This window comes from Dipodomys spectabilis, unplaced genomic scaffold (assembly GCF_019054845.1).
Source record: "Dipodomys spectabilis isolate Male_0828 unplaced genomic scaffold, ASM1905484v1 ptg000069l, whole genome shotgun sequence".
NCBI lineage: Eukaryota > Metazoa > Chordata > Mammalia > Rodentia > Heteromyidae > Dipodomys > Dipodomys spectabilis.
In genome coordinates, this window is record NW_024870746.1 from 24,532,840 (window position 1) to 24,588,211 (window position 55,372).

General features: G+C 50.8%; 2 protein-coding genes and 1 long non-coding RNA gene across 3 annotated transcripts; all 3 read left to right on the forward strand.

Moving 5' to 3' along the window:
• The first annotated feature begins 5,671 nt into the window (after positions 1-5,671).
• On the forward strand, positions 5,672-12,507 carry Klhdc8a (kelch domain containing 8A). The gene is made up of 5 exons (XM_042682069.1): positions 5,672-6,053; positions 9,425-9,589; positions 10,046-10,261; positions 10,893-10,994; positions 12,127-12,507. The coding sequence occupies exons 1-5, from the start codon at positions 5,678-5,680 to the stop codon at positions 12,318-12,320; spliced, it is 1,053 nt and encodes a 350-aa protein (XP_042538003.1). The 5' UTR covers positions 5,672-5,677; the 3' UTR covers positions 12,321-12,507.
• A 13,464-nt stretch (positions 12,508-25,971) lies between these two features.
• On the forward strand, positions 25,972-44,485 carry Nuak2 (NUAK family kinase 2). The gene is made up of 7 exons (XM_042682013.1): positions 25,972-26,331; positions 36,106-36,226; positions 38,971-39,122; positions 39,436-39,501; positions 40,839-40,958; positions 41,679-41,811; positions 42,338-44,485. The coding sequence occupies exons 1-7, from the start codon at positions 26,083-26,085 to the stop codon at positions 43,417-43,419; spliced, it is 1,923 nt and encodes a 640-aa protein (XP_042537947.1). The 5' UTR covers positions 25,972-26,082; the 3' UTR covers positions 43,420-44,485.
• A 5,173-nt stretch (positions 44,486-49,658) lies between these two features.
• LOC122109157 lies at positions 49,659-53,366 on the forward strand. The gene is made up of 3 exons (XR_006147687.1): positions 49,659-49,747; positions 50,101-50,191; positions 53,276-53,366. It is a non-coding gene; the product is annotated as an uncharacterized LOC122109157 (long non-coding RNA).
• The last annotated feature ends 2,006 nt before the right edge of the window (positions 53,367-55,372 follow it).

Genomic DNA, 55,372 nt, shown 5'->3' on the forward strand with positions numbered 1-55,372 from the left:
GGCGATAAGCATCTCATGGACTTTTCTGCCCAGGCTGGCTTTGAACATCGATCCTCAGATCTCTATCACCTGGGTGGCTAGGATAACAGGTGTGAGACACCAGGGCTGGACTTCAACTCTTTAATCAGAGCCGCTGTTCAGGACTTAGGATTCTATACCTTCACTCCTGGGGCACTAGTGCCACCCAATCAGACTATAGAGCTGCAGATTATGGCCCTACCAGGCCACCTCCATTCAAGTGTATGCATGCCCTAGGAGGCCCTCAGGATGCTTATCAAAACTGGGGGAGGAGCCTGTCTTTCCCTGGGCCACCCTTGTTCCTAATTGGCTGAGTCAGCCTTGCCAGCACCCTTGGTTTAGGAGTGAGGAGGTGATGAACCAGCAAAGGACACCAGCTGTTGTTCAGATTAGATGATGGCTCCAGCATCAGCAGAAGCTATCTCAGCCAGGAGAGAAGAGATCCTGTCTAAGACCCAGAAACGATGGGATGGAGCAGGGTGAGGCCTCCTTTTGAAATTGGCACCTGCTCCTTGGGGCACCCTGGCCCGGCATACAGCAAGCTACAGGGCCAGAAAGTCACTTCTCAGAAAGAAGGGGCGGGGGGGCGGGGGAAGCAGCCTTTGTGGAGGATCTGCAATAAGCCTAGTAATAATGCCTGACACCCTCTTCCTCCCACTCCTCAGAAAGATTGTCATTCCCCTTCTTAGAGATTCAGGGACAAGGGGCTGAAGGCGTGGCTCAGTTGGTAACGTGCCAGCCAATAAGTGAAAGTGTCAGGTGCTGAGTTCAAGTCCTAGTCTAGTTCATGGTCACTTAGCTAGAGGTGACACAGCCAGGATTCAGACCCAGTTTGTCTGAGTCCAGAGTCCACACAATTTCCTGCTGTCTTATGATCTACAGAGCACTCAGAAAGAGCTACACAGAGAAGGCAAACCTGGCCTGGGGAGCTCTCTGGTGTTTCTCTAGCCAGTGTGGCAGCCTGCAGGGGAGACCTAGGATGTGGAATCTACCAGCCCCTCAACATCCACCCTACATGCCCCATTAGGAGCCTGCCACACTGAGAAGCTGCTTGTTGTTCTAAATGGTCCTTTCCCGGCCCCCCTGTCCCCCACTATAACCTACCTCAGAACTCATGAAGGCAGGATCCTGAGGAATACCTAACAGACACTCCGTACATGTGGAGAAAACTTCATTTTCTTGTGCGTGAATTAGGCTTCAACACATCTAAGGTACAACTTAAAGAAGAAAGTTGGGTAACTTTGTGTCACCACAGTAATTCCACAGCACCTGAATGTTTAAGAGCTCTCAGGATCTTTCTGACCTTTTGTCTTTCCATCTCCCCAAAGCAAAAAGTCAAACACTATGTCTGTTTGTTCTGGTGCTGGGATCAAATCTAGGGGCTACACTTGCTAATCTAGGGGCTACACACTATATCACTGAGTGATGCTCTCCACCTCCATCAAACACTTTTTAAGAGAGAGAGACCCAAGCCCCACGCCATCCAAGATCTTAGATCAAGAAGGATTTCGATTTGACAGAACTTCCCCACCAGAAAAGCATTCCACACCAGCATGGAGTGGCACTGGACTCCCCTTCAGCGTGGCACTCCGGCAGGCCCCAGCTTGGTGCACACCCAGTCCAGACATGGAAACTGCAGGTGACTCAGGGAATCTTAAGTGGTGGTTGCTAGGTTACAAGCTTCTTTAATGTGCACTCGATGTAAGGACTAAAGGATGTCACCTGGCTAGGAGGGAGGAGCCATGGGGGAAAGGGCTGGGGAAATGGACACAAGCCAGGACTTCCAGAATTTGCAATTAGGCCATAGCCCGGAAGGTACCTTGTTCTTAGTACTTTTCCAAAGGCCCGAGGCTCTAGATCCTTCCATCCCTTGGTCTGGGTGGTGCCTGGGCATTAGAGGCCTGTTGTGGACTCGATTTCAGGCACAGATATTGAGTTGTTGCCGGAATCCCTTTTTTCTTTTTCTTTTCTTTTTTTTGAAAATCAGTTTCTATCTTTACGTGCTGTTGGACAAAAATTCAGAAGCCAGAAGCCAGATGAGAATGTAAAGTGTTGGCTTCTTTAATGAACCATTTGTTCGTTCATGATTTCATCGTGACGAATTGAAGGGAAACTGGACTAGAATCCACAACCTCACTGAATTTCAGGCTCCTTTGTAAGACTTGGGCATTGGCACCCACGCTGGCCACCACTGCCAGAACTGTTCAGAGATTATGAGAAATAGATGCGAAAAGGCTGAGTTCGTCCCAAGGTGACACAAACTCCAGAGTAGAATGCCACACATCCGCTAGCAGCTGAGTGGGGATACAAGAGGAGTGGCCTCATTGTTCCGAGGGGACAACTCAGTAGGGAAACAAGGCTAAAGACACAGTCCAACAAACCTTTTCAGTCTACCACTGAGTGCTGGTTTGTGCAAGTCAGTCAGGTTAAGATAAGGATCTGGTTGGGTGCCAGTGGTTCACACCTGTCATCCTAGCTACTCAGGAGGCTGAGTTCTGAGGATCACAGTTCAAAGCCTGCTCAGGCAAGAAAGTCTGTGAGACTCTTTTTTATTGTTGTTGTTGTTGTTTTTTGGGGTCCGGTCGTGGGGCCTGAACTCTGGGCTTGGGCACTGTCCCTTAGCTCTTCAGCTCAAGGCTAGAGCTCTACCACTTGAGCCACAGCGCCACTTCCAGCTTTTTTCATTTTGCTTATGTGGTGCTGAGGAATCCAACCCAGGGCCTCAGGCATGCAAGGCAAGCGCTCTACCACTGAGCCATCTTCCCAGCCCCCTGTGAGACTCTTATTGTCAATTAATCACCAAAAAGCTGGAAGTGGAGCTGTGGCTGAAGTGGTAGAGCACTAGCCTTGAGCACAAAAGCTCCCAGACTCTGAGTTCAAGCATTGGGACTGGCACAAAAAGAAAGAAAAAGCTAAAGATCTGTTTACTGTTCCTCTGGGCAAATTCACACTCTTTCTTCCTCCCACCCCTGCTAAGGAAGGAAGGGAGTATTTAGTGGTGATTCTTAAGAAACTTCATGAATTCAGACCATATCCTCTTGCAATTTATGAGTACTTACTGAACAGAAAACAGAACACAGCCTTCTTCTGTAGAGGTTGTGATGGTACTCATTTTGCATGGATGAGAACCTTAAACTCAAACAAACAAACACACAAAAAACCTGAAGTGGTTAGGCCAAGAGCTCATCATACTAACATGGCTTGCTGTGAAGCACAGCTTCTGCATCTCATAAGAAGTCTAGGAGTGATAACTGTATTCACGGAAATCTATTAGGCCCTGGGTGTCAAGTGTGCACACTTGATAAATTCCATCTCATTTATTGTCACAAAAACCTACACAAATACAAGCACACCGCCGAATGCTCCAAAGAAATAAAAGGAGATGACAAATTGATATATACAACAGCCACAATGGATCTACAGGGAGTTACATGCAGTGGAGGGGCACCCCAAAAGTTCCATAATGTATGATTCTATTTGTCTAACAAGTTGTGTGTGTGTGTGTGTGTGCCTGTGTGTGCCTGTGTGTGCCTGTGTGTGTGTGTGTACCAGTACTAGGGCTTGAATTCAGAGCCTCCTACTCTCCCTTGGCTTTTTTACCCAAGGCTGACACTCTGTCACTTGAACTATACCTTCACTCCCAGCTTTTTGCTGGTTAATTGGTGATAAGAGACTCAGGTATTTTCCTGCCCCAGGTGGCTTTGAACTGTGTGATCCCCAGCTCTCAGCCTCATGAGTAGCTAGGATTACAGGTGTGAGCCAGCAGTTTGCCAGCTTGTCTGTCTTAAAGTGAGGAGTTTCTGAAAGTGGGGAACCCAGCACCGGTTGCCAGGGATTGGGGAGGAAGGAGATGGGGGAAGTGGGCCCCAGATGGAAGGGCGATGGAAGGATGTTTGTGGGATGAAAATGCTCTCTGCTTGGACTGATTGACTTCAATAGGCCGGTTGTACAATTGTACTTGAGTTTCCCAACATGTTACTGTTGGGGAAAACTAGATAAAGAAGTCTTTCTTACAACCACATGCAAATCTACGGTCTATCTCTAAATAATAAAGCTAGCAGGAAATAACATATGTAAGAAAACTGATGCTCAGCATAGCTAAATAGTTCTCAAAGCCAAGATTTCAACCCAGGTCTGCTGGGCACTCAGGCCTGGGTGTTTCCAGGTGGGGCTGAACTAGAGGAGATTCCCATGAGCCTTGTAGGACGGTGGTCCGCTGCTGCCCGCACCTGTGTTACTAAGGCCTACAGTCTTGCAAAGGCTATTATTGGAAAGTGGGTTGAAGACTCTATCCTGTCTAGCCCCGTGGGTTGGAGTCCAGATGGAGATCAGCCAAGCAGGTTTGTACCTCCTGAGGTGTGCCAAGGTGGTGATGTTCACCTATGTTGGTGTCCCTGGTTGTGCGTCCACGTTTGTATCTGGGCATTTGTGAATTGTACATAGACCCAGCCATGGCTGTGCCTATTGGGGGACAGGCAGAAGTGAGGCAGACACCTGCAGGCTGGGGGGGGGGGGGCACAGTGTGGGTCTGCATGGGTCACTCCCACCTAAATTGCTTCCTCGAGGTTAAACCTTTGGGGAGGATCGACCTTGCCAAAGCAGAGGCAGATTGTCACGAACTGGGTCTGTGTACTGTAGACAAACTGAGTAATTGGACTCTCCGCCTCCTCACCCCAAACAAACACTAGCAAACGCCGGCCCCCACACCGGAGGGAGTCTGGTCCCCATCATCTGGGTACTTGGCTTAGTGCCTCCTCCCTCCCCGCTTCCCAGGCTCTGTAGACGACAGGTGAGCCTCCCCTGCCGCCGGGCCTGCCCCCCTCCCGACCCCCGCCCCTCCCCGCCCTCCCCCACCCGCAGCCGGGCCGGGCTTATGTAAAGAGGTCACGGCTCGCTCCGCGGCGGGGCGCGCGCGGATTCCTGCACAGGTGTAGCGGATGCGGGCGAGGCTGCGCGCCCCGCGGGATCGCCGGCCTCCTCCCGCCGGCCTTCCCCACGTCGGCCTCCTCCTCCCCGCTCCCCCTCCGCCTGTGTGACCGCGGTGTGCGGGCGGGGAAGGGCCGAGCGCCCTCTCCCCGGTTCCCCGCACCTCCCGGCTGGAGCTCGGGGCGCCGAGGGAGATGCGCTTGGAGCCCCGCGCGGCTCCGGCTCGGCTGTGTAAGCGGCCCGGGGATGCGGGCGCCGAGATTGCGGGGGAGACGCGGCGTGGAGGGGGGTGGGGGCGGGGAGGCTCGTTCCCGCCTGCCTTCGCCCCGGGGAGCCCCGTGCCGGGGGTGTCCCCGATCGCCCTCCAGACCACCCGGCCCGCGCGCTGGGCCCGGGCGGGGCCGGGGATCTGGGAGGAAGGGCGGGAGTGGGGGGCTCTGGAAGTTGCCGGCGGCGGGGCGTGGGGGCCGCGGAGTCTCCCCGGCCGCTCCCCCCGGGGCTGCCCTTGATTCGCCCGCTTTCTCCCGCAGGGCCGGGCGTGGACGCCGCCGGGACCGCCGAGACCCGAGGGACGGTGAGGCGCTGGCCGGCGTCGGGCGGGAGCCGCCGCCCCCGGGGCGACATGGAGGCGGCGCGGGGCGGCGCGGGGACCCGCGGCGCCCACTAGCGGGCAGAGCGCCCCCTGTCCCCCTCCGCCCCGCCGGGGCGAGCCTGCCCGGACCCCCGCGCTGCCATGGAAGTGCCGAGCGTCAAGGACTTCCACTGGAAGAGCCTGGCGCCGCTGCCCCGCCGCCGCGTCTACTGCGCCCTGCTGGAGAGCGGGGGGCAGGTGTACGCCATCGGGGGCTGCGACGACGGCGGCGTCCCCGTGGACTGCTTTGAAGTCTACTCGCCCGAGGCCGACCGCTGGACCGCCCTGCCGCCCCTGCCCACCGCCCGCGCCGGCGTGGCCGTCACCGCCCTGGGGAAGCGCATCATGGTGATCGGGGGCGTGGGCACCAACCAGCTGCCCCTGAAGGTCGTGGAGATGTACCACATCGACGAGGGCAAGTGGAAGAAGAGGAGCACGCTGCGAGAGGCGGCCATGGGCATCTCGGTCACGGCCAAAGGCGAGTGGGGCCGGGGCCGGGGTGGGGGGGTGGGGGGAGGGTGGCCACGGAGAGGGGAGAGGGCCCCTCCCCGGAGATAACGGGTGGGAACCCACCCTGATTATGCCCCTGCTCCCATCTGATCCTCGCCATGAGATCCACTGATGGGGAATTGGAGGTTGAGCCGCCAAGTGTCGGAATTCCATGGAACACCCCCGCCCCCCCCCCCCCCAGCAAGCTGGGCAGGTCACTGCTGGAGCGGAGGGTCGAGGTGTCGGGTGTGCGTCGTGGGGTAGGTGCAGACCCGGGTCCCCCATCCTTGGGTGGAAAGACCACGCCTCCCACCCACCACACCCCATCCACGGAGACCCACAGGTTTCACCACCAGACTCTTAACCTGGAGTCCTGAGGGGGTTCACTCCATCCTTGCCCGCTCACTGAGCCTCCCTAGGGGTCTGTGGGACCTGATTTCAGCACTGTGTGTGTGTGTGTGTGTGTGTGTGTATGTATGTATGTGTTTGTGTGTCTGTCTGTCTGTCTGTACTGAGGCTTGAACTCAAGGCTCTGGTGCTGTCCCTGAGCTTTTGCTCAAGGACGGTGGTGCTCTACCACTGGAGCCACAGCTCCACTTCCCGCTTCTTTTTTTTGCTGGGTAATTGGAGATAAGCATCTTACAGACATTCCTGCTCAGGCTGATTTAGAATCATGGCTCTCAGAACTCAGCCTTTTGAGTAGCTGGGATTATAGGCCTGAGCCACCAGCGCCTGGCTCCAAGTCTTTCTCCCCACCTTCCTTCCCCTCTTTCCCTTCTGCCTCCCAGACTCAGAGGTGCAAGTGGAGATCAGAATGTTCAGTGTTGTGTTCCCATAGCTCGTTCTTTATCCAGGTTCACTAGGCTCCCAGGCATTAGCTTCCCAACTGTGTGGATTTAAGATCTTCATTTCACTTCCTCAGAGTCCCTCAGTTCATTCTTTTTGAGCCTAATACAGCCCAGAGGCATGGTGGGGTGTGGGAGGGGTATCTAATGCAATTTTTACTAAGACTCAGCTTTATGGGAAATGGTCTAATGAGAGTTAGGAGATCCCAAGTTCACATGCTTGCCAGAGCAGCGCAGGTATTCAGTAGAGGGTGAGGGTGACACCCCCCCCCATATTTTTCCTCATCTTTCCCTCCTTCTTTTTCTCAGTCATCCCATCTACCTGTCAGGCCTAGATCAGAAGCCAACATTTCTTTCTTCCCTTTTTTTTTTGTTTTTTTTTTGTTGTTGTTGGTTGTGGGGCTTGAACTCTGGGCCTGAATGCTATCCCTAAGCTTGTTCATTCAAGGCTAGCACTCGACCACTTTGAGCCACAGTGCCACTTCCAACTTTCTGGTGGTTCACTGCAGATAAGAATCTCCCAGTGCTCGCTTGGGCAGCACATATACTAAAAAAAGTCTCACAGACTTTCCTGCCCTGGCTGGCTTTGGGCCTCCATCCTCAGATCTCAGCCTCCTGTATAGCTAGGATTACAAATGTGAGCCACCAGCACCCAGCAGTCAACATTTCTTTACCAACTGCTCAGTCTCTAGCACAGTGCTAGACTCCAAGGAGGAAAGAGAGGGAGAAGTTCTGGTCTGTGGTTTCAGAAGGCCGTTCTGACCAAGAACAGTGTCTAGAGAGAAGTTCTTGCCCAGAATCCCCTACAGCAGGGCAGCCAGTGGGGTTTCCCTAAGCTCCCAGGAAGAAAGGATGGAAGGCTCTGAAGCCCACAGGGCCAGAAAGAGAGAACAAGTGCCCTCTATCGCCTCAAGAAATGGTGCTGACAAGTTAAGAACATGTATTGAGTCCTTACCCTTGGTCCTTTATCTTTGAACCTTACCACCTATCCAACATGCTATGTTCATCCTCATTTTAGAATGAAGCAGTGTGAGGCCTAGAAAAGTTAAGTCACTGGCTCAAGGTCACAAAGCTATTAAGCAATGATCACATCTGTGCACCTAATTATGGCTTCAAATCGGTTCAACAGTTGGGCTCATCTGCATTTCCATGCCAGGCAGGGCACGGATTCTGAGACTGCAACCGACCTATAATACATTGAGAGAAACAGGATTTCAGGAACGTGGCAAGCAGGAGCAGGACAATGGAGCTACCATCTCTCAGGAGACACCAGAGTGGCTCTCAGGGCCCAGTATCTCCATTCAGACACCCAGGTGAATGCAAGAGGATGAGTCAGGATTGAGCCCGGAAGTGCTACAGGATGTGGAGTGGGTAGGAGGCTTTCCAGGAGGAAGGTAGCTCAGGTGGGGAAGGGAGGATGGGACTTGTGTTAGATGACTTACTCATGTAGGAAGCCCACCTCCCAGCCTTAGTCAGAAAGTCTGGGAAGTAGAAGGAAATAGTACTGATGACTCATTAGTAACCTTAGAAAGTAGAGGTACTGGGCAGGCAGGAGCAGTGGAAATGGGAGGCCTTGATCAAGGCCCAGTTCCCCATTGAACTGTGTTTCCTGAAGAAGCCAGGTCTCCCCACCACAAACCTTGCCCTCATTCAGCCCTGGCCCTAGCCCATTTAGCACAGGTGTCTCCTGACTTCATAGGCCATCACCTGTGAAGGAGGATGGCACCCTCCCTTATACACACACACACACACACACACACACACAATAGAAGTGTCTAAGGAAGATCCAGAGGCATGTGGTATCTTACAAGATCAATGACAGCAGGGCTGTGTTGTTTGGTTTGTTTTGTCAGTTGTAGGGCTTGAACTCAGGGTCTGGGCGCTGTCCCTGAGCTCTTTTTGCTCAAGGCTAACATTCTACCACTTTGAGCCACAGCTCCACTTCTGGTTTTCTGGTGGTTAATTGGAGATAAAGAGTCTCCTGGGTTTTCCTGCCCAGTCTGGCTTCAAACCATGATCCTCAGATCCTGAGTAGCTAGAATTACTGGCATGAGCCACCAGTGCCCAGTGAGCTACCAGCACCCATCCTGACTGTGTTTTAAAGATCCATGCTGTCTCTGAAGAGTGTCAGTCTGGAAGTCCCAAGGACAGGCCACTCCCAGAGGTCATCAGGAGAAAACCTCGCCACAGCAGCTTCCCCTCAAGCTGTCTAGGCAGGAGGTCAGTAGAAGGACAAGACCTAAAAAGGGGTTGTTCAGTCCTAGGCATCAACTACTGCCCACCTCCAGGACAGCCTTAGTGACTTGGGCTTTGCTAGCAGTTCTGCCATGGCTTCAGGAAGAATCAGGCTCAGCCACCACAGAGACCTTGAGTGTGTCCCCCCCCCCCCCCCCACTGACATAACTGTGGTTCAACTGGTAGAGCAGTGACTGGGCACTTGGCCTGGCCCTGGTGAGAGATGTGACTCCTCATGCCTCTAAGCTGAGCTGGGGATGGCGATGTCCTTTCTTTTTAGATTACCGAGTATATGCTGCAGGCGGGATGGGCCTGGACCTCCGTCCACACAACCACCTCCAGCACTATGACATGCTCAAGGACATGTGGGTGTCACTAGCACCCATGCCCACCCCAAGATATGCCGCCACCTCCTTCCTCCGAGGCTCCAAGATCTATGTGCTAGGTAAGGACGGGTTATCTGTTGTACTCGCCCCCCCCACCCCCCACCCCCACCCCCCCCCGCCAGTCCTGGGGCTTGAACTCAGGGGTTGGGCACTGCCCCTGAGCTTCGTTTGCTCAAGGCTAGCACTCTACCACTTGAGCCACAGTGCCACTTCCGGCTTTTCCTGTTTATGTGGTATTCAGAAATTGAACCCAGGGCTTTTGTGCATGCTAAGCAAGCAATCTATCACTAAGCCACATTCCCAGCCCACTGTTGTACGTTTCTCCCTTTCTCCCTTTGGTCAGTTCCCTTAGAAGAAATACCTGTGGCTGGGCATCTCCTTGGCACTAGGGGAGAATCACGCTGCCACACCCCTTAGGGAGCTTCCTGTGTGACTGGGACAGGCAGAAAGGGAAAGCCCGCCCCATCCTCAGAGACGACTCTTCTGCCCACCCTGCCCTCCACCCTGGCTTCCAGGGGGACGGCAGTCCAAGTATGCGGTCAATGCCTTTGAGGTCTTTGACATCGAGACTCGCTCGTGGACCAAGTTCCCCAACATTCCCTGCAAGCGGGCCTTCTCCAGCTTCGTGACCCTGGACAACCACTTGTACAGCCTGGGAGGCCTGCGGCAGGGTCGGCTGTATCGGCAACCCAAGTTCCTTCGGACGATGGATGTGTTTGACATGGAGCAGGGTGAGCCGGGGACCAACCCTTGCCCTGATCCCCTGTGAAAGCTGGCTGCTTGTCTTCCTTCTGGCTAATCCCCAAATCTCCTGCCCTGTCCATCATCCCAGGGCCACTGGGTGCAGTGGGTGCAGCTGGGTGCAGTCCCAGGTCTGAGCTCTCCGCTGCACTCATGGATACTTCGGAGATGCAATTCTTTCATCTCTCCAGGCTTCTCTTTGGCCTGGTTGGTTGTTTTCAGCAAAGGTTTTTCTACCTATTGTTTCTTTCCTTACTGATGTCTGTTCAGGACCAGGTCAGGGAGAGATTCTGCTTTTACTGATGGGGAAATAGAAGGAACCCCTGACTCTCACCCTCATGGCTCCCCTCAGTCTTCCCTCCAGTTTAGAGAGGGAGAATCAAGGACAGCAGGAATCTCTGACAGGGTTGTCTTCCACTGTAACAAGTGGGGATGGCAGGGGGCCATCCCCAGCTGCAGGGGGCGCTCTGGGTTCCCTGAGCACAGGGGTGAACACGAGGGGCCGCAGCCCAGGGTGAAAGCCATTTGGGACTCCTTCATATTTGGTAGTAATGACCAGCACCTGTTTTTTGTTGTTTTTTTTTTTTAATTTTCCATTCTGCCATTACCCATGGCTTGTAGGAGGATGGCTAAAGATGGAGCGCTCCTTCTTCCTCAAGAAGAGACGGGCCGACTTTGTGGCTGGCTCTCTGAGTGGCCGGATCGTAGTGGCAGGGGGACTTGGTAAGGACGGGGCATCCAGGCGGGAATGGGTAGTGGACATGGTGCGAGGTGGACTCTTGGCACTCTGCATGAGCAGCAAATAGAACTGACTCCGTGTACACTCAGAATTCAAGACACTGCCTTCCTCCCAGCCGGAACTTTACCTATCTGCCTATAGCCCCAGATGTGCTCCTTCTATCCTCTTGCAGCAGAGAAACTGAGGCCCACCGAGAATAAGGGACGTGCTGATAACTGGGAATGATTGGAGGCAAAGTGCAGAGGGGTTCAGCTCTCGACCTTCTCTGTGCCGTCTTTTCCTTGGAGACCCAGCTCTGTTTGAGGCCAGGAAAGCATCTGATCAAATAAAGCCTAAATGAATCCTGGATTTGATGCACCAGCCTCCCACAGACCACTAGTATTGTGGAGGGAAAAAAAACCTATGTCAAGCCAGGTGCTGGTAGCTCACATACCTATAATCTTAACAACCCAAGAGGCTGAGATCTGAGGATTAAGGTTTAAAGCTAGCCTGAGCAGGAAAGTCCATGAGACTCTTCTCTCCAATTAACCAGCAAAAAAAAAAGCTGGAAGTGGAGGTGCGTCTCAAGAGGTAGAGCACTAACCTTGAGCACAAAAGCTTAAGGCTAGTGCTCAGGCTCTGAGTTCCAACCCCAGGATGGACACCAAGGAAAACAAATAAACAAACACCAAAAATGTGTGTCATCAGGCAGAGATACAGGCAGCTGGGCTCCTGAGAACCATAGAATACCCCCTTTTATTCACGTTTCAAAGACCATATGAGCAAACCCATGTAGTTCTGTGTGTGTGCGTATGTGTGACACAGGAAAGACATAGTAGTGCCCTAGAGACTTCCAGATGTAAAACAGGGATGGAGACATCCAGCTGTCTCTCAAGGAGATGGAAAGACTAAAAGGAAGTAGGAGGGACAAAGGTGCTGCCTGGCAGGAGCCATTGGCCCAGGACCAGGAGAAGCAATCCAGTAGCTGAGCACATTCGAGCGGCCAGATTTACTGATGGTCCCAGGGCTAGAGGTGTGTGTGTGGTGTGGGGCTGGCGGGGGGGAGCAGGGGTAATTGTGAGGCTCAAATTGGTGACTGGACTCCTGGGTAAGCTGTGATTCCCTTGGTGCTTTTAGGGAACCAACCCACTGTCCTGGAGACAGCGGAAGCATTCCACCCAGGGAGGAACCGATGGGAGGCGCTCCCTGCCATGCCCACACCCCGCTGTGCCTGCTCCAGCATCGTCATCAAGAACTGCCTCCTGGCCGTGGGGGGCGTCACGCAGGGCCTGAGCGACGCCGTGGAGGCCCTGTGTGTCTCCGACTCGTAGCCATCCGCAGCCCAGCGTCTACGCCCTGGAATCTCTCTCCTTCACTGCTGACAAGGAATGGCCTTGCCAAAGCAGTTGACCTATTTCCTGGCTTGTCAACTCCTCGCAGCCAGCAGGGTCAGGCTCTGGGGCTCTCCGTGACCTCCTTCGACCCTTAATACAACCAATCCCAGAAGAGGAGAAGAAGGGCAGAAGACTCCAGCAGGAGCCCAACTGTCTCTTGTGTACCGTCCTTGCTCAGTGCTCAGGCTCAGAAAAACACAGGACTAGTCCCTTCCTGCTCCTCCAGGAGTTCCACCTCTCTCGTTACCCCCAAGAGGAGGTCCTTCCCCTGTTCTGAACTAGTTTGAGAGTCTCTTGGGATGAACAGTGGGGAACGATAAGAGAGCCCCAAACCCTGTGTGTCTCTTTGACCTCCATCCTTTCCACATTTGGTGGTGGGCCTGGCCCGGGCCCCATTGACCCAGCAGAAATTGACTTGAAGTGAGGCCCCGCTGCAGACAGAAGGGAGTCGGGGGGACAACGGCCTCTCCCTGCCAGCGGCCTTGGCAGGGAGGACCAGGGCTGAGCATGTGGTGACAGGGAGGGGAAGCAGCAGCCCCGTGTCTGCTTCTCCAACCCTTCCCTTTGCATTTTGCCTTCTGCCACCTGCTCCCACCAGAGGCCTGGCTCTCTTTGTCCCCCATGGCCCCCAGAGTGTTCCTGTGTGAAACCTCATTTACACTGTGGCATCCAAATCCACCAAGGATGGATTCATATGCACTCGGGTTAGTAGCAGCAGCACAATGATTAAAATCTATATTCCTATTCTCTCTGGTACTGTACTGTGGGAGCAGGCTGGAGGGACCCTCTGAAAGATAAGTAGAGAAGAGCCCTGAGAAACCTCTTCTGGTGCCCTCAGGCTAAATACCCTTCCCTCCCCGGGACTACTCATTCTTGGCTGTTCCCTCTAAAGAGTGCCACCTTCCCACAGCTGCCACCACTTACCACCCTCCCAGAGAAACAGCAGATTGGCCTTTGCTGGTGCCGAGACTCAGTGTGTGTGTGCGCACACGCGCACAGCAAAGATTCTGTTCACATAGTTGCCTTGAGCCCGTGGTTCCATGACTAACCTGATTTCATTCCAATTCTCTCATATCCAAAGGACAAGGGAAATTGCCCACCTACTTAAAAATTAAAAAGAGGGGGGCTTTTGAAAATGTACCTCTCCTTAGCTCGTAGAACACCCTTTGTCGTAGAACACCCTTTGTGAGTCACCGTTATTCTTAAAAGCTCTCCTGGGCTGGGATACGGCTCAGTGGTAGAACCTTTGACTAGCTAGCGTGCTTTAGGTCCTGGGTTCAATCCCTAGCCCACAAAGGAAGAGGGATTGTTTTTTTAACTTATTATTTTAAAGGTGATATACAGCAGGGTTACATTTACAAACATCAGGTAATAAGTACATTTCCTTTCGTACAGTGTCATCTGTTCCCTCATTGCTTCCTACTCCCTCCCATCTCCACCCATGAGTTGCATAGTTCTCTTTCATCAATATCCAGTGCAGGAGAGAGGTTTATTTATGTTCTTCCTCTCTGTGTACCTGAACTTCTTCCTTCCTCAGGTCCCAAAAGGACACTGCCACCTGCTGCCTGGCTTTTCCTTTCCATCAGGGCGAGGAAGCAGTCTGTGGCCGAGGGTGCCCCCTAGTGGCCGATGCCAGGGCTGGGCAGCTAGAGGGAGCTGGAGGAACTGCAGCTGGAGGAGGCCATTCTGTCTCAGCCTCCTTCCATTTTTGCTCTGCCTCCCAACCTACCCAAACTCCTACTTTTAAAAAACGGGGTCATAGCTGGACATCGGTGGCTCACACCTGTAATCCTAGCTACTCAGGAAGCTGAGGGTAGTTCAAAGGCAGATCAGGCAGGAAAGTCCATAAGACTCTTGCCACCAATTAACTGCCAAAAAAAAAGAGTCAGAAGTGGAGCTATGACTCAAGTGGTAAAGCACTAGCCTCGAATGAAGGAGCTGGATTCAAACTCCAGCACCCACCAAAAAAGAAAAAAAAAAGCCATAGAAGAAAACAGCTTGGCATTGGTAGCACCAGATATTTGAGTTCCTCTCTGGAGGAAAATGAAGTCATTGGAACCAATGAAGCCTCTCCTAGGATCAGAAAGACCCATGATGGTTGCATTTCGTTACAACATGTGGACCACACAACACACAGGCCACCCTTAGCATCCACTGGGCAGAAAGGGGGTCCCAGAAGGCTTTGGCACCTAGAGAAAATGGGCTAGTTCACAGCCGCTTGTGATTCATTTCTTTCCAGTTTTTGTTTGTTTTTGCCAATCCCAGGGCTTGAATTCAGGGCTTGAGCACTGTCCCTGAACTCCCTTTTGCTCGAAGCTAGCACTCTACCACTAAGCCGCATCCCCAGCCCCCTTCCAGGGTTTATTTCCAACAACCTCTTCCATTAATCTTGTGATTTATGCTTCTATTCTCACCTCAGGCTCCTGCACAGGAGGGGAGATTAATAGAGTCTTCTGAAACTCCACTTTACAGAAAACATGGAGAGTCAGAAATCCTGAATAACTAACCCTAGAGACACAAATAAGGTAAGAGCCAGGCACCAGTAGCTCACACCTGTAATCCTGGCTACTCAGGAGACTGAGGTAGGTCTGAGGATTGCAGTTCAAAGCCAGCCCAGGCGGGAAAGTCCTGTGAGACTCTTACCTCTAACCACCAAAAAAGTTGTGGCTCAAATTGTAGAGTGCTAGCCTTGAACACAGAAGCTCAGGAGCAGTACCCAGGCCCCAAGTTCTAGCCCCAGAACTGGCATAAAGAACAAAAGAGTGCTAGGAATGAAAACTCAAACCCAGCTCAGTACGCAGCACTCCTACCCCACACACTGGTGTCTCTGAGCTCCACAGTAAGAAAAACAAGAGATATAGCCCACACATGTACCCACACTCCAGTGACCCCCCTCCAAGAACAGCTCCAAAGCCCCAGCCAGAGACTTAGAGACATGGCCTTAGTGAGATCCAATACATGCATGAGCAGGCATGTAGGGGATGGAACAAATGCAGAAGTGACCCCAGGACAGGACACAGGACTCAGGCCAAAGAGTCAGGACAAGAGCCAAAGAGACGGATACCCAAAGTGACAGATGAAAAGTTCCTGTGAGTTCAATAAGGTTATTCTCCTAACAAAATGCCACAGACAAAAGGGACTTAAAGGAAAATTTCCTTGTGTCACAATTCTGGAGGTGACAAGTCTGACATCAAGGTGACAAAAGGCCAAGCTGTTGCTGAGGGCTCTTGGGGTTGGGGGGAGGGGGAGGAGGACTCTCCTGGCTTCTTCCTAGCTCCTGGGGACAGCTGACAGTTCTTAGTGTTCTTTGGCTGGTGGCAGTGTCACTTCAGACTCTCAGTCCAAGTTTCCCTCATCATATATGGACACCCGTGGTTGGACTGAGGCCCATCCTTATCTGATATGACCTCGTTTGAAGTAGATTATGTCTGCAAGGATTCTATTTCCAAACAGACACATTCACAAGCGCCAGTGGTTAGGACTTCCAATCAACTCACAACATCATGGCGAGGTCTTGCTGGAGTTGTGGGAAAAGAGGTCAGAGGCTAGGAGGAGTACATGCAGACCTGGAAGGGGAGTTCAGGCCTGGAGAGGAGGGGGTTGGGACAGGCAAGCTGTGAGGCAGCAGTTCTAGCAGTGGATCTCCCTCCTCATCCCCACTCCTACCCCTCACCCCCTACCATGAAACCAATGCCGGAAGACAGAGATGGTCCCTGGGCAAAGGGGAAGGCCAGCTGGCTGCCACAGCCCAGTGTCCTGTGTTAACCTCATGTAGAGTGTCCATTCTCCTCCATAGTCTGGCCTTTGTTCTAATGGCTTAAACTGTGTGCTGTTGAGTTCTATAAACATCTGTGTGTTTGCATCCCAGAGCCCTTGGTCCCACCTCCAGGAAACAGAGCACCAAGCACCCTCCCTCCCCAGCCCAGGAGCAGGGGCTCTATGAACTTGAGCTCTATGAATTGGGTGCAGTAGCTACCTCACACCAGCCTGGCCTTCATGCCCAATACCCATTACCTCTCCCCATCTCCACCTCTCCCCCCCTGCCTTCTCTCTCCTGGAGCTTGAACTCAGGGCTTTGGCACTGTCCTTGAGCTTTTTCACTCAAAGCTACTTTACCTACCACCTAAGCCACAGCTCTGCTTCTGGCCCTCTGATGGTTAATTGGAAATTTGACTCCTTTCGATTGCCTTTCCCAGGCTGGTTTTGAACCACAATCCTCAGTCTCCTAAAAAGCTAGTGTTATAGGCATGGGCCACCAGCCACAGCAAAATCCTTTTCATTTGAAAGCCTAGGTGTTGCAATATTCTACAGCAAGATCAGCCACCCATCGCCTTGGATTATTACATTCTACGAAGCCTCCTGATTTCCTCAAGGTATGAGGGGCTTATGGGGGTGGGCGGGGACCTGATCTTCCTCCCTCCCTATCTCTGCTTAGCCCTAGTCAGTACTGGATGTCAAGTGCGAGCTTCAGAACAGCAGGTAACACACTGACTAAGAACAGAGATGGCTCCCCGAGGGAATTGCTGGAGAAAAAAAAAAAAAACAACCCACGTCCCTAAGTCCTGTTCCTAATTTAGCCTGGACTCTCCTGGCTCCTGAGACATTTTCCTTTTTTATGCAAAACCTCTCAGCCACCCACCTTCATCCTCTGAAGAGGAAATCGTTGGCAGGTGACTCAAAGGACCTATGGGACAAGGGGCAAGAGGCCAGAGAAGTGACTGGAGATTTGCTGCCTGAGGAGACACTGCAGGGATTTCTGGGAAGTTCAGAGGGAGAGCCATCCTCTCTCCTGTCTGCCTGTATGGAGACTGGACAGGAGGGAGCTCCAGGCTGGTGGTTGGTGGCTTGCTAGCCTGCCAGGGCTCCAACTGGTCAGCTTTAGAAGGACATGGATATGCCAGCAGGCTTTTGTTACTGTCCTAGAAGGTAGACCACTCTGTGGACAAGACAAAGACTTTGGCACACTTTGCCTGGCATTTACAAACTGGCCCTTAGCCCTAAACTCTGCAGCTCCAAGACTCTAAAACAAATGCTATGCACATCTCTTTCCTGGGCTCCCTGGCTTAGATCCTGGGGTCCCATTTGCAGATGGGGCCCAGCTGGGCACTGCTCTTCCAACTGGTCCTCTTCTACCTGGGACCTGAATGTCTAGCTCAACCCTGGATAGAAAATGTCCTTCTGACCTTCCCTCTCCTCCCTCAGCCACAGGCTTCCTTCTGACTTTCCTCACTATGAATGAACATGTCTATAGCTCCCCTCTTCCATGCCTCCCTGGATTCTATCTGCCCTTCCAGAAATCTTTCTGGTCCATAGATTCATCTATATCCTTCCAGAATTTAAACATGGCCTCCACCAGGCTTCTTAGACCCTTGTAAAGACTCTGCCCTTGCAGTCTCCACTCCTCTCCAGCCCAGTGTTCCCAGAATGCACCTGACAGCTCAGGGCCGGGGGGGGGGGGGGGGGGAATCTCTGCACCCCAGTGGCCTTCCCCCACCCTGTACCCTCAGCGGTGGGAGCCACTGTCTCTGAGCCCATCTCCTTCCCACCCACCCTCCACTTTGGAGGTTCTCCTCCAACTGTACTCCATCTCTAACCCTTGTGGACCTGGGCGTTCTAGAGCAGCTGGCACTCAGGAGCTCAGTGTGGAGAGAAAGTCTGAAATCAAAGAGCTTGAGACAGCAGTGGCTGAAGAAGTATCTTTCCACTGTCCTCTTTTCATCTAAATTCTCTCCAGCCTGAGGCGAACCCAGGAACCAGATCCCAGAAATAGCAGTATGTCAAATCCCCCCCCTTAGGGATGGCATCCTGTCTCCCTTTTATCGTGGGCTGTTACAGGAGTGAGGGGTCACAGTTGGGTTTTGTGTGAGCTCTGACCACTGACAAGATGGCCTTGGAGTCACAGCCCCTGAGCAGCAGGCTGCTGGTGTCATTCAAGGCCAGGAGGAATGTTGCCTCGCCTACTCTTACCAAGGGCCAGGAGGTAGTGACCTGGCTAAAGAATGAGCCTTGCTCCAGAGTTACGTTCCAGGTCCAGGCCAAGGGCTCCCGGGCAGAAACCCATGCACGGGATTGGAAGGCTGATCGGAGGAAGCCTCCCTTCCCCTCCCTCCTGGTCCGTGTCCCCTGTTCTACTCTTTTTGGTCAACACCTGAGCCAGCAGGAAAGAGACACTCTGCCCCTTCATGGCGCGGTGTGTGAAGCCACCAGGTTTCCTAGCCACAGGGCCCACGACCATAAACCTCATCGGCCAGGAAGCCTGTCACTAGCTAACGCACCAAGTTCAGGGTCTCCTTAGACCAATTAGAAACTGGGGCCTAGGGTGAGCCGGCTGCCCGAGGTCATGCAGCCATCTCCTACTTCCATTTGGTCTCATCTTGCTTCTGCCTCATCCATGTCAATGACCTCTTTGCTCAAATAGAAACCAAGGCCCCACTGGGCCAATGAGGGTTCACTGAAACTGACTGTGAGGGCGTGGATGAGTATAGAGATGCGACTGTTTCAGTGTACCCCATCTTTGCCCATCAAGGATCTCAGGTGGCTTACAGCAGTGATGTTGGAGGAATTCCTGCAAAGTACGCCGAGACTCAGGGGCCCAGTGGAGAAATCCTTTGAAATCTTCCACCCTGATCATAAGCATAGCCCCCACACCCACCCACTTCCCAAACAGAATGGGGGTTACCTGTTCTCAAAGCTCAGGAGAAGGACAGGTGGAAGGGACAGAAAAGAAAGGATTTGTGGTTGCCCTTGTGGTTGTTGTGCCAATAACAATAGAGTGGGGATGGCTGGGAAGGTGGCTCAGTGGTAGAGCGCTTGCCTTGCATGCCAGAGGCCCTGGGTTCAATTCCTCAGCACCACATAAGCAAAAAGAAAAAAAGCCGGAAGTGGTGCTGTGGCTCAAGTGGTAGAGCGCTAGCCTTGAGCTAAAGAGCTGAGGGACAGCGCCCAGGCCCAGAGTTCAAGCCCCACGACCAGACCCAAAAAAAAAAAAACAAAAAAAAAACAATAGAGTGGGGACTAGGAACACTTTCCCAAAGCAGAGGGAGAAGCCCTAGGCTTGAAACCATCTCACACATGGACCTCCCCCCTTCCCAACACCCTCATTCTGGAGAGAGGGGTAAAAGCAGCTTTAAGAGTAGTTAAGGGCCCTTCTTCTTTTCCCCCCAGGCTGGCTCCCCGCTCAGTCCCAGGAAAATGCTCTAGCCTTTGGCAGTTTCAAGGACCACTTCACAGTTCACAGCTTATCTTCAGAGTCCTCTGGTGTCGATAAGCCTTGCTTTGTTGTAGCTCCCCACTTCAGCCTACTCCCCCCCCACGTTTGGGGTTTCTGTCATCACTGGGGGAGGGGATTTGTAGGACCACAGTCCAGCTAAGGTCCAAGCAGACAGACAGACAGCTGTCCACGTGCAACTTCATACAGAGATCCAGCCCAAACACAATCACCATTTCAGATCTGCAAACTGTGCCACAGCCGCTTGGTTTACTAGAAGCAGGGCAAACCAGGAATCTTCCCCAAGCCAAAGCTTGATGGCAAAGAGTACCATTTCCAGAACCACCTGACAGCTTTGTGGTTCTGCAGGAGCAGGTACTACACATCCCCGTGACTCTGTTTCCCCCATTACCCACACCCTGGAGAAAGGCATATGCAATTACCTACTTCAGAGAGTCCTGGTAAGAACTGAATTCATGGGGACAGGTCATCTAAGGTCATCCAAGGCTGGGCCACTGTATTCCCTGAATGAAAGAGCATCATTCTTTCTTAGAGTTGCAAGGAGATAAGATATGGCCACAGCCAATCAGCAGAGTAGAGCTCAGAACCGCATTGCCAGACTCTGAGCCAAGCCATCACACTAGCCTGGGGGTAGGAGAGGGAATGGGGTTCCTGAATGTTCAGTGGAGGAGCAATTAGGTACCAGGTAGGCAAAAGGAGTGGCTGAGGTTTCTAATTTATACCTGGTTAAATATTGTAGAGGGGTTGAAACAGATTTGCATGGAGACTCGAGTTGATTTATCCAAATTCCTCTGTGTGTGTGTGTGTGTGTGTGTGTGTGTGTGTGTGTGTGTGTGTGTGTGTGTGTGTGTGTGTGTGTGTGTGTGTGTGTGTGTGTGTGTGTGTGTGTGTGTGTACTGAAGCTTGAACTCAGGACCTAGGCACTTGTCCCTGAGGTTTTTTTGCTCAAGGCTGCCACTCTACCACTTGAGCCACAACTCCACTTCCAGCATTTTGCTGGTTAATTGAAGATCAGAGCTTCATGGATGTTTCTGACTATCTGGCTTTGAAACACAATCCTCAGACCTCAGCCTCCTGAATACTTTGATGACAGGCTTGAGCCACGGGTGCCAGGCTCCAAAATACCTTCTTATTGATGAGGAACCATATGAAAAAAAAAATCCTTGGTCCTGTCTACTTTGGAGGCAGGGTAGAGTGGAACTGGACAGCAGGACTCCTGGCTCTCATCCTTCTGTGTATGTTATTCTTACTTCTCCAGGCTGGAGAAGCTCTTCTGATGTGGCTTCTCCCCAGTCATGTCCCTTCTCAGATCTAACCAGTAACTGATATTCAATTCCCCATTGTAACTGATAATTGTTTAAGGTGTTTGCAGCACAAAATTCTCCAAAGCCCTGTTAAGATGTAATTTACTAATTTTGCTTATAGTTCATTAGTTCCATTGTGTAGCTCTTTTTCTTTTTTGTCAGTCATGAAGCTTGAACTCAGCACCTGGACACTGCCTCTGAGCTCTTTTGCTCATGGCTCATGGTCTACCACTTTGATCCACAGCACTACTTCCCATAGATGATTAATTGGAGATAAGAGTATAGGATCTTCCTGCCCGGACTGGTTTTGACCTAGGATCCTCAGCTATCAGCCTCCTGAATAGTGAGGATTGTAGGTAGGAACCACCGGCACCTGGCTCCATTGTGTATTTCTAAAGCTCATTTTGGTTATCGAAAAAAGGCAAAGCAACAGTTAGGGGCAAAAACTGTAACATTAAACTGAAAGAGCTTAACTCCTAGCTCTGCTGCTTCTTAGCCTTGGATGTGACGCGATACCTAAGATGCATAAAACCAGGGATGGATCAGAAATGTTAGGTATAATTATGACTGTTATTGAAGTTGTTCAATATCTATTGCCTATGACCAACAATGAGTAGCTCATCGAATTGCCTAAGCTGACCCCTGTGTGATCACTGCCTCTGGTGTCCCATGAAATTTGCTTAGTTTGGTCACAAGAGGGCAGCCGTGAGTCAGGTATCACAATTTGCTAAAGAAAATATCCCTAGATAATATCCTCTTGTCTTGGAAGGCCAGCTCTAACGGGCAGGCCCTTACCCAGAGCCCCCGAGAGAGGGCCTGCTATCCACCACAGAGTGTGAAGAGTGACCAGAGAGCTGTCCTCTGAGCTCTGGGGAAAGGCTGAGGTTTAGGTCTCAGGCTGGAGGTAGGTGATGTGCTGGGCTTACCCAGAGCAAAGGGGAGAGGGGCTCAAACACCCAATGTGAGATCAGTCCAAGGCTGGAGATACTCTAAGGTCCTTGGAGACACCCCATCTAGCGCCTTCAAATACAGAAAGAGAGAGTGCCCTCTCTCTTTCCCTCACCCCCACTCCCAATTACAAATTTCATCTCTGAAGGCTAATTCAAATGACACCGTACACCAAGGCCCAACTGGCCCCCTACAAAGCCCTATTAGAAGCTTCTAAGCCAGAAGATCCATCCATCCTTCCAGCCTCAGGGAGCACTTTGCAGCTGCCTTCAAGGTCCCCTCATCTTTTTTGTTGGATTAGCTGGTCAATTGTCTTCTCTTATTTCCCTTGTTAAGCAATAAACTTCCTAAGAGCCAAGTACTAAGAATCCTCATTCTTCCCTGCAAGACTACTCTTCACGCGTCTGACCCCCGCCTTGTGCCCGCCCACAGCGGGGTCTCCCTCATTGCTCCTCACCCATGCTCCCACCCACACTCCACATGCAACAGGCCATGCCACGTGCTCACTCCGAGCTGCTTTCAAATACCCTTTTACCACCCTGGACTTGCCATCCATCCCCAACACACACACACACACACACCACACACACACACACACCACACAGAAGGCCCTATAACTGCATTTTCCCAAGAGTCCGTTGGATATTAATTCGTGGTGAGGCATGGGGTAGGAGGATACTCCTTCCCTTTCCAGGACCGGAGGGTGTGGTGGACAAGACTGCCACACTGCCACACTGAGCTCAGCTCAGACAGCTAAGGATGTCCTCACATCTGAGCACATGACCCAGGAATTCCCCAAGATCCCACAATAGCCCTCAGTCATTCTCCTGCCACCCAGGTTTCCTGATAAGGATTGGGAGTGCTGAGTCCCATTGTCTTCCTGCCCTGGGTCTGTTCCTTTGTCTTCCCTGCTGTCTGCTGTGCACAGACAGTAGCCCAGACCTGTCAATCACTAAAGTCCTCTCTCTGAGTCCCTGTGGATTACCAGGCTGCACCTGGCCTGGAATGAGGGAGATCTCTTTTCTCTGGGGTCTTTGGTTTGCCCTTTAAATGAGGGTTCTGATTATAGTCAAGGAGGCTAATATAGGGATGAGAAAGGTCCAAGCAATTACAGAAGATGTGTCCCCTCTGCCGTCACCAACTGAGCTGGTAATTAGTTACCATGTGGTCCGTAGGTACTTTCACCTTGGTCTTTGCATTTCATTTCATATCGGTTTCCTCAGCTCATAAACATCTACTGAGCACTTTTTTTTAAAAAAAAATACTCTGTAGGGCTTGTGTTGCCTGGAAACACTCAGAAGTTTAGATAAAGCCTGAAAGGGGATCTTGGACTCATTTGTGTAATTCTTGTGCATGTGTGCGCTCTAAGTTCTTTTTTTTCCCCTCTAAATTGTCAATCTACCCCTTGAGCCACACCTTCACTTTCAGCTTTTTGTTCTTAATTGAAAATAAGAGTCTCTAGGATTTGTCTGGCTAGCTTTGAACATAGATTCTCAGATCTCAGTCTCCAGAGTAGTTAGAATTACAGGCCTGAGCTGCCTGGCTCAAATTGGTATAATTCTTTATCTAATTTATGAAGAAACATTGATCCAACCGAGTCACCGCACATCCTTTGGATCTCAGATTTGAACAGCCTGTCTTCAAGATGTATCCCCTGATGGGCATCCTCCAATGTCTGGGCTGGGAGATCTTTTCTGTCTTGTATCCAAGGGCCTTCTGCCCTTCCGCCATCCAGGGCAACCTCAACATCTCTATAGTATTGGTCTATTTACTTCTCACTGGACTGAGAATTCTTTGAAAGCAAATCCCATAGCCACCTTGTCATTATAGCCCCAGGCCAGCACATGTCCATCAGGACTAGAATTCAGATCTCCCAGCACTCAGCCCTCAGCCTGCTCCTGTAATACCTGTACTTTGCAGAGTCCTCACCTGTCTGACAGATAGACTCTGAGAAATAGACACCGATCTTGGGGGCTGGGGTAAAATGCAGGTCAGAGGAACTGTCTCCTGGGCTCCATTAAATTTTCCCACATTACTCTGAGCAAAAGTGGAGGCTGGTAGAGAGAAGAAAGCCAAACTAGCTGCCACCTTCTGCGGGCTGTCCAGATTTGCAGAACAGAAGCTGGTTTCCTACATAAGATGGGTCTTCTCTGGCCACAAAGCAGGGACTGCGATCTCCACAATTGCCACTAGAGAGAGTCACGGTCAGTAGAAGTAGGCAAAGGACAAACACTAAATCCAAATTGATCAGTTGGGAGTCTAGGTCTTGCTAGGGGGAAAGGCTGTCTGCTCTGTTTAGATGGACTCCAGCCAGGACCCTATAGCTTGCAAAGAGAGGCTTCCTTCAGGGAAGAAATCAAGGCCTGATGTCCTCCATTTTCCTCCCCACAGACCAGGGACTGAGCCCTAGTTCTAATGCCTTCTCACCACTTATGTGGTGAGCACAAAAATATTCACCTTACAAAACTGAGTTATCAAGGAAATGTTATCAGGAAATGTTCCTTTCCCTTCAATAGAAGGAGGAGGAAAGCCTATGGATATTCTTATGTCACGGGGATTCTAGACCTAGATAGACAAAAACCAAGCCAACCCTACCATTAGTCTTCCTGCTCTAAAACCACAGAGAAGAAAACTTTGGATAGGACAGCGAATTACAGATTTAGCAACACAGAGTCACTAAATAAGAATGATATGTGTGTACATACATATAATATGTACAATATATAATATATTCATATGTACATTTTTTTTGGTGCTGATACTGAGGCTTGAACTCAGGGCCTGTGCACTGTCCCTTAGATTTTTCACTTAAGGCTGCAGCTCTACCAATTAAACTACAGCTCCACTTCTGGCTTCTTGCTGGCTAATTGGAAATAAGAGTCTTATGGACTAGGGTGGCTTCAAACAGGGATCCTCAGCTCCTAACCTCTTGAGTAGCTAAGATTATAGGCATGAACCATTGCCCCCTGGCTTTTTTTTTAATTAATGAATACAACTCCATAAATTCTATCACAACTTGAGGGAGATTCCTTCCACCCTAAAAGTTGTCTCCAGAGAAATGGTAAGGACTTTTAACTTGTTGTTGTTATTATTGAGTGTTGTTGGGGATTGAAACTCTACCACTTGAGTCAAGATCTCTAGCCCAGGTTAGTTGGAGATGGAGTCTTACAGTCTTTTCTTCCTGGGCTGGCTGCAAACTGTGATCCTCCAGATCTCAACCTCTTGAGTAGCTAGGATTATATGTGTGAGCCACCACACTTACTGAAGCAACGACTTTATATACCATTTGGCTCCAGAGCAGCTCTTCATCAGCTCCCACCCTTGGTTGGAGTTGGCCTCCATCCCATTCCATCCCCCTTTCTTCTTTATGGATGTAAAAAATATATATAATGAAATAGCTGAACATAGTGGTGTATTGTATGCCTATGATCCCAGCTACTCAGGAGATGGAGATCAGGAGTGGCCAGATCAAGTTGTGGCCAGCCTGAGCAAAAAAACAACAAAAAACAAAAAACATGAGATTCCTATCTGAAAAATAAAGTTCAGAATGGTAGAACCCCTGACTAGCAAGGGCAAGGTCCGGAGTTCGAGTCTCAGTATCTCCAATACAGAGAGGGAAGGGGTGGGGGAGGAATCAGATGACCTTTAACAGCTTCTGTCTTGAGAGAAGCCAGTTTACTCGGTATGGAGAAACACTTCGGTGTAGGGCACTCAGATTGCCAACTGAGAGCACAGCACAATAAAGACAGGTGGTTCTAAGGTTCGGAGAGCCTCAAAGCTGGAGTAGAACCAACCCCACTCCTCCCTCCTCCCTCCCCACTCCCCACCCTCCCCATTCTCCGCCCCCCTCCCCCACCCCCCGCCCGCCCCCAGCCACCTCCATTCGGGGGCCTAGGTGGGCGGGGCTCCTCTCACACCTTTCCCGGCTACGCCAAGAGGAGGAGGCGGGACCGAGGCTCGGATGAACCAATGAGGACGACTCTGGTCCGGCGCTGCCGGAGAGTCAACCAATAGGCGTCTTGGGGGTGTGTCCAGGGAAATCCGGCTCTGAGCGTTTATAACAACCGGGATGCGGCACTTCGCTGCGCGCTCCGGTGCGGCTGAGACTTTCCAGCCCGGGCGCGGGGCGTGTGTCGCGGGCTCGGCGGGCTCGGCGGGCTCCAGCTCTCCCCGTGCAGCCCACAGACCCCGCTCCGCCCTCCCTCATCTCTTCCCGGCCATGGAGGCGTTGGTGTTCTCCCGGCGCCCGGGCCTGGCTCCCGCGGCCGCCGGCGTCCCCCTGGCCGCCGAGCCCGGCCGGCCGCTGGCGGAGGGGCTCCTCAAGTCGCCCAAGCCCCTGATGAAGAAGCAGGCGGTGAAGCGGCACCACCACAAGCACAACCTGCGGCACCGCTACGAGTTCCTGGAGACCCTGGGCAAGGGCGCCTACGGCAAGGTGAAGAAGGCGCGCGAGGGCTCGGGGCGCCTGGTGAGTGCTCGGCCGTCGGCGGGGGTCGGGCGGGCGTCGTGGGGGTGGAAGGCGGGGTCCACGGTTGAGGGGAGGAATGGGGGGGGTCTGTGATTGAGGGGACGACGTTCCGAGGCCTGCGAGCCCAGCCACCCCAGCCCTTAGAGAAGATGGGGCTGAGGTTCAAGTTTGCTTGGGAACAGACGTAAGTAGATGGACGTTACTTGGATGGACGCAGAGAGGACAGCGAAGGCGCCTGATCTTAGCAGAGGTTTTGATAAAAATGTTGAGCGGGGGGGCTGGGAAGGTGGCTCAGTGGTAGAGCGCTTGCCTTGCATGCATGAGGCCCCGGGTTCGATTCCTCAGCATCACATAAGCAAAAAGAAAAAAGCCAGAAGTGGCGCTGTGGCTCAAGTGGTAGAGCGCTAGCCTTGAGCTGAAGAGCTGAGGGACAGCTCCCAGGCCTGGAGTTCAGGCCCCACGACTGACAAAAAAAAAAAAAAATGTTGAGCGGATGGATGGATGGATGGATGGATGGGGAGAAGCCAGAGAAGGCATCTGGTTTTAGCTAGGGTGGGAGGAGGGATTTGGTCAAATGTAGGTGCTGGATGGATGGGTGGATGGATGGGTGGGGAGAATGAACAGAGAAGGCTCCTGATCTTAAGGGGGTTGATCGGATGTATGGGTTGAACAGATGGATGGATGGGTGGATGGATGGATGGGAAGAGGATGAAGGCACCCAGTCTTAGCAGGGACCTGATATGTGGCTGAACAGATAGGTGAGGTGTGGAGATTTTTCAACTCCTTACTCTCTGGTGGTCCAGCACACTATGGAGATGTAGGCATCTCCACTAAGGTGGGTTTGACACTGAGGTCCTTGCCAGCACTGAGTTGAGTCACAATTTCACTATGCTGTGCCTATTTGGGGCAATGTAAAACCAGTCTGTGGCTGGGAATGTGGCTTAGTGGTAGAGTGCTTGCCTAGCATGCATGAATCCCTGAGTTTGATTCCTCAGTACCACATAAACAGAAAAAGCCGGAAGTGGCACTGTAGGCTCATGGTAGAGTGCTAGCCTTGAGCGCAGGGAGGCCCAGGGACAGTGCCTAGGCACTGGCAAAAAAGAAAAAGGAAGGAAGGAAGGAAGGAAAAGGGAAAAAAAAACCAGTCTGTGGTGCTAGGTCTATTGGACTGAAGAAAACTTTAGGTTCCAGGGTCTTTTCAGGAGCTTACCCTGTTGGCTTAGTGTGTATATATTAGTCATAGTAATCTGTAACATTGAGAAAATTCCTTTGTTTCTGTTTTCTCAGTTTCCTCTTCTGCAAAAATGGAGAAAACACAACCTGCCTCACAAAGCTGCTAGGAAGATTGTAAGATATAAATGTGAACTTAAATTGGTCTTGATATGGAACTTGCTGTGAGAACTTTATCTATGTCTGAAAAGGCCAGCCCTAAAAGATGGCAAGTTTTCCAAAAGTTTGCTGAGAGTGGTTAACAGTGGTTCTCAAACTTGAGTCTAGTGTATATAGGAATTAGCTGAGGAGCTGACTTCTGTGGTTCCACACTAGGGGAATTTATTTTGAAGGCCTATAATTCACATTTTAAACAAGCCTTTTAGAGCAGGTGGTATAGGGATTATGTTTTGCCAAATCGAGTTGAGTTACTGGTTGTAAGGTAGGGGTGTTGTGTATGTGTGCTGTTTGTGAGGTAGGTGTGTGTGTGCATGCACACACGTATGGCTATGGTTTGCCCTGTTGGCAATTGCAAAGCTTCCTTCTCCAAACTGTTTGCTTTTACAGCCAGTAGCTAGTTTGAAATTCAATAAGTCGTTTCATTGGTAAAGGCAAGTAGATGGAGAAAGGGGTGGATTATGGCCCCATCAATAGGACCGAGTATGTTTTTCCTGCTAACGCCTGGCACAGTCCCCAGTTGCCTGCTGCCAGGTTACAGCTATTGGGCAATTAGGTACTTCCTGGCTTTCCTTTTCTTTCTCTTTCTATAAAGTGCAAGGGCCTGGTAAGGCTCTAGACTTGAGACTACTGGGCCGAGGCTTTATCAGGGACTTAACTGGAAAACAGTTGCTCTTGGCTTGTGCCCGGGCCTCTCATTGGGGAGGAAGACTGGACTGTGGAGACCAAGGTGGCTTAAACTGAGAAACTAAGATCAAAGTTCAGAGATTCCATCAGGCTGTTGGCTGAGGTCACTGTGAGGGGTGTGTGTGTGTGTGAGGAGAGAGAGAGAGAGAGAGAGAGAGAGAGAGAGAAAGAGAAAGGGGTTATTTGATTTCAGAGTACGATAAATCAGCTTTCAGTTTTCAAACCTCAGTGACTTTAGACAGGGATTGTAGCTCTTATTACATTGGACAGAGAATTCAGAAAAAAACAAAAAACTCTACGGCTTCCTTCCTGCCTCTTCCTGTGTGTAGGGAGCCAAGATCACTTAGGCGTGGGACCTGCTCTGAACCTTCCAGATCCATAGACCACCCAGTACTTCTGTTGGGAACTTGCGCAGGGTCTTGGAGAGCAGAATTGCACTGTGCTAATGATTTCTTAATTCTGGAGCATTACTGTCATCCCCACCCATCCACCCACATCTGGACTGTCCTCCCTGAAGAGAGAGAGATCTGATACCTCAAGATATATCAGTGAGAGAGAGGGGCACAGGGTCTGCCACAGACCTTCCTCAAATGGATGACAGAGGCTAGATACCCAGGAATACCTACTGGGTAACTTCCATCCCCAATCTCTTTCCACCTTTCCAGTACCTTTTCTACTCCCAGCCTGCCTAGATGGGTTTAGAGGGGCCAGATGGTCTTGTCTGGAGGGAGGGGCAAGTAGGTGGTTTAATGGCTGCTCCAGGAGGGCATCAGAGGAAAAATAAACATTTGCTCTGGCCCTTGGACACATTCCTGGTATCCAAATGACATTTCCTCCTGTGATTCTCCCTGCTCTCTTGACCACCCCTCCCCCTAAAGAGAAAAACACATGCTGGGGAGCTCTAGAATGACTGAACTCACTAAAGCCTTTGGCCTGATCTGTGTGGAAGTCCAGATGAGTAGCGCTGTGAGGTAGAGATTCTTCTGACTCTTTCATATATTGGATTGCCAAGTGAACTTGAACACGACTGCGCTAATCTACTTCCTGCATTGCCAGCTGGGGGAACTGCGACTCAGTGAGGAGAAGTGACTTGCCCTCTGGCTGGTTAGTAGCAGGCCTAAAGCAGAAGCCCTAGACTGTCCACCCAGGCTCTGGATGACCAAGTGCTGAGTCTTGGTCTGGAAATTGGCTTTGAGAGGAGCCTGGGCTTGCATCGGTGTGCTCTGTCATGCCAGCATCAGAGCTGCCAGCCTTTCCCAGTGCTCCAGGCAGTGCTGAGGGTGGGAAAAGTCACTAGGAGCCACCCCACCCCCACCTACTTGACTGCATTGGGGATTCCTGGATGAAAGGACTCTATTACATCCCCAGCTTTCAAGCTCTGTCCAGGAGGCTGCCTTGCTCAGAACCATGACTGCAAAAGTCATGCAGAGTCGTGGTTTCCACCACCTCTGTGCATCTCAGTTTCCTTGCCTGTTAAGTGAGATTAAATAAGAGAATAGATGTGATTTGCACAGCATAGCATCTGACACACACACACACAGTGTTATTGTCTGAACAAGTGTGGGTTTGGCCAAGTCTTACCATCCCTTTGCTGTGATCTCCTGTGTCCTGGGTCCCAAGAAGGACTATGGATTGTACTTAACTTTCCTTGAGACAAGCCACTGTGGGGTCTGCTTGGTTCAAAGCCTAGCTTCTCCCCTGGTTGACTTCAGAGAAGGGCTCCTGCTGGCCAGCTGCCAAAGGCGTGTTGGGCAGAAGCTGCCCTCCCAGCTCCGCCTGCACCTGCCTGCTCAGCAGCAGCAGGGAGGGAGGCTGCAGGCGACTCTTGTCCTTGGGCTCCAGCCAAACCACACAGGAGGGCTAGGCAGGGAAGCTCTTGCCCAGCAACTGGGCCTAGTAGCCTGGACAGTGACAAGAAGGGGGTTGCTTAGGGGGGAACTTTGGGGAGGTAGTCAGGTTCCCTCTCACAGCCCATCCCTGCTTCCTATCTGGTTCTCTGGCTCTTTCTTACCTGGTTTCTTACTCTATTCAGTCCTGTCCAGCTGAGCTCAGCCTTCCCTCCACTCTATCTAAGTGGGTCATCCTCCAGCTCCTTGCCTGCCTCCCAGACAGCGGCTGCTACGTGAAAGGCCAGAGAAGAGTCAAGGATCTTGGCTCCAACTCAGGGTGATAGCTGTGACTGGAGACGCCCAGTGTGTACCCTCTCCTAGCACCTATAAGCAGCATGTCCAAGTTGTCTTTGTCATCATCATTGTCGTCTTCTGCCTCTTCCTCCTCCTCTTTTCCTACGACTTTTCTACCACCCTTTTCTGAATGTAGATCTTTCCTGGTCAGAGTTCTAGGATGGAGGTGGTGTTTACCAGTGGAGCCCCCGCACTACCTCCCCAATGTGTTGGCAAAGGAGCCGAGCATGTTTGTATATCTGTAAGTGGGATGGGGTGGCCCGGGGCAATCATCCCTGGGCACTCCCTGCTCCAGGGATGGGAGGCAGGGCTGGACACCTCCAAGGAACTTTTGTCTTCTGAGATGGTAGCTTCTTCAGGCCACACCCTTCTGTCTCAGATCCTGATTCTGTCTCTTGATGCATTGAGGAGCCTTGGAAAAGTCATTGTTCCTGTCTGGACATCATTGTTCACTGTTTGCAAAATGGGATCCGGAGCTTAGCCCAGCTGCCTTTCCAGCTTGTAGGGATCCAGAGACAAGAAAATCACTGCGATAGTAGCAGCCAAAATACTGTCTGGCAGAAATTAGTCCCCCATAGAAAGCCTTGCAGCAATCCTTGGCTAGCATAGCAGCAGGTAGCCCGTTTCCTAAGAAGCTCAGCTTAAAAAAGCTGGAGATCACCCTGACAGGTGGATTTTTTTCTTCCCTGAATGCTCTGGCTGCCCCTCCCTAGCCCACCTCCCTTGGCTTGGCAAAGCTCCCTTATCCTTTTCTCCCAAGGTAACTCCCCGGTTTCTCCAGTGCTCCTGGAGGCCTCTGGCAGGCAGAGGCCTCAGCTGCCACTTCATCATGGCAGAATGGAATGGATTTGACTGCCAGTGCTCCTACCGGACTACACCAGCACACAGCAACTTCCAGTATTTGTCTGAATCCCCGATCCCTAGCACAGTGTCAAACACATAGTAAGTTTTGGCACATGTAGCCGTTTGGAAGATTGTTTGGAGAATCAATGTATGTTGATTCTTTAGATGATTCTGATTAAAACTAGCTAGCTCCCTTGAGCAGATCATTCTTCAAGCGACTGCCTTGACTTATACAAGCTGATAGGAGCAAATAAAAATTAGATCATTCCTAAGATCTGGTGGCCCAGTCCACTGGCCAGGTGCTCATATTCATATTTTCACCAACTGACTGTTCTTCCTCCTCCGATCTGAGAGTGGAGGCTATATAAACTACTGCATAAGCTTGGGTGATTTGGAGACTAGGAAGGGTAATATAACTAATTGTATCAGGACAAACCAGAACTATAGTTTGGGTGTGTGGCCTCTGAGTGACCTGGATAGTAGTTGGTTCCTTCTTTGGTTTCTCATTCAGCTTATTTTTGTCGGTCCTGGGGCTTAAACTCAAGACCTAGGTGCTGTCCCTGCGCTCTCTTGCTCAAAACTAGTGTTCTCCCACTTTGAGCCACAACTCCACTCCCTGTTTTCTGGTGGTTATTTGGAGATAAGCGTTTCACAGACCTACCCGGGCACCGGTGGCTCATGCCTGTAATCCTAGCTACTCAGGAGGCTGAGATCTGAAGATTGAGGTTCAAAGCCAGCCCAGGCAGGAAAGTCTGTGAGACTCTTATCTCCAATAAACCACTAGAAAACCAGTGGCGCTGTGGCTCAAGCAGTAGAGCACTCGCCTTGAGCTGAAGAGCGCAGGGACAGCGCCCAGGCCTAGAGTTCAAGCCTCACAGCGGACCAAAAAAAAAAAAAAGTTTCACAGACTTTCCTGCCTGGGCTGGCCTTGAACCACAATCCTCAGATCTCAACCTCCTGAGTAACTATGATTACAGGCGTGAGCCACCAGCATCTGGCTTAGTCAGCTTAATGTTATTCTAGAGCATAATTGCTAACTACTTTGCAGATGAGAACAAAGGTCTGTAAAAATTAGTTCTTGTAACAAAGATGGACTCCACCCAGGCCTGGGAAGAAGGGAAGAAAATTTTATCTGTGCAGAGGTTCCATTAACCAAAGGTCCACCTCAGAACAAAGCAATAAATATTTATTTGTGGTATGTGTTTGCTAGCAAACAGTTGTTAATGCTTCCTGTCTGCTGAGCTGTGTCTGGGCCTGTGGTGGTGCTGACTCTACTTTGTCAAAGCTAGGGAGAAGCCTGTGCTTCAGCCCAGGAAAGGCTGGAACTGGTAGCCCAGCCCCATTGGGGAGGTAGTATACTTTTTGTCTGTTACCTGCTTAACCTATGGAGGCCTGGTGATAGATCTTGCTTCCTTATTGAGAAAGGAAGTAAGTGAACTAGCCAAGCAGTGATTTCCTGGGTCCTCTTGTTAATAACTGGGCTCCTTTACCCCCACTTCTGAGTAGGAAAGCTCAACTTGCAGGTAGATGAACTACTCATCAGGGATGAACACTTCTGACTTCCAGGGCAGTGGGTTATGTATAAAGCACCCTTGGCCTAGCATGTGTGAGGCCCTGGGTTTGATCCTCAACACCACACACACATATATATACACACAAATTATAGGCTTTTAAGATTGAAAGATATGGATCTCAGGATTCACTGTGTACCTTCTAGCAACATAACATTCTTCCTGGCACCCCAAAATTCTTTTTGGAATTTGTCATGTAGGCCTTCATGTCTTTAGAACTCTGTGATAATTTCACTATCCTATTTGCTTGTGTGGACCTAACTATACATCTAAGATGGGCCTAGTCTCTGCATATGTGTGCATTGTAAACTCTCAAGTATTTTTCCTTGTCTAAAGAGTGATGCATGTTTCTGTATGATTGCTTTTTACTGTCTGCTCATACACTTTTTATGGCTCTTTGTATCTGAACAATTCACAGCATGTTACCCATTGATTTTAGAAACAAAGACAGAAAAGAACTAGCTCATTTAGTCCTCCCTTCCAGGAGAGAAAAGGGGTGTGGAGAAAGAGCAGTGTGGGAATGATACTCTGGGTTGCATCCAGAAGAGAATGGTGCCTCCTGATTGGAGGAGAATTCACAGCCTTTAACTCCTACCCCCGGCTTCAGACCCAGGGATTTTTATTCTGCTCAACAAGTGTGGGGGAAAGATGGGTGGGTAGGAGCAGGCCAGCCAGCCACCCAGGCCCTGCAGCTGCAGAGTGGGCCTCTCTAGCATCTCTGGGAGGAGGCTCCATGGTGACCCTGCCTCCCACCCGCCATTGTCCTTCCTGTTCTGCTCTGGGATGGCTGGAGTGGGGGCCTGCCCTCTTTCAGCTGCCGCAGCTTCAGGGGAGGAACAGGGTAGAGGGCACCTCATGGCTGGCCCGTTGCCTGGGTGACCGTGCCCAAGGCATTGTGAGCAGCTCCTCTACAGGATTAGGGCCATTCCACATTCTTGTCCTACCAGGGGGACATAGGCCTGCTGTCCCTGTGAGCCAAGCCGGAAGCCATTGTCTGCTTTCAGAGCCTGTGAAAGGGTAGATTAGAGGCCCCTCCCCTGGAGCAGGGGCTTCCTTCTCCTCCTCTGGCTCCTTTTGAATCTTGAGGGCGGCCAGCCCCCTGGGAAATGGAGTGAGGCGCTGTTTACCTCAGCCCTCAGAGTTCTCATCACTTGCCTGTGCTCTGTGAAGAGGAAGTCTTTGTGTTTACCATGCTAGTCCTTGGACAGGACTTGCCAGGAACTGACCAGAATGGGATGCCCCGCCCACCCTGCCCTGTCCCCATCTAGCAAGTCTCCCTCCTCCCTCCCCACCCCACCCCAGCAGGTCCTCAGCCTCTGAGGGCCCTGTGGCATTTGTACAGCTCACGACATAGAATCTGATCAGGAAAACCCCTCCATCAGGAAAACCCCTCCGACAACTCCATTCAACTTATTTACTTACAAGAAAAGAAAACTGAGACTCAGGGGTGGGGCCCCCTCATGGGCTCTCCCTCCCCACCCCTACCCTCTACACCCCTACTCAATGCTTCCAGCCCGTCTTCTCTTTAGTCACTGTGGCCTGTGCCTTGTCCAGGAGCAGAGCCAGACCCAGGCAGGCTCCTCAGTCTCTAAAAGCTGGGCTTTGAGTTCCTTCTCCATTTCCTCCTTCCCTCCCTACTTCCTGAACCCACCACTGACACCAGCCAGTGTGGGGAGGGGTGTTGCCCTTATATGGTATTTTCACCTTGCTGAAGATGAAGATAGCAGCCTCAGAGGACTATGTAACTGTCTTGTTGTTTGTTTGCTTGTTGCTAGGCAAGGGACATTCCTCACCTGAACTACACACTGCAGATCCATGGTTTTGTTTTCTTCATTTCTTGGTGATTTTTTTATTGTAATAAAAAAAAATACATAAAATTTACCTTTGTCTGTATGTGTGTGCCAGTCCTGAGCTTGAACACAGGGCCTGGGCACTTTTGTGCAAAGGTCGTACTCTGCCACTGAAGCCACAGCTCTGCTTCTGGCTTTTTGATGGTTAACTGGAGATAAGAGTCTCCTGGCTGGCTTCAAACTGTGATCCTCAGATCTTAGCCTCTTGAGTAGCTAGAATTACAGCTGTGAGCCACCGGTGCCCAAACTTATGTGGATAATTCAGTACATCTACAATTAAGTAATCTACAATACTATAAGTCATCAACCACTGTCTATTTCTATTTTTTTTTGTCATTCCCAAACAGAAGTTTTGGTACCCATTAAATAATAACATACCATTCCACTCTCGGACTTTGTGGCCTGGCAACCTCTGTTTACTTTCTGTTTCTATATTTATTTGCCTGTCATAGGTACCTCATAAAAGTGGATCACACATTGACCTCTTGTGACTTGGCTTATTTCACTGAGCAGAGTATTCTTAAAGTTCAGTCATAACAGGTGTCAGGATTTCATTCCTTTTCATGATCAAATAATAATTCATTGTATAAGTATACCGTACTTCATCCATCCATCTAGTGATGGACATTTAGCTTGTTTAATCTGTAGCAATGTAATTTACAGTACTGGGGCAGAACAAGGAATGAGCTCGGAATCAGATGGCCAGCTTGTGGCAGTGAATGACTGAAGCTTTGAGCAGAGCACTGGGTCTCGGGGTCCTGTTTTTCTCATCTATAAATGAAGATGGCGATGCCACTTCTGTGCTTACTTCTCAGAGTTGTTGTAAAGACCATTTACTAATTAATGCCTGCCCACTCTGTGCCAGGCACTACCTGCAATCAAGATTCCAGTGGTGAACAGAACAGGCCCCTCAACGTGTCCTCACGGCACACTACAGGAGATTTGCTTTGTAAATCTTAAGGAATCAGCCTTACTGATATAGATTGTTACCGTCCTCAGTCATCTGTAGACTCTGAATCAGAAGGCTATTGGTGGCTGGGCTGCAGCAGCCCCACCCGACTCCCCACTCCCCACTGAGAACCTTTTCTAGAAGCCTCTCTGCTACCTACCCTGTTGAAGAGTGGGATAACTTCTGAAGGTATTCTTGGGTCTGTATAGCAGTCACAGGCAAAGCCTCAGGGCAGTCCTGGCAGCCTCTTCTGGACGGGCCACTGAAGACCTTTCTCCTCAATCTCCTGCATTCTTTCCTCCCAGGTGGCCATCAAGTCAATCAGGAAAGACAAAATTAAGGATGAGCAAGATTTACTGCACATACGGCGAGAGATTGAAATCATGTCGTCACTCAACCACCCCCACATCATTGCCATCCATGAAGGTACAGTGGCAGAGCATCTCGGAGCTGTGTGTCTGTATACACGTGTGTGTGTGTGTGTGTGTGTGTGTGTGTGTGTGTGTGTGTGTGTGTGTGTGTTTGTGTGTAAAAGAGTCAACCAACAACGCAGAATAATAAGGAAACAGGCTAAGTTCAAACTGGATAAAGTCACTGAGTGTTCTGCTCACACTCAATTACAGACAGTGCTGGAATCGAACTCAGTTGCTCTACCACTGAGCTACACCCCCCCCCCAACTGCAGGCTTTTTATTGGTGTTGTTGTTATTATTTCTGTTAGGTTTTCCCTGCTTAACTCCATGTCCCCAGCCAGTGAGATCTTTGGCAACCCTGGGGAGGCTGAATCATAGGTAGACGCGCACCTGTCTCAGGAATGTGGAGCCTCTCAAGCCAGGCCTCCCAGGTCTGCTCTGTGCCCTGAATCAGGCCTGCCACAGGCTGTCTCCTACTTTCCCTGTCTTTCTCAGCCTCCATTCCTCTGACATCAGTACTGACTTTTCCCTGCCAGCTGCCCTCCTCCCTGCGACCCAGACAACAAAGTGGGCAAGAGAGGGAAAGGGGGAGAGCCTCCCACACGCACCTGTCTGCTTCTAGCCTTTACGTAATATCAGTTAGATGGGAAACCAGGGTTCGCAGTAGCAGTAGGAGGGAGAGAAGGGAGACCGTGGCTTTGTCCTCTGTCTAGAGATTCCTGGTGGGAAAAACAAAACAAAGCAAAACAAAACAGGCACTCTTGAGTCTATAGGAAGATAAAGGGCAGAGCTAAGATGTGGGCCCCATGGCTTAAGCCTGAAGTGGCTGAGAAGGCTAATTGTAGTCTGCGAGCTTCCTTCAGGGAAGAGTGGGCAGATAGCGATATATTGGTTAAGTCAAGCTTGGTGATTGGGTTCTCTGTGTGTGTGTGTGTGTGTGTGTGTGTGTGTGTGTGTGTGTGTGTATACACATGCATATATATACATTTTCCTCACACCTGTATGTCCACCTGGGTCTAAGAACTGAGTCTAACCCTTGGGATCACATCCTTACTTTAGGCAATTGTGAGTTGGGAAGGAAGATTCCAATTCTGGGAACTGACTTCAACCCTAGTTGCTCCCCAGAATGCACCTTGGCTGGCTGTTGATTCCCATTTTTGTGGTATATAAAAGTTGCACACCTGCACAGATGTAGAGTCTGGGTCGGGTACCCCCAGTGCCAGGGCTTCCGTGTTTCCCCTAAAAAAAAAAAGTCCTTTCCTTCTGAACTTGCCTTTGAGTGTCTTGAGCCAGGACTTGTGTTAGGAGAGGCTCCTCCTCAGAGGCCAGACAGCGATAGCACTGGAGCTAGACAAACCAGACAAACTCATAGGACCCGTTTGACACAAAGACGCAATGTCATGGACATGCGTGTTCCAACACACATGGAGCTGAAGGGCCAGTTGGGCGAACCAGCGGCTGGCTGCCTTTCTAGAGATCTGGAACCAGGACAGGGGCTGAGGCAGTGAGAAAGCCCCTCCTACATGTGAAGATGGACCAGCTGGGGTGGGCTGGCTGCCAGAAAGCCAGCTAGTCGGCTAACACCACCTATTTATTAATGGCTTCTATGTGTAAGGCCATATGCATGGGGCCTTAGCCCGTGTACTTTGGATGGGATGTCAAAGACAATGGCAGTGATGGACGTCTCTGCTCTCCTCCATACCACAGCATTCACAGTCCACTTGTGTAGGCTTTTAACCCTCTTCTGATCCTCAGGAGAGACAGTGTTATTTTCATTATTTTTCAAATTTATTCATGAAGATACTGATAATAAACAGTAGGGTCCATTTCTTTTTAAGTGTTTTGTTAGTGGGAGGGTTTTTTGTTGTTGTTGTTGGTAGTAGTGGTGGTGGTAGTGCTAGTGCTAGTGCTAGTACAAAGGCTTGAACTTAGAGCCTGGGCCCCATCCCTTAGCTTTTTACTCAAGGCTAGTGCTATACTACTTGAGCCAAAGTTTCACTTCTAACTTTTTGCTGGTTAGTAGATGAATCTCATGGATCTTCCTGCCTCAGCTGGCTTTGAATTATACCAGATCTCAGCCTCCTGAGTAGCTAGGATTGCAGGCGTGAGCCTCTGGTGTTCAACATCAAGTGCTTCTTTATATGTCAGACACTATGCCAGCTTGCTCAGACAAACCCAGAGCTATCATAGACTTTTAACCTGTTCCTCAGTCCAGCCCTGTGAGGTTGTTGTGATTCTCTTACTTCTCAAATAAGGATACTGCATAGTGGTTGAAGAACTTGTCCAAGTTTATCCAATAAACCTAGAATCTTACTGATATATCTGAAAGAGTTTTGACCAAGATTTCAAATAGATTTTGAAACAGTCTTGAGTTCTGATTATCTAATAAGCCTGCAGAGTCTTACTGATATATCTGAAAGAGATTTGACCAAGATTTCAAAACAGATTGTGAAATAGTCTTGAGTTCTGCATCTAGGGGCCTGACCTTTCATTCCCATCAGCCATAGCTGCTTGGGAGTTTGCAGGGTACTTTTTAGAGTCCTCCAAAGCCTGTCCTTGGCCACTGCCCTTGATCTGTGTTTGTTGCTCCTGTAGATGCTGAGTGTTTCAAGCCCCTTCTCACCACCATGCTCCCTGTTAGTAGACATTTCTGGAGAGAGTTCCTCTCTGGTGGGGGCGGGAACAAGGATGTGGTGTGGCCTCCAGTGGGAGCAGTGCATTCTGGGAGGTCCTCACTGTCCTGCCTTGTTCTATCTAGTGTTTGAGAACAGTAGCAAGATCGTGATTGTCATGGAATATGCCAGCCGGGGAGACCTGTATGACTATATCAGCGAGCGGCAGCGTCTGAGTGAGCGCGACGCCCGGCATTTCTTCCGGCAGATCGTCTCCGCTGTATACTACTGTCACCAGGTAAGCACTCTCTCCCCACTGCCCCCACCAAGTTCTGAGCGGGTAGTTCCTGAGACTTGGGGGCGGGGGGGTTGGTTTGGTCCCCAGAGAGGCCATGACTTGTCCAACATCGCACAGAAAGACAGAATGACTTCTAGATTCTCAAGTCAGGAAATGTTAGCATGTCTGGCTTTGAGTCGCTCAGCCAGGGATGGAAGAAGCCAGGCCTTTTGTGCATTATATATTGTGTGTGTGTGTGTGTGTGTGTGTGTGTGTGTGTGTGTGTGTGTGTGTGTGTGTGTTTTCCATTTACTTGAATACCTCCTTCTTTCAGAATGGGATTGTCCACCGTGATCTCAAGCTAGAGAACATCCTCTTAGACGCCAATGGAAACATCAAGGTGAGCCACATTTTTGGTTTCTAGAACCTTCCCCTGTCATACTTTCTAACTTTTTTACACAATCTCCAGCCAGGTACTTAGTGGGTCCCTGAAGGAGTTAGCAAAGCTCAGACTTCTGTTACTGGTACTCACAGGGACCTGGGTCATTGTCCATTCCAACACTTCCTTTATGGCCTCAAGAGGAGGGGGTGACAGACACAAAGTCACCTCAATCAAGGTCTTTACCTCTAGGACCAGTGCTCTTTTCCTGTCAGGAAGCTAATGAGGAATCTAAATCTAGGGTCAGTGTTCACTTATAACCTTCGGACTGGCCTGAGTTCTCCTCCCAGTGTGCGTGTGTGTGCACACGCCTCTGTTCAGGCCCCTGGGCACCTTTCCCTACCAGCCTAGTACCCTGATACCACTTCTCATTCTCTGTAGCTGCCTCTTGTCAGGCTAAAGTAATTAGATTTAGTGCAGTTAGGAGCCGTTCATGCAGATGGCATAACGTCAGATCCCAGGGTTGGAAGGGGGAGACAGCACCAGGCAGCTGAGGCAGGGCTGGCCTGGAGACAGCGGGGAGGTTGACTCAGTGTTATAACCCTCTTCAGAATCTTCCTGACACACGATTAAGTCTCCTCAGTGGTTCCTGCCCTCTGCCCTGAGATACCCCGGGTGCCAAGTTCTTAGTCTATGCCCCTTACCCAGACATTTCCCAGAGCAGGTGGAGTTTCTTTGATGCTGACCAGGGAGGCTGGGAGGTCAGAAGCAATGAGCCTACATAGCCAAGACAAGCCTGTACTTTCCTATCTTCCGTACTTTCCTATCTCCCATCATAGGCCATATGGGTTTACCTGGCAACTGTTTGGTAAGAGAACAATAAAACCATAAAAAAAAAAAAAAAAGGAGCCAGGGTTTCATAAACTGCCCCTCCCTGCCCTCAGCACACATGACCCTCTGATGTGGGAGCAACAGGGCTCTGACCTCTACCTCTTACTGATGTTAGGCAGGGGAGGGCTGCTGCCGAGTGAGAAGATGGGGTTGGAACCTCTCAAGTTCTCCAATTCAGAAAGTTCAGGGAGACCTAGGAAAGATTCAAGATCTTAAGCCACAGGAAGCATGATCAGGAGGATGTGCAAGAGCATCTCTGGTGGAGACCACAGCATGAGCATAAACAAAGGGGTCTAGGGACCCCTCACTGACACAGAGCCTGAGCTGTGTTAACCATGTCCGCTGTGGACTGGGAGTCAAGGAGGCCCTTTCTATGGCGTCTGGAGTTCCAGAAGGGCCAGCAAAGAGCTGCTGAACAACCTAGGCCTCCGTGTGATGTGCGTCCTGCATTTGTCTCCATCCTGCAGATTGCTGACTTTGGTCTCTCGAACCTCTACCACCAAGGCAAGTTCCTACAGACGTTCTGCGGGAGCCCTCTCTACGCCTCCCCCGAGATCGTCAACGGGAAGCCCTACATGGGCCCAGAGGTGAGCCGCCTTTCTCTGCCCACCTGCCAGAGTCTTAACTTTACATCCTGTGCAATACGGGAGCTAGTTTTCTACTCACTTTCTTGGTTTTAGAGCACACACACACAAACACACACACACACAACCCTAACATAAAGCAATGACTTGCCACGCACCAGTGGCTCCTACCCGTTCTCCGAGCTACTCAGGAGGCTGAGACCTGAAGATTGCAGTTTGAAGCCAAGCCTGGGCAGTCCATGAGACTCTTTATCTCCAATAAACTAGTCAGAAAAGGCCAGAGGTGGTAGTGTGGCTCGAATGGTAGGGCACTAGCCTTGAGTAAAAAGAAGCTCAGGCACAGCATCCAGGCTCTTGAGTTCAAAAAAAAAGAAGAAAAGCGATGCCTTGTCAAGCCTCTAGGCAAGAGTGGCAACTGGTTTAGAACTGAGGTCTCCTGGCTCCTCTTGTTTTTTACCCTTTCATTCTCCTAACCCTCGGGCAGTGGCATCCGTCACCACCACCACCCAACACTGCTCTGCTCCTGTGCATGTGGCTGTGGGAGGCGATTGACATCAGTCCCCTCGGAGCCTCGCCTCTGTCTGCAGCTTCCCTACTCACCCCAGTCGTCCTCAGATGCGCTGGTCTGACTTCTCCATGCTGTACCCTTTACCCTGGTGTCGGAGATGAGGCTGCAGCCCGAGGCACATGGGCAACCTTGCTGACCCTTCCCTCCTCCCTCAGGTGGACAGCTGGTCGCTGGGTGTCCTACTTTACATCCTGGTACACGGCACCATGCCCTTCGATGGGCAGGATCATAAGACGCTAGTGAGGCAGATCAGTGACGGAGCCTACCGGGAGCCACCCAAACCCTCTGGTGAGTGATAGTTGTGTAGTTTGTGTCTGTGTGGAGGTGTCTGGTTAAGATGCCCTCCACAGCCATCTCTCCGGGGCCTAGGACCTCCAAGGAAGGAGGCCATGTCCCTTCTTTCCTTCCTCATAGGCATGCTTGAGTAAGCCTTGGGAAGTGCATCCTTAGGTCTAACTTAGGTCCTCTTTGCTACAGTTGTGTCGTTTCCTATTGCCTCTGAGCTCATCTTAGAGTTCATTTGTCTGCGCATGTGTATCACAGGCAGGAAGAAGAATAGGAGAGCCATAAGTCCTTTCCTTAAAAGGAGTAAAATTGAGGGTCCATGAAGGAGTCATGGGACAGAGGCAAAAGCAGTCAATCCAGGAAAGCCAGCCTGGGAAGCTGACCCGGGCCATATATGGAGCCCACAGAGCCAACACACCTATGTGACCCAGGGGGAAGCAGTGTCTCAGGGCGATCTCATTGCAGAGGGACCGTGGGGTACCCATGCTCGCGGCTGCCAAACTGAAGCCCCCTGCCTTTCATCTTCCAGATGCCTGTGGCCTTATCCGGTGGCTATTAATGGTGAACCCCACCCGCCGAGCCACACTAGAGGATGTGGCCAGCCATTGGTGGGTCAACTGGGGTTACACCACCCGTGTGGGGGAGCAGGAAACTCCGCGAGACAGTGGGCACCCTGGCAGCGACTCTGCCCGCGCCTCCATGGCTGACTGGCTCCGCCGTTCTTCTCGCCCCCTCCTGGAGAACGGAGCCAGGGTGTGCAGCTTCTTCAAGCAGCATGCCCCTGGAGCTGCCGTGCCAAGCCTGGAACGCCAGCATTCGCTCAAGAAGTCCCGCAAGGAGAACGCCATGGCCCAGTCTCTGCAGGGGGACCCCGCCGAGGACGCCTCCCCTCCTCGCCCTAGTAAGAACAATCTCAAGCTGCCAAAAGGCATCCTCAAAAAGAAGCCCTGCACCTCCACCTCTTCCTCTTGCTCCTCCGAGGGGGTACGGGAGGCCCCTCAAGAACTCGGCCCTGTTGTTTCCCACAATCCAGGGCAGACGGCCCCCCTCCTCCCCAAGAAGGGCATCCTCAAGAACTCACGCCAGCGCGAGTCTGGCTACTATTCCTCCCCGGAGCCCAGCGAGTCCGGTGAGCTCTTGGATGCAGGCGATGTGTTTGTGAGTGGGGACCCCGTGGAACAGAAGCCCCCCGAAGCCTCGGAGCTGCTTCTGCACCCCAAGGGTATTCTCAAACTCAACGGCAAGTTCTCCCGCACGAACTTGGAGCTCCCGGCCCCCCCAACCTTCGGCTCCCTGGACCAGCTGGCCTCCCCTCGCCCCCCACCTCGGGCCAGCCGCCCATCGGGGGCCGTGAGTGAGGACAGCATCTTGTCCTCTGAGTCCTTTGACCAGCTGGACTTGCCGGAGAGACTCCCCGAGACTCCTCTGCGGGGCTGTGTATCTGTGGACAACCTCCTGGGGCTGGAGGAGCCCCTTCCCGAGGACTCTGGCAGCTGCCTGAGGCGCTGGCGGCGGGACCCTCTGGGGGAGAGCTGCTTTTCCCTCACAGACTGCCAGGAAGTGACCGCAGCTTACCGGAAGGCACTGGGGATCTGCTCAAAGCTCAGCTGAGGGGGACAGAGCTGTGGCCCCCGTCTGGGCAGGCTCTGAGATGCAACTGGCTGTGCCCTGAAGGGAGAGAGCTTCTCTCCCCTGCCTCCAGGACCAGCATCCCAGCTCAAAAGTAGCCAGGGTTTGCTGGAGTTCCTGGGGAGCCAGCGCCTCAGGCCGGCTTCCCTGGACTGGGGAGGGCAGGACAGGAGAGCAGGCAAACGAAGTGTGGAAGGCTTCAGGATTTCAGCCCTACTGAGCCAGCAAGGGGATTCAGGGAAAGAGTAGAGATGCAGGGGGCACCGAGGAAGGCCCAGCCAGAGTCCTGGTTGGGCCAATGAAAGGCTACAGAGACCTAGAAAGGTTGCTTACGCCATTAGCACCTGCTGCCTATGCTGCTTGAGTTACGCTTATTGCCATCCAAGCCCCACCCCTTCCTCCTCATTCTCTGCCAAAGTGGAGCCCTGTCTTTACCCAGTTCCCAGCATTGATATGGCAGCCTCAGGTGCCTGGGGAATTCTGGGTGTAAAAGGAAGCAACCTCACAGAGGCTGCCTCCTCTTTCCATCCTCCAAACCTGGCCTGAGCCTCCTGGAGTTGCTGCTATGGATCTAAGACTTGAAAAGACTTTGGCTGCTGTTTGATTTCATCATCTCAAGGGGCCCAGACTCCTCCGGACCTCACATTCTCCAGCATCTGCCTCTAAGCTGTTCCTCAAGTCTACACTGTGGATGTGTCTATTTCCCTGGGCTTGAAGGGTCCTAGAATGTATTTATTTATTTTGTAATGTTCTCAGTTGTATGTGTGTGTGTGTGTGTGTGTGTGTGTGTGTGTGTGTCTGTCTGTCTGTCTGTCTGTCTGTCTGTTTGTCTGTCTGTCTCATTGTTCTCGATAATGTGAAAGCTCTGGGAAGTCCTCTACCGTGTCTCATCCTCATGTACACATAATCCCCTCTCATCAGGGGTGGGGGTCCCTCTCAGCCCCTCACATCGCTCACTTACACTGTCTGGAGATGGGTCTCAGGTCCCTTTGCTCCACAGACCAGAAAAGAACCGTTCCATTAAAAGCAGAATGGTGATTGAAAAACAGCTTCTGTTCTCTTGGGGCAGGGGCGCGGAGGGGGAGGGGAGTGGGGAAGGCAAGACTTTGTGCCTCCTCTTAACACACTCCGGCGTGAGATCCAGAGAAACTGCTTAATCCAAATGGGACAAAAGGGCTGGAGGCAGAGTGGCAGAGTTCAGTCGCAGAATACTTGCTTAGCATGCAAGCTGGAGCCCCAAGAAACACACACACACACACACAAAGACGACAATAAAAACAAAACAAAACTCTCTGGGGTCCTTAAACTCTGGGGTGCACCTGCACCGACTATAAGGGCCTGACCCTGAAAAGCACTAGGGTAGAAAAGCCCAGGTGGAGGTCCCATAGTCCTCCCAGAAAATGGTCTAGCAAATAATCTACACCCCCACCTCTCTCTCACCGCCCCCCCCCCATCTGCTTGTAGCCCTGTCCTTCGCTGCTTAAAGATGCCCAGGCAGCCTTTCTTGTCTCCCGCTAAAGAAATCTCCTTTCCCTTCTCCGTTGCCTGGCTGCTTCTCAGCCTGCGCTCTCAGAGGAAGTAAAGAATGCCTGGAATGTCCCCTCCCCCCCCTCCAGACCAGCCCCCTCTCCCCCCTGCAGAGCATTCCCGCTGCCCAGCTCCATTGAGAAACTCCCGGGCCCAAAGGACTTCTGATGAAAACAGCTAGGCTAAGGACAAAGTGCGGGCAGGCAGCTGGTGGGCACTGGCTCCGGGCAGCCTTCCTCCCCAAGCCTGACCTGCTCTGGTATTTAGTCCCCTGAACTTCCCCAGTTCTGGCCAGCTCCAGCTAACTACTCCACAGCGCACCTGGCCATCCTCCAGTCCGCCAGGGTGGAATTGGACCCCACTCTGCACCTGGAGAGCTGGGGCAGTCACTGAGTCTGAGGAAGAGACTGAGAGGGGCCAGGCCACTTTGGGGTCAAGGTGAGACAGGGAATATGAGATTACCTTGGTGACACCTGGGGTATTTGGCGTGACAGATGTGTCCTGAGGTCCTAGCTCTGAGCTAGGGTATGGGAAGCATCACAAAAATACAGAGGTGGGTCTTCACTCTCAAGAACAGTAGTCAGGCCTGGACCTCAGGCCCTGAGTTCAAACCCCAGAAACAGTGCCCCAACACACACACAAACTAATCTCCTTTGTTTCTTACACTGGGCTACAGCAGATCCTAATGTGCTAGGCTCTGAGACAGACAGGCCACTGCAGATGGCCAGGGGAGGAGGTTACAGACTGGAGACCAAGGTGGTACAAGTAACTCAAATCCAATGAGAAATGATGCAGCTAACATGGGATAAGAGAAAGAAGAATTGCATTCTAGAAGATACTAGGACCCACCAATTTTATTTCTGTGTTAGGTATACACCTTACAGCCTGGTGCAGGCTATGCAAGTGCTCTACCATTGAGTAGCACCCTCTGCTACTCAGGGTCTCAAGGTGGCCTTGAACTCTTAATCTTCCTGCCTCTGGAATGCTAGCAATAGCAGGAGACAGTACTTGTGTGTGTGTGTGGGGGGGGGCTGTACTAGGGATTGAACTCAGAGCTTCAGGCACTCTACCACTTGAGCCACACCCTCCTCAGCCACTTTTGCTTCCACTTTTCCAATAGAGTCTTGTACTTTGCCTATGTAGACCTCAAACTGCAATCCTCTTACCTCTCAAGTAGCTGAGAGGTAAGAATGGGGCTCCTATACCACACAGGAGTTTGGTTTTCCCCCAGTACTAAAGTTTGAATTCAGGGCTTCTCACTCACTAGGCCAAGTGCTTTTCTAGGTGAGCTATACCTCTACTCATTTTTTTTCCCCTGTGATTATTTTTTGAGATAGGGTCTTGCTTTTTGCCCAGACTAGCTTGGACCAAAATCCATAGTTAGGATGATAGGTGCACACCACCACGCCCAGCTTTTTTCTGTTGAAATAGAATCCTTTGAACTTCTTTGCCCAGACTGGCCTCTAACCATTATCCTCCTGATCTCTGCCTCCCAAGTAGTTAGGATTACAGCCTCAAGTCACTGGTATGCAATCTGACTTCATTTTTGAGATAGGGTCTCATTAACTTTTTGTTTGTGCTGGCCTTCAACTTCAGCTCTGCTCTCCACCTCCCAAGTAGCTGAAATTATAGGCATATACCACACTGTATACTTGATGGAGTTCAGTTCTCTTGAGTCAGGCATTTTCTGTGTATAGTAATTCACTGCATGCATACCATAGTCTTAATTCAGCCCGATCAATTTGGTTCTATTTTACTGAAACAGGAAGGTACAAATTCCAGGAGTTACACATGTCAGATCTGGCCACTCACCCCTACACACCAAATAAAGAGATATGGCAAAGGACAGAGAAAGGAAATTTAATACATGGTAGTGACAGAAAGACAACACAGCAGCCATCACTGAAGTACAAACATGAGCTATAGATTTAAATAAACGATTAGGAACAAGGCGTACAGAAGATCTTCAACAGACTGAACAGGTCTGGCTATGTTCAGAGGTGGTCTGACATCCATTGTTTCAGGGCTGATCAGGTGAAACCTTGTTCAACAACAATCTTGACAACAAAAATCATGAGCACCTGGCAGGTGGTCTGCTGTCCTGCAGCTCCTTCAGGTTGATCTTCTTGTCTTCTAAGTGGGCTACAAAGTAACTGCAGGAGAAAAGGGCAAAGGATCTAGATACAGGCTGGGCTATCTAGCTTCCAGCCAGTTTTTGGGGGTTTTTTTGGTCCAGTCGTGGGGCCTGAACTCTGGGCCTGGGCGCTGTCCCTCAGCTCTTCAGCTCAAGGCTAGTGCTCTACCACTTGAGCCACAGCGCCACTTCTGGCTTTTTTCTTTTTTGCTTATGTGGTGCTGAGGAATTGAACCCAGGGCCTCATGCATGCAAGGCAAGCACTCTACCACTGAGCCACTTTCCAGCCAGTTTTTTGTTCATCTATAGGCCCATATCGGTGCTTTTCAGCAAAAGCAATTGTCAAGCTCTTGCTACATCATCATTCTCATTTTGCAAGAGAAACAGATTGAACAACATTAGCTGGCAAGTAAGAAAAATAGACTTCAAACCCAGGTCTGGGGACAAGTCCTGTGGGCCTGGGAGACTCATTTGAAATGGATTGGGTTTGGAGAATTGGGGGAAAGAATCGAAGCAAACAAAACAGCACATATTTATCGAGAATCTATTACATGTCAGGCTCTTTGCACAAAGCATAACAATGCCTACCACTGGAATCGCCCTCTCCTGGCTTCCACAAACCCTAAAGAGCTCTATGTTCATACCTGTAGTCCCAGCCCTCCCTCGGGAAGCAGAGGCAGGAGGATTGCAAGGTTGTTGGGTTTTGGTTTGTTTGGTTGTTTGTTTAAATTAATTAATCTTTTTTTTCTGAGTACTGTCCCTAAGCCTTTTTGTGTTCAAGGCTAGCCCTCTACTACTTGAGCCACAGCTTCACTTCCAACGTTTTTTTCCCGTGGTTCCTTGGAGATAAGAGTCTCCTAGACCTTCCTGCCTTGGGCTGGCTTTGAACTGTGTTCCTCAAATCTCAGCTTCCATAGCAGTAGGATTACAGGTGTGAGCCACTTGCACTGGCTGGATTGCAAGTTTGATGACTGTTGGGGAACAGATAGAGGGTTTCAGGCTAGCCTGGGGTACATAAGAGGCTTGTCTCCACAACAAAAGATTGCAAAAATAAATAAAGGAGCTAGGAAAGAAGAAGCGGAGCAGGTGTTACAGAGGGGGGAAAGGGGAGGTTATCGAGGAGAGGACCTGAGGTGTGGAATCGCACAGGGAGAGGACCCAGCCCCCCCCCCCCCCCCCGCAGCTGTAACCTCAGCACCATCTCCGCAAATAAGCTTTCCTAGAAGAAGCACCAAACACAAGTGTTTAGAACTAAAAGTTTAGTCTTGCTTCACGTGGAAGCCAGGACGTGGGCAGGTGGGGGGGGGGGGGAGAGGGGGCTGATGGGAGAGGATGAGGGGAAGTTCCCTGTCCCAGGAGACTCTAAGTGGGAGGAAGAGTTCTACTATCTTAGCCCCAAAGGGCCCAAGACATGGGGCCGTGGATTCCATCAGCACAGCCCTCCCCCTCACCTGCGGGACACTTCAGACCAAGAAACATTCCAGAAAGCTGGCTCAGAGATGACGCTGGGCCCCCAGGGGAGCCGCAGGAATATTTAGTGCCACATCAGTGCTTCCGGAATGTGGATCACCCAGACAACAATGGCGAGATAGGAAAGGCCTCCTGAACACCAGTCTCAGCGCTTTCCTGAGGCAGGACCATGCTGTTCCTGGCTGGAAACCCCCTCGGTAGGCCGCTCTGTGCCAGGAGGGAGACTGAGGATGGGAGCCTGGGGCTCACAGCTGCAATCCTAGCTACTCAAGAGGCTGAGATCTGAGGATCATGGCTGGAAGGCAGCCTGAGCTGATAAATCTGAGAGATTCTTATCTCCAATTAACCACCAAAAAAAACTGGTGGTGGAAGTGTGCCAGTCCTGAGTGGAAAAAGTGAAGGGACAATGCTCAGGCCTGATTTCAAGCCAAAGAAAGAAAGAGGGGGTGAGGGAGGGAGGAAGGGGAAGGGAAGGAGAGAAAGAAGGAGGGAGGGAGAGAAGAGAGAGAAAGAAGGAAGGAAGGAAAGAAAGAAAAAAAGCAAGGAAGGAAGGAAGAAAGGAAGGAAAGAAGGAAGGAAGGAAGGGAGAAAAAAAGAAAGAAGAGGGAGGGAAAGAAGAGAGAAAAAAAGAAAGTAAGAAAGAAAGAAGGAAAGAAAAGGAAAGAGAGAGAGAGAGAGTCCCTTCACTTCGTCTCCCTCTGCCCCATCCAGCTAGTTCCCTGGCACTGTCCTGAAGGAAAAAATAAAATAAAAGGAGCAGCAGTTCCCAGCAAATCGCACTGCTCAGCTCCCATGGAGTGACTGACTGCCAGAGGAGTCTTGACCTCCTGAATGACCCAGGACAAAGAACTGCCTGCTGAGCCTGGGCATTTTTAAAGCAGGAGAAGAGGTGGAGGTAGGAACATCATAGAGGACAGGGTGGTTTTCTAAAAAAGAGAATAGCTCTATAGGCCTCAGGCAGGAGCAGGAGCAGGTCCAAGAAAACCCTGCGCCGGGGCCTCAGAGACTCAGGACTCAGCTTGATAAACAATCATCTATACAATGCGTTTATTCAACTCAATATAAATATTTATTTACTTCAGGTCGACAATGGACACTGTGCGCTGTGCAAACACATCTGTGAACAAAACACAGAAACCTCTATCCTTGTGGAAGCAGGTTCTGGAACAGCCAGTGAAGGTAGCGGCACGGTGAAACAGGAGACTAGCAGAAGATACAGTCAGAAGAAATAAGAGGGAGAGAAAAGTCGATTATGTGGGGCCCTGCCACCCATGTCAGGGCCTGAAAGAACAGAGGAGGTTTTGAGCAAAGCTATGACATAGCTTAGAATTGGGGGGGGGGGGATCCCTCTGTCTGTCTGTTTGCTAAGGGAAGGTGAGCAAGGATTTATTAAGAGGCCAATTCTGGAAAGAGAAAATGGGTGCTTTGACTTGTACACCTCTCAAACTCCAGTAGGGTTAGTTGTAGCGGTAAAGAAATGGGATGTTGTCCCATTTGGGCCATATTTGAAGGAAGACTTTCCTGACTGATAGTGTGTCAACATGGGAAAGAAAGAGAATAGACTTGCACCAGGGGATGGAGAAGAAGAGCTGGAAGGATCAAGTGGAGAGGGAAGGTTAGCAGGTAAGATGTGTGGAACTGGGGTTCACTTGGGCTGGGGGCCTTGGGAAAGAGTTGGGTTGAGCTAGAGATCTGGGAGTTACTGCTAGGAATTTGTTTTCTTTAGTGGGAAATCAACCTCTGACAGGCTCCCTGCTGTAAGATGCCAGAAGGGAACTAAACAGAACGAAGGTTCTTTCCAAAGCGTATCCATCAGTTGCTCACAAAAGCTTGGGTGACACGGCTTTGTGGGAGCCATGGACACGTGGGTTTTGGGGTTTTTTTTTTCTTGTTGTTGTTCTTTGTTCTTTTAACCTGGGTCACATCTGCTTTCTCTTCCTGATAGGCTTTCTCTTAGGAATGGGAGAGGCAAGTTGGGAGAAGAGTCCTTCATATAGTTTAACTTTCCTGAGACTCAGTTTCCCTTTCTGCACAAGACTTGATAAGACTCACCAACCCTGAAACCCTAGGTTTGCACATTGCCAACACCATGCACAAATTATATATTGGGACCAGAACCCTGAATGGGACCAGATCAGGCCCTGGCCTCAGTCAAGTTGGAAAAGTGCTTATGGTAAAGGCCCCTAGGGAGCTGCTGCTTCTGAGGGACAGGCTACTTCTGGGGCTGGGGGGGGGGGGAGACGGTGGAGGGGGATGGTACACTTCCTTTCTAGCTCCTTCTGTCTCCTTTTGGTTCTGAAATCCTCCTGTCCCCCATTCCTTCTAGTGGTCTTTTCTCTTCCCAGACACCAGACCCCTCCCTGGGCTAAGCCCACCTTCTCAGTTTTCTCCCTTACCCTCTCCAGGGGCACTGAGGGCAAGCTGGGGGAAACAAGTCAGCCTAGTGGGCGGGTGGGGGAGGGGGCTTCAAGTCCATAAATGGGCAAAAGTCACAGCGTTTGGGTTTCGATCTTAGGACAGTCACTATCTCTACCCTCTGCCCTCTGCCCTCTCTCCCTCCTCCCTCCCCCCATCAAAGGAATTCCCCTGGGAAGAGAAAGGAGTCTGGGGCCCGGCTTTGACCGGGTAGAATTCTAGAAATAGCTTTTTAGAAGGTAGCCTGGTCTGACTCAGCTTCCCTGATAAACAAGACGCTGCCCCCTGGATTTTCCCAGCTCTAGAGGCGAATTCTGGTGTAAGATGTCCAACCATGCCAGGAACAGATCTGAGCAAATGAGTGTGGGTAACAGAGACCGACATCGTCTTAATGATTATAAGCTTGATAGGATTGATTATAAGCACGCCGGCACTTTTTTCCTTGCTTTAAGCTTTACACCTCCGCAAAACAAAAATAAAAACAAACAAAAATAAAAACCCAGCAATATTTAGTAAAGAGAAAATAAAGTGTGTGTATGGGGAGGGGGGGCAGGAGGTCTCTTCTGACCTTCCTGCTTAGTGCATTCTGAGATATTAAGAAGAAATTCTTAAAAAGACACGAACTGGGGGCAGGGTGGAAAGCATGGGAAGATGACTCATTTGATCATCAGAACGTTACAAATATTTATGTCAAGGACGAACATTCATCCTCAAGGGACATCTGGTAGTAGCGATCCTTTGTTTAAAGAGATGCTTGAGCATCTATGTCACTAGGTCTCAATTTTAGTAACCAGGCCAGGCCTTGAAATCTCAATAAAACTATGTAACAGCATGAATGACCAAATACATCCAGGTATCAGACCAAAGGGGGCGGGCACTCTGTCCTAGGGTGAATTAGAATCAAACCCCTACTCTACTTTTCCATCATTATTCCCAGTGATGTTAGAGCACACAGAGGTAGCTGGACTCAGGACTGTGTTCATTCTAGTCTTTCATTGCTTTGATTTACTAATATATTTTCTTGGATTCTACCAAGAGGTGTCCTCAATTTTTTTTTCCTGGTCATGGGGCTTGAACTCTGGGCCTGGGTGTTGTCCCTCAGCTCTTTAGCTCCAGGCTAGTGTCTACTACTTGAGCCATAGTGCCACTTCCGGTTTTCTGGTGTTAATTCGAGAAGAGACTTTCCTGCCCGGGGTTGGCTTTTAATCTATCCTCAGATCTCAGCCTCCTGAGTAGATAGGATTATAGGCATGAGTCACCAGCCTTTTTTTTTTTTTTTGGCTGGTACTGGGACTTGAACTCAGGGCCTGGGCACTATCCCTGAGATTCTTTCCTCAAGGCTAGCAATCTACCACTTTAGCTACAGCTCTACTTCTGGCCCTCCTTTTTTTTTCTTTTTTTCTCCTTGTAATTTATTGGAGATAAGAGTCTCACAGACTTTTCTGCCTGCTCTGGCTTTGAACTATGATCCCCAAATCTCACCCTCCTGAGTAGCTAGGGTTACAGGCGTGAGCAACCAGTGCCTGGCTGAGGATATTTTTTTTTAAATTTTTTGTCTGAGTACCCAAGAACGAGGCTTCCTTCCTTCTGGAGACTCCTCATGGAGCCTCGATGGTTCATTAGGAGTCCTTCCTTCTCCTCTTCCTCACCTTCTGATTCCCAGGATCAGAATGGGAACTCTGGCTTCATAGACCTGGGTCCCAGACTCTGGGGTGCTTAGCTATTGTAGCAAACCACACGACTACCCAGGTAGAGAACAGCTTTCAATGACTAAGTTCCCATGGATTCTGCCTGGCTTTCTAGTCTGGCCTGCAAAGACACTATCTAGGACCCTAGTCTGAATCCCAGCTCAGCCCCAGCCGTGTTGTGGCCATCTGGTAAGTCTCTGCTTAGGAGCAACTCCACAGGCAGCCACTGTCTGGGCCTTGTGGTTCACTGAATGGCGAGGCCATCGCAGAAGCCAGGTAAGGGAGAGCCTGGTTGGTGACTGTCCACAGAGCCTCACATTGATTCACAGTGAGCCCCATGGCAGCTGCCAAGCCAATCAGGTACTTGATGAACACGTTCACTGCCAGTAGCAATTCCACGGACCACGATCAGTGGAAAAGCCCCCTGGGCTGCATGGAAGCTAGGTGGGGAGAAGTAGACAAATGGTCCACATGGGGGTGCTAGCCGCTCTCCATCAGGTTATACCAGGTGGGCACACGCTGCCCCAGCACAGCTCTGTAGCACACAGCGAGCAGCATAGAGCCAGTCTCTCAGGGTTAGCACCTGCTTTCTTTCGTGGAACAGGTCACAACGTCTTCGAGTCACTTTCAGTCCACAAGCGTTAAAGAAGACAACACCCGGAGTTGGTAAGCTCTAGCTCTCCAACTCCATAAAGATCTCGTAAACAGCCTCCACCTGCTCTCCTGGCCCCCGGCCCCTGTAAAATGAATCTGACCGCGAAGCCATGAAAACTCAGTCCCTAATAAAGCCATCAGCATTCACTGAGAACTTTCTATTGTTCTTGGAGCCATAGAAAAATAGAGGTGCAATTAAGGGATGGGCCCCTGGCTCAAGGAATTTATAGATAACACAGTTGGAGCTATAAACTACCACCTACAGGATCGCTAACAGCCCAGGCGTGCGTGTGCTCAGGGGTGGGACTGGATGGTTAGCATGGAGGAGGGTGTACCAGTCCTGCTGGGGGGCGGGGGCGGGAAAGGGGAGGCAGAGGACCGCCGTGTGGACATAAGCAAGACCACTGGCCCTCCTTCCTTCCTCCCTTCCTTCTTTCCTTTTCTCTTTATTTTTCTCTCTTCATTTTTTTTTCTTTTTCTTTTTTTGTGTTGGTTCTGGGTCTTGAACTCACAGCCTGGGTGCTATCCTTTAGCTTTTTTAGCTCAAGGCTGACACTGTACCACGTGAGCAATACTTCTACTTCTGACCTGCTAGGTGGTTAATTGGAGATAAAAGTCTCATGGACTTTCCTGCCTGGGCTGGCTTTAACCTGGGATCCTCAGATCTCAGTTACCTGAGTAGCCAAGATTACATACAGGTGTGAACTATCAGCACCTTCCTTCCTTCCTTTTTTCTTTTCTTTTCTTTTTTTTTTTTTTTTTGCTGGACATGGGGCCTGAACTCTGAGCCTGGGCGCTGTTCCTCAGCTCTTCAGCTCAAGGCTAGCGCTCTACGACTTGAGCCACAGCACCACTTCCAGCTTTTTCTGCTTATGTGGTGCTGAGGAATCGAACCCAGGGCCTCATGCATGCAAGGCAAGCGCTCTACCACTGAGCCACCTTCCCAGCCCCCTTCCTTCCTTTTTTCATTTTCCTTTTTTTTTTTTTCTCCAGTACTGGGATTTGAACTCCGGGCTTGGCCCATGCTCAGCCTCTTGCTTTTCCAGTTTGGCATTCTACCACCACACCTCCAGCTCAACTTTTTGCTGGTTATTTTGGAGATGGAAACTGGCAGACTTCTGTGCCCAGGCTGGCCTCCAACCATAATTCTGCAAATTACAGCCTCCAGAGTAGCTAGGATTCCAGGGGTGAGCCACCGAGGCCTGGCTGTTTTTAGTAACTACTATTGGGTCCCCGGATCAATCAATCAAGGAATGAGCTGCCCTCGCTGAATGCGGACACCGAGGGCAGGCCTAATGAGATATGAGGGCCAGCATCCTTCGTAACCAGGATGTGCTGGCTACTGCAATGCAAGCTGGAACAAGGGTAGAGCTGGCTCACTCCCCTCCCTCTCCAGTCCCGGTGGGAGAGTGGGACGGCCAGCCTTGGCCTTGTTCCCTGGAGTCAGAGCTCTACCTGTGACTTTGGCCATTCTGCCTTCTCTCTGTCTGAAGGAGGTGGCTGTCACTTCATGCCTCTTAAATCCTGTAGGTAAGGCAGAACTGCTGTGCTGAGTCAGCTTCAACCACCCTACCACACGTGCCCCAGGCCTCTTGCACAGTCTCTCTGGATCCACTCCTCCATTTCCACTATGGTTCTAAGCAAGACTCAGCTTCTGCCTGCCCCAGTCCCCACTACCTACCTCAGAAATAAGAACTAGCTCGGAGCTGGGTACTGGTGGCTTGTGCCTGTATTCCAAGCTACTGAGCAGGATAAGATCCGGAGGATCACAGTTCAACCGCAGGCTGGGCAACAAAGTTCTTGAGACTCTTATCTCAAAACTAAAACATAAAAAATGAATAGGGCTGGAGGCTCAGTGGTAGAATGCCTGCTTAACAAGTGCCAGGCCCTGAGTTCAAATCCCAGTATCGCCAAAACAAAGAACCAACTCCCTCTCTCAGCCTCCCCCCCCCAAAAAAGAAAAACATCTTAGAATCGTGTTCAATTATGTGCATGGGTGGTATCACACAGCCCCACCCTAAATTAATGTAAGGGGCAAAGGATACTT

Excerpts from the sequence above, each read along its gene's own strand:
- Klhdc8a (XM_042682069.1), top strand. The coding sequence starts at position 5,678 with ATGGAAGTGCCGAGCGTCAAGGACTTCCACTGGAAGAGCCTGGCGCCG. Across the intron at positions 6,054-9,424 it reads CATCTCGGTCACGGCCAAAG|ATTACCGAGTATATGCTGCA; the intron begins GCGAGTGGGGCC and ends CTTTCTTTTTAG. Across the intron at positions 10,995-12,126 it reads CGTAGTGGCAGGGGGACTTG|GGAACCAACCCACTGTCCTG; the intron begins GTAAGGACGGGG and ends TGGTGCTTTTAG.
- Nuak2 (XM_042682013.1), top strand. The coding sequence starts at position 26,083 with ATGGAGGCGTTGGTGTTCTCCCGGCGCCCGGGCCTGGCTCCCGCGGCC. Across the intron at positions 40,959-41,678 it reads AGCCCTACATGGGCCCAGAG|GTGGACAGCTGGTCGCTGGG; the intron begins GTGAGCCGCCTT and ends CTCCTCCCTCAG. Across the intron at positions 41,812-42,337 it reads GGAGCCACCCAAACCCTCTG|ATGCCTGTGGCCTTATCCGG; the intron begins GTGAGTGATAGT and ends TTCATCTTCCAG.